The 67,988-nt window shown below is 39.2% G+C and overlaps 2 protein-coding genes across 3 annotated transcripts; one reads left to right on the top strand and one right to left on the bottom strand.

Annotated features, from left to right (window-relative positions):
- Positions 1–16,641: 16,641 nt before the first annotated feature.
- LOC137298341 (nucleolar and coiled-body phosphoprotein 1-like) lies at positions 16,642–37,406 on the bottom strand. The gene is made up of 12 exons (XM_067830559.1): positions 37,153–37,406; positions 36,316–36,462; positions 32,243–33,157; positions 29,989–30,051; positions 26,640–26,793; positions 25,527–25,684; positions 24,261–24,641; positions 22,986–23,775; positions 22,127–22,278; positions 21,301–21,394; positions 19,411–19,488; positions 16,642–17,447 (listed from the first exon to the last, which is right to left on the bottom strand). The coding sequence occupies exons 2-12, from the start codon at positions 36,418–36,420 to the stop codon at positions 17,422–17,424; spliced, it is 2,916 nt and encodes a 971-aa protein (XP_067686660.1). The 5' UTR covers positions 36,421–36,462; positions 37,153–37,406; the 3' UTR covers positions 16,642–17,421.
- A 4,764-nt stretch (positions 37,407–42,170) lies between these two features.
- Positions 42,171–64,932, top strand: LOC137298326 (FACT complex subunit SSRP1-like). 2 transcript variants are annotated; one of them, XM_067830546.1, is made up of 19 exons: positions 42,171–42,543; positions 43,834–43,915; positions 46,318–46,453; positions 47,237–47,422; positions 48,628–48,733; positions 49,862–50,052; positions 51,046–51,140; positions 51,901–52,036; positions 53,090–53,193; positions 54,854–54,982; positions 56,128–56,349; positions 57,128–57,209; positions 58,122–58,254; positions 58,958–59,003; positions 59,869–60,028; positions 60,739–60,927; positions 61,769–61,902; positions 63,123–63,366; positions 64,315–64,932. In XM_067830546.1, exons 3-19 carry the CDS (start codon positions 46,400–46,402, stop codon positions 64,381–64,383), a joined length of 2,280 nt encoding a protein of 759 aa, XP_067686647.1. In that variant the 5' UTR covers positions 42,171–42,543; positions 43,834–43,915; positions 46,318–46,399; the 3' UTR covers positions 64,384–64,932. The 2 variants fall into 2 exon arrangements, with proteins under 2 accessions (XP_067686647.1, XP_067686639.1); XM_067830538.1 differs by lacking the exon at positions 43,834–43,915 and having other exon boundaries at positions 42,370–42,543.
- Positions 64,933–67,988: the final 3,056 nt, after the last annotated feature.

The following is a 67,988-nucleotide window of genomic DNA, read 5'->3' as shown; positions in this document are numbered from 1 at the left end:
AATTGTTCCCAGTTTTACTCAACACACTAAAGGAGTGAATTGTTCCCAGTTTTACTCAACACACTAAAGGAGTGAATTGTTCCCAGTTTGATTCCACAACATTATACGAACGGATAGTTCTGTTTAATTCAACACTACAGGAGCGAATAGATCGACTAATACTAAGGGGTGAATAGTTTTCTGTTTGATTCAACAACACTACAGGAGTGAGTAGATCTCTGACTCCAGAACACTACAGGTATAAACAGTTCTCTGACTCCACAATATAGGAGTAAATCGATTTCTGTTTGACTGCACAATACTAAGGGGTGAATTGTTCTGTTTCACTCCATATCCCTACAGAGGTGAAACTGAGTGTGTAGTTCCCTGTCTGACTCCACGCTCGACAGTAGTAAACAGTTCTCTGTTTTACTTCACAACACTATTGGATTGAATAGTTCTCTGTTTGACTTCCAAACCATACAGCCGAGAATATTTTCTGTTTTACTCTCCAACATAAAAGCTGTGCTTCAACAGAAACCATAAATTAGATCATTGTCTTAAACTCGCCAACAACGAATTGCTTGCTTTTGTATTTGGTGCTATAGCATTTTCTGTTTTCAAAATGATAGTCAAATGAAAATATATGTTTTTGAAACAACATTTTGGACCATGGACTTAAAACGGTAAAAAATGCAAATTTGACCTGGACAGTGTGGCTGGAATAATGTCGGTGTGAATTAAAGCCAAACGCAATTCAATTAACTCGTCAACAATGCCCACAACACTTACGTGAACACAATTGACCACAAATACCTGAGCACAATACGCCACAATTACCTGAGCACATCATTCTATACTGTTGCTAGTGAACGTTTTTCATCGTTGCATAGAGACCACAGCTGCTGCTCGTCGGGTCATGCAAAGCCTGACTGTGACACATCCAGCAGATATCAATATGTGCATCAATATATCAGTAAACAACAGTCCGTGTTGTGGGCTTGTGAATACTGTGTGCCACATGCATATCCTTCCCCGCACGCCGCAGATATCATGCATTCCCAGCCTCGCACACATTCACAGTCGATCTGGGGCAGAACAGCGGAGAACAGAAGTGGGGCTGGTGAACCCATTGTTCCATCATCTATGATATATACCATATCCTGCCCTCCATGATATACACCCTTGTTCTAGCGTCTGTGATATGCACTTGCCTGACATCTATGGCATATATTCCTCTAGCACTCTTTCCTTTGCATTTGTGATGCATTCTGCCCAAGCATTTTTGATATATAATCTTGTCTTAGCATCGATGACAGTATCTTTAATCCTTAAATCTGTGACAATTGTTATACTCTTGTTCTTTCATCTTTGAAACATCTCTTGTCCTAGTGTCTACGTTATATGCTCTTGGAGCAAACATGGCATCTAAAATCACCCTTTGATGATATTCGTTTCCCGCCATAACGTGATCCATGGCAATCTTACTGAAAATCTATACATGGAATAACGGATACCAGCGCCGATAACGAGGCGAACAGGCAACTGAAGGCTGACCTGCCGGAACCTGTTATAGACCTATCAAACAACCCTGCTTAAGGATGCCTAACGCGGGCAATTACACCTGTTGAGGAGTGGGGGAAATCAGCCGGGATTATAATCTTTAGGAGGTATCTATCATATCAGAGTATGCGAAGCCATTATAAACCTGGTTGGTGGGCGGTTGAGGTGATAATCATTATACGGCGTCAACAGGTAATGTGAAGTGATGGTAATTGATGGGATATACCGGCTATCAGGTGCCTGGTGAGAATTGTCTTCCTGTAGAAATACAAATGGGTGTGATATTCATCTTCTGGTTTGTGCTGTCTCGTTGCCAAGTGAAATGTTATAACTGACAAGGTATAAATACTGCTGCCATCTTTTATCTGCCTGAAGGTTATCGGTAGCGAGCAGTTTATCTCGTCGTTTTGAGCGGCTTTAGTCATCCACTTGGGGCAAAGGATCGGGGCAGTGATTGAGTTTAGTTTTACGCCTCAACCAGAAATATTCCAGCTATATAGCGGCAGTCTGTAATCAATCGAGTCTGGACCAGACAATCCAGTGATCAAGAGCATGAGCATCGATCCACGCAATCGTTCAATTGGCATGTGTCAACAGAGCTAGCAAATCTGACCACCCGATCCCGTTAGTCGCCTCGTACGATAAGCACGCGTGACTGAAGATCAGTTCTAAACCGGATCTTCACGGGTCGGACGGAGTAGAGAATGGGGACTGGGAGATGGAGGTGGTATAAGGACGAGATATAACTATACTGACGTACAAAAGAAAGAACACACCTGATAGTTTTGGAATTATTTTCAGGACATTCCAGGTCCAGTTCTGTTTGTGAAGCTTTGGTATCTCATGCTTAGTGTGACTTGAAAGTCACAATCAAAACACTTGTTAGTTACGTTGCTTTTCCAAACAACCCGAAACCACCATGTGTATACCTTCTTTAGTATCTGAGTTAATAGTAACCACATGATGTAAATGGAGTTTATAATAACCACATGATGTAAATGGAGTTTGTAATAACTACATGATGTAAATGGAGTTTGTATTAACTACATGATGTAAATGGAGTTTGTAATAACTACATGATGTAAATGGTGTTCATAATAACTACAATAACCACATGATGTAAATGGAGTTTGTAATAACTACATGATGTGAATAGAGTTTATAATAACTACATGATGTAAATGGTGTTCATAATAACTACAATAACCACATGATGTAAATGGAGTTTGTAATAACTACATGATGTGAATAGAGTTTATAATAACTACATGATGTAAATGGTGTTCATAATAATTACAATAACTACATGATGTAAATGGTGTTCATAATAATTACAATAACTACATGATATAAATGGTGTTCATAATAACTACAATAACTACATGATGCAAATGGTGTTCATAATAACTACAATAACTACATGATGTAAATGGAGTTTGTAATAACTACATGATGTGAATAGAGTTTATAATAACTACATGATGTAAATGGTGTTCATAATAATTACAATAACTACATGATGTAAATGGTGTTCATAATAACTACAATAACTACATGATGTAAATGGTGTTCATAATAACTACAATAACTACATGATGTAAATGGTGTTCATAATAACTACAATAACTACATGATGTAAATGGTGTTCATAATAATTACAATAACTACATGATGTAAATGGTGTTCATAATAACTACTATAACTACATGATGTAAATGGTGTTCATAATAACTACAATAACTACATGATGTAAATGGTGTTCATAATAACTACAATAACTACATGATGTAAATGGTGTTCATAATAACTACAATAACTACATGATGTAAATGGTGTTCATAATAACTACAATAACTACATGATGTAAATGGTGTTCATAATAACTACAATAACTACATGATGTAAATGGAGTTTGTAATAACTACATGATGTGAATAGAGTTTATAATAACTACATGATGTAAATGGTGTTCATAATAATTACAATAACTACATGATGTAAATGGTGTTCATAATAACTACAATAACTACATGATGTAAATGGTGTTCATAATAACTACAATAACTACATGATGTAAATGGTGTTCATAATAACTATAATAACTACATGATGTAAATGGAGTTTATGATAACTACATGATGTAAATGTAGTTTGCAACAACTGTATGTTGTAAATGGAGTTTGTAATACCAACATGGTGTAAATGCAGCGATACGCCTATGCTGCATTAACTACTTTAATCGGGGTTAACAAAAACAGTGCCCAAATTGAGTGACTTAGTTGACACATGTCACCGTATCGTATCCCATGCTCATGCTGTTGATCACTGGATTGTCTGGTGCAAACCCGATTATTTACAGACCGCCACCATATAGCTGGAACATTCCTGAGTGTGGTGTAAAAGTAAACTCACTCACTCACTCAGCCTACTACTGCTTGCGGATGATTGCAAAAAGCGGCGTAAAACCATACTCACTGACTGTTGGTTACTGCTACTCCGGAGGTTTATGTAACAGCTATCACAGGCTCTGCTCAAAATGTTTTGAATTATATTCACCTTCACCTTGGTCACCGTCATAAACACACTAATACGTAAACGCATTTATGTCGGCCTCCAAAGTAAACAGATCTGATCTGATGTCATCAACGACAGAATGAGGTGTGACAGCTACTGCTCCTCCAATGCAGGAACTACAACCACTGCTGTTGGTTCTACTGCGTGCTACTCACAGGTGGCTGAGGGCCACCACATTGAAAAGTAATACATTAAGTTGACAAGAGGCAATACACTTGAATTGCGTGAAGACATCTTTCAGGAACCGTTACCATGTGCCAGAACTAACCACTAGGCTACACACACACACCCCACCCCCAATCTGGACCTTCAGCACAGTGTGTCCATATCTGTATTCCTCTGTCAGGTCATCAATAAACTTTGATCCAATAACTTTTACCGAATCATTGGGTTCAGGGATACTAGTATTCCAATCTCTGTTAGCTAAACTCAGCAAACTGCAACTGCTGTTGCTGCATAATTACCTGCTGCTGCTGCTTCTGCTGCTGCTGATGATGATGATGATGATGATGATGATGATGATAATGATGATGCTACAACACGGCCACCACGTTAATGGGTAGATGATGATGGGAGGCTGAAACAGTATGCTCCCAGAGCTCTTTCGTCTTCTTTTACGAGCGCTTCAAGACACTAGACACCCTTTGGTAGAGGTAGCGGAGACCATCTATCGTTTCTGTTCGGTGTGTAACAAGCAGGTTGATTAGTGACTGAGGATGAATGTACATTAGAGTCAAAATCTCAACAATGAATTTCACTCTAACTCAAAAACAAATAATCGTAAATGACTCAAACTAACGCTAAAGTATAAGAAAAACTCACCAACTCTGCAGAATTTTGTTATATTTAGTCAACAAGTTGTTAAACAAGTCATCACTATTTTCATTCGATACTGCAAGATTTGTGACATGGATGAAGCAACAGCTCAGGTAACAGCCAGGTAAGCGAGAGGCACGTGCGATGATGATTTCATCGGTACAGGATGGCATCAATAGTCATCACACTGTGCTTCTGAATCGGACGCTGCTGTCAGAGTCATCAGAGTGCATAAATAAGATAACAGGACTGATAGTCGCCTGTTGTAAAACGCTTTGAAGTCGGTACTGATGCTCCACAGAATTTTCAATTTTCTCAGCTGAGTTTTTCCATGTGTCTTGTGAAATCTTAGCCGTGGATTCGTGGACTAGATCTTGAACGTCAGTCATTTTAAACATTGTGTTATTCCGGGCAACATCAGATTTGACTATACCCCCAGATCAGTTCAATGGGGTTCAAATCGCAGTGTTAAGGAGGCAAACGTAAGACATCATGACCTTGTGATTTCAGATACTGGTCAATTTTTATGCACAGGTGCTCTTTTGTTGACTTTAATGATTATGATTCATTTGGGGTTTGTGGCACATTAGGATTTTCTAACCATGTTATCATGTCTGACTTCCTTGAATTTGAAGTTGGGGCTTTCGTATCAGGATCCTGGGCACTACGATATGGAGCATTGTCCATGACAATTGAGCCCTTTGATGGGACGCAGGTTTTTGTACCCATTCCATAAAAACCCGTCCATTCATTTCGGTGTGGTAATCTCGGTTTTATATTTTATTGGCAAAACTTATAACAAAACTTCTGCAGAGCTGGTGTGTTTTGCCTGTTTACTTTGACGTTAGTTTGAGTCATATACGATTATTTGTTTTTGAGTTAGAGTGCAATTCATTTTGACTCAAATGGACTTGTACATCGCTTTGAGCAGTATTCTAACATTATGAAGGCTCCACACATTGTTCACAGATGGGAATGTACAATCTATCTACCGGTAAGACGAGCGAACGATTCAGCCAATATCCATTCCCAGCGCCCTCAGTTATTTTAGTGAAACGAATGTTGAACATGACTGTTAAATAGGCTGCCTTTCTAAACAAAAGTGAGTGATCAACGTTAAAATATGAACATCACCAACTATTCATTACAATCAAAATAATGTACCAAGATAAGCCGTGATACACGTTTATCAAAAGTGAGTGAGTTTAGTTTTAAGCCGCTTTTAGCAATATTCCAGCAACATCACGACGGGAGACACTAGAAATGGGCTTCACACATTATACCCATGTGGGAAATCAACCAACATCTTCGGCATCACCATTTGGCTACCCCACGGCCCCTTTTGCAAAAGTGTGTGTGTGCTAGGGCATAATATTGTGCCAGAGTTCAACTTACTGGTCATTACACTCAGAGCTCTTAGCAGCATGACTTGGATGTCTTAATGCAGCAACATAGCCTGGTTGTCTTAGTGCAACAGTATAGTTGAGTGAGCGAGTGAGTTTAGTTTTACGCCGCACTCAGCAGTATTCCAACTAGAATAATGCGGTCTGTAAATAATCGAGTCTGGACCAGACAATCCAGTGATCAACAACATGAGCATCCATCTGCGCAAATGGGAACCGATGACATGTATCAACCAAGTCAGCGAGCCTGACCATCCGATCCCGTTAGTCGCCTCTTACGATAAGCATAGTAGCCTCTTACAAGCATGGGTTGCCGAAGGCCTATTCTAACCCGGACCTTCACGGGTCCCGAGCTTTATGAATTCAACAACGACATGCGAGTGGTTACGCTGGTCATACCACCAGCAGCAAAGCTTTATTTTGTTGTATATCAACATGTACAGGGATGTGCATAGTCATTCATGTCAAGCTTGTAGACATTGCAGATGTTGTAACGACAATAACGGCCTCTGATTAAACTCCTTCTCAAAATGTAAAATCAAAGACCACTCAAAAAGCAATGTAAAAAGATGGCGAAATAAAAATCTAAAACAATACTTCACAGAAACATATTTTCAGGTAATAAAAATTATTCTTGTAACCTCCACTGTATTGATGGACCATTAACGTCAGGGAATGTGACAGAAGTTAACAATGGTCCCATGTAAAAGCTGACATAATTCAGGCATAGGTAAAATATATTGTATACAAAAATACCCAATCTACAGCTATCTAACGTAGATAACGGGAGCAGTTACATTTCCTTAAGGCCCCACGGCCCACACGAGTTGGGAACAATGTCTCACACTCCAAACTAAAACCTCTAATTATTGTGTGTGCTGTTCAGGTTCCTCCTCCATCTACATTCCACCTCCACTATATGACTGAGCTTGATAAACAAACTAGTGGTCGATATTGTGAGCAAGATCCATGTTATCATAGCATGAATTAGTCAACCAGGCCACCCAATTCATTAGGTCGCATCTGGAGACCCTTTTCTGGAGACTTAATTTTGCTACAACCTTTTCTAAAAATGCTTAATTATGAGTCTGTTATGAACTGTTGACATCCAGACCTCATCATTAGCAATTTAACTGACATACAAAAAAAAACAAAAAAGCTATCAAACTAGCAAATTGTGTTAGTAACTGTAGCTAGGTATCACACACAACTCTGTATTTTGTATTGTATCATGAACCTGTGGCAGTAAATAAGGAATTATTCTGACTTACATCACAGCAGCTAAGATACCACCTCCTAAATGAGGCAGTTAGGATTCTAGGGTAAATACCAACCAGAAGTATCAATAGTAATCCAATGGTCTGCCATGATTTATGAAAAATGTTTTTGAAAAAGTACTGAAGTAACAAAAAAGTGATTATTTTTTAGAGAAAGTAAATAGTTACCACTTGATTGAACTAAAAGGAGACCCACATTCTACATGTGTCATGGCTCTGACAAATCAACTATAGTTGGGTGAAAAATTTGAATGTTCTAGAAATCGTTCTGGTGTTCGAACTGGTGGTATTTGGTTCAACTGATCAGGCCAGACCAATTTTATTTATTGTTTTACGGATTTTTTACCTCAGAAAACCTAAAGGCAGGAAAGACTGAATTAATTTGAAAATCACTTGTCAGTGTAATAGTCCTTTTAAAGACTAAAAGTATTTTACTGTTAGAATTTATGAAGTGAATAAGGGCAAAAAAAGTTTGAAAACATTTTCATGTAAGTTTACATTTTTGGAGAAAAAAAACATTTGAATTTTATTTTTTGAATGGAGAAAATTTCTCTATTTTTGTCTTATTCTTGAAAAAATAGAACCGGCAGATCCGTAAAATTAGTCTAGCCTAATGATAATCCTGTTAGTCACTACATCTCGTGATAAACCAGTGGCTTGTACCACATGGGCTCCACTTTGTAATCTTTAAGCTCAAACCTCCTTACACTATAGCTCTTGTAAGTTCTACAAAATAAGGAATGTCTTCTTGGATTTTTCACAAAAATAACTGGCTATAAATTTTAACTCAGTAAATATGTTCCCCAAATTACCCACAATGCCATCTCAACGCCTTGTGGACTATCAGTCACGGTTGAAGAAAAACGACCTGAGGTCTGCAACCAACTGACAACTCTTGAAACTGTTTTATATATGATTCTGAGAGTTATGATTCGAATCACATCAATCACTAACAAAATAAACAATATAATATTGGACTAAGAACACGTCAATAGGGAATGCTATCGATATAGATTGACGATCTTTAACTGAATATTGATGGATTATCGAGGAATATCAGAGATGTAACATGGGTCAAAAATGTCTGAAAGAAACAAAATGTATTTCACAACACAGATGAAATGTTTTTGCTTTGATCATTAAGTAAATGGTGTCATGAGCATAATTTGGAAGCAGACCACAAATAAAGTCTTAACTGTTCATTGTATGAGAAAAATATATAAATTCTATCGCTAAAGTTATCGTACGATATTATCAATAACACAATTTTCATAGTGATAATCATCAGTATTTCAACCTCTTGATGACATTTCTGATTATCAATAATTAAAGGCAGTCCTTCTCACCAACCATATAAACAAAATGTTTTGATAATGACCTCATTATTAATGGCAGGTTATTAGGAAAATATGACAATACAATATTATTGTACATGGATACAAGCAAATTTAAAAACTTTGAAAATAAAGCACTGATGAGACAGTTTGCTGAGTTTAAGAACATGACGTGTTGTTAGACATCTAAACAGGCCAACACAGTTCACACACATTGTTGCTGCTCTGACAGTATTCAAGCATGGGCTAAGTTTCCACCATCTGTCAGGGGAGATAACTCACATTTTCAATTTGCTGAAGCATGCTACAGACATGGAAGGCAAACGGGACAGCATCTGGATGTATTTTGATGGACACGATGTTGAGAAAAACAAACACATCAAATCGTGAAGCACAATACATGCTCTACTGAATCAGATTTTGAAATATGGATACTCGCGTCCAGGTCAGGTATTGAGACTAAGGTATTCAAGTCATGGTCAAATTTAGAGGCACAGGTACTCTAGTCAAGGTCAAATTTCGAGAGACAGGTACTGAAGTCCTGGTCAAATTTCAAGACACTGGTACTCAAGTCAAGGTCAGATTTTGAGACACTGGTACCCATGGCCAACAAAGGTTAGGAGACATCAGTACTCAAGAGCAGTACTGGTTTTGAGAAACAGGTACTCAAATAAAAGTCACATGTTGAGACACAAAAATTGAGACACAGATAGACAAGTCTCCGGGGCAGATTCCACATATGGTCATTCGAGTCTAGGGCACCATATTAAGACATTAAAGTTTGTTCCCACCAAGTGAGGATGTTTTTGCACTGCTATTTGCAATATCCCAGCAATTTCACTGAGCAGTCCACTTGAAATGAGCTTCAAACAATCTTTTCAAAATGGGGTGGTGGGGTAGCCAAGTAATTAAAGCGTTGGCTTGTTGCACCGAAGACCCGAGTTTGATTCCCACATTGGTACATTGTCTGAAGCCTATTTCTTGTGTCCCCCACCGTGATATTGCATGAATATCACTAACCTGAAATCAATATAAAACCATACTCACTTACTCTTTTCACAATCCTAAAACTGCCTCTTATTCTGATATTTTTAATCAAACTTTAGTTGACAATACTCTTATAAATAAAACCAAAACATCTGATTCTGTTGTAAAAAACACTGAAGAAATACGGGATAAATGCTGCATAAACACTGGACATGTGGCAAGAACATTTACAAACACAACTGAATATGACTGATCCATAAACAAGATCTCAGGCAAATTATCAGCTACTGCCAAACACAAATATATCTAATGGATGTAATTACATAAAACATCTATGAAATTATAGGAATATAATTGTATAAATAAAACATAAAATGCCCGCCTACAAATGTTATTCCTAAATTCTGACTTGTTAGAATCAACTACCTTGAATACATTATGTCTTTGAATCAACTCCATCAAAGATTTTACATTTATTGTATACACACATGGGTAAATAAGAAAGGTAAAAACAAAATAGGTTTCTTCAAATATCCAAACCATGGCATCATTACAGTATGGCACTACAATTACCATAAAGAGAGCTGTATGTCCCCAGTTCAGCACTTCCAGGGACCCATTTCATGGGTAATCAACAGTGAGAAACAACAGTGGTAGTGTCTTCCAATACTTCCAGGTACCCATGTTGTGGATGTAAAACATACAAAAGATATGTGAAGACAACAGGGGTGGTGTGTTCTAGTACTTCCAGGTACCCATGTTGTGGATGTAAAACATACAGAGGTATCTGAAGACAACAGTGGTAGTGAGTTCCAATACTACTTGGTACCCATGTAGTAGATATAAACCATACAAGAGCTATCTGAAGACAACAGTATAAGTGTGTTCCAGTACTTCCAGGTACCCATGTTATGGATGTAAAACATACAGGAGGTATGTGAAGACAACAGTATAAGTGTGTTCCAGTACTTCCAGGTACCCATGTTATGGCTGTAGTGAGTGAGTGAGTGAGTTTAGTTTTACGCCACACTCAGCAATATTACAGCTATATGGCGGCGGTCTGTAAATAATCGAGTCTGGACCAGACAATCCAGTGATCAACAACATGAGCATCGATCTGCGCAATTGGGAACCGATGACATGTGTCAACCAAGTCAGCGAGTCTGACCACCCGATCCCGTTAGTCGCCTCTTACGACAAGCTGAGTCGCCTTTTATGGCATGTTATGGCTGTAAAACCTACAGGAGGTATGTGAAGATATTTCCAGGTACCCATGCCACAGAGGTACAACATACAGGACATATGTAAAAGATACACCCAGTCCCTTAATTACAGCACTCTGTTAAAACACTTGCAGTGTGATCACAATGGAACACAATTCAAAACAGTTCGGAACTGTTAAAGAATTTGATATTATAACAAACTGATTCTTCTTTCTTATCAGAAAAATTGATTTTTCTTAAATATATCAAACTCATGCAACTATTTTTTTAAAAACGTATCCTGATATGCATTTCAAACTGATTGTCCCCAATGATGTCAAACACCACAATGCCAGAGAACACGTTAGACAGAGGATGTCGTCAAATTCTTCAGCTAACTATGGCAATACAGAAATATTCACACAGGTAGGGCTGGCTATCTATATATATCATGGAGGTCAATAATAGTTAACTGAATATCTATTGATTTTGGATAAACATTGGAGAAGTAAAAGGAGCACATAAAGTGCCAAAAAATCTCTAAGGAATCAACATATTTCACAGTGTTGGTGAAAGGTGACATATTTAGGCTTGGATTACAGACAAAACACCATCCTGAACTAAATGCAAAAGCACTCTGTGAATAAAGATCTAACTTTATGTTTTAGCTGAACAAATATAAACGGTATTTCCTCATATGTATGATGTTATTGATGACAGAATTATCATAATATAGATAATCATTAAGAATTCATCCCATCATCGATATTTCTGTTTATGGAGCTTTTAGTCAACCCTACAGACATTTCAATGTAACAAGTTAATGATTTGGTATCCAATGAGTAAAAGTGAGTTTGACATGAAACCTTTTATGAGTTTAATAAAAATGGTATTTCACAGAAGCGAGTTAAATATTCTGTTTATTACTCTACAACATAAATTGATAGAAACTGCGGTGACTTTGTCTACAGTGTGATGACTTTCCGTGAGTCAAGAAAGGTCTAGTACCATTGCAACAAAGGTATTAGCATCGTGACATCATAACTGTAAATCTGTATGACATCATATATTTAGAAGTATTATACTAGTGTGATACTGATGAAAAAATATTACACTACAGAATTTTTCACAAGTGAGTTAAAAAGGTAGGTCTTTCACAAGATAAGTACTCTCTGATTATTGTATACACAACCCCTTACATCCCCTATACTCCCATATCTATCACAAAAATGCTAAAACATCTAAATGTACAAAAACCAACACATAAAAAAAACATTGAATACTTCATGCGTGATACAGTTGGCAAACTAAAAGTAGAAACATTAAAGAAATACAAGAAGTAGTAAAGAAACTAAAACTGTGTAAAAAGATGGGAAAATACTGACTGTGCTGAAACAGATTGGCCTACAGAAGCACCACAGGACAAGGTATATACAACATAGAAGGGTCAAAGTGTGGACAAAGTATAGACAAAACCAACATTAATTCATCCCTCCAACCCCACCTTACCAAACCATCCCAGCCATTATCCCTCACTCATCATCGTTAACATAAAAAAGGACAAAATCCCCCCTCTTCATCTTTACCTTTAGATTAAAGGTTCTGCTATCTTTGCTCAACGCTTAATCCCATCTGATGTTTCATAGCAATTGCAGGAGAGTGTGAGAAGATTGTTTCACTATCTCCAGTATCCTACTCCACCACCCCATATAGTCACAAGAAAAAGGAAGACTCCATGATGTGAAATGGATGCTGTCAGTTCATCTTCACATGATCAACATGTATAAGTTACAGTCAATTTGTGGAATCAGTCATTTTGTGAAATGACTAACAAGGTCAGCCATTTTGTGTCATTTTGTGTAACAACTATCAATATACTTCTGTCATTTTATGGAATTTCACTGAATATCTTAACCTACAAAAGTGGATCACAATTTCAGAATCGGTTTTGTCACAAATTACTGTTGCAGTGACTGTTGCACTTCAGCTTGGCTGTGAAGCCATTACTTGTGTTTGACACTTGCTGTGTCGAGAGAAGCTATACTTCACACACGCCTGTCCACCACATATAGATGAAGTGAAATTTCATGAAATGACTGAAGCATATTGATTGTTGTTTCACAAATGACATGAAATGGCTGACCCTCCTATTCTTACTGAAATGACTGACTTCACCATCTGAGTGTAACATGTATACTGGCAGTAATGTATACTACTGTGACCTCCCAATGAGAAGACATCAACATTACTGGATAAGAGTCTGCTTACACACAACTGGGACTCCAGCGGTATTCTTCTCGGACATGTGAAAACAACAGACTGAATTGTCGGGATCTCGCAAGCTGGAACAAGATGAGTGAGTGACTTCAGTTTTACACCGCTTTCAGGAATTTTTCAGCAATATCGTTTGGGGGTCACACCTGAAAAGGGTTTCACACATTGTAACCATGTGGGGAAATGAACTCAGGTCTTCAAACTTGGATCGAACGCTTTAACCACTACACTACCCCACTGGAATATGGACAATTATTAGCCCCTCAGAGTCAGCATTAACATGTCTACACTGAGATAATTACATGAAAGAAAAGTATCTAAAAAAACAAACAAAACAAAAATAACTATAAAGCTAAGCCATAAAACATCACCACATCTATAGCCAGTGACAACTGCCATCCAAGTCATCCATGTTGTGATCAGTATGTGCTGAATGACTGGAAGCTGAGGGATAGGATTTGCAACACAGCAGTTATTCCCCTTTGATGATATGCACAAAAGCACTAAAACAAATCTTTAGCAACATTAAATCTGTTAAAATAACAACAAAATTACAACATTAAAGCAATTCACCAATATAAGGATTTCACAACTTTTTTTTGAGCAATCAGTCACTTCCAGTGTCACAAATTTGATCATTTGATCAGAACTACATATGTACATAATATCACTGTGAAGCAACAAGCACTGGTAACTAACACCCAATGACTACATGTACATTGTATGAGCAACGGAAATACACAGCCATGTATATTGCTGAAGACTGCATAATAATTAGTTATATAGTGAGGTGATGAGTAGACATGAGAGAAATGTACAAGGTAATCACAGTCAGTATGAAGAAATAGACCACACATAGGTGGTCTAAGCTTGAAATGTACCAGTTACACTAAAATCAGATCCTTAACCCTGATGTGTCTCTTTGTGTGAAGATCTGTCAACACAGGGTCAGGGTCAGGGTCAGGGTCAGGGTCAGGGCAGGGCAGGGCAGGGCAGGGCAGGGCAGGGCAGGGCAGGGCAGGGCAGGGCAGGGCAGGGCAGGTTAAATCACATTCTCTGAGTCAATGAAATAACAGTTTGACTTCATTTTATTCCCACCTGATTCAGAAATTTAAATCTCAGCCATAAGAAAACCCATACAGAAAACAAATATATCACAATAACTTATTCATTTGTGTTTCTATGCAATGGCACACAAATTATTGGTTTCTTTGAACTCCCTAACTGTATTTGATTCAGAAATGCAAAAACAGGACATGCAAATCTGACAACTTCCTATCTTTGCACAGAGCTTTAAGACACATTGGCTGATCATAATTCTGCTCCTAATCATGATTCTGATCCTGCATCATTTATTATGGAGGTGATTTCAGACAGATCTTCACCACAGACAAACAATATCATAGAAAAATATCTGATTTTAACGGGCTGGACATCTACAATACTATCTACAAGTGAGTATTTCATTAAGTCTTATAACAAACTGAGTAGTTACCTTTTATTGTACACAAAACCAGTGACCCATCCTGGATTGTCCAGTGTGCAGCAACTCGATTTGTAAATACCATCAATCTTTCCACACAAATTCCCGTTCTTTGAGAATGATTTAAACAGGGTTCGTACAGAATTTCAAAATTTAAGGCTTTTTCAGACTTTCCTGGGTAAAATTAAGGCCAACGAGACAAAGTAAACCTAGTAATAAAAATAACAAAAAAAAACATCACTTCTGAGCACTGTCAGGTTATCGGTGAAATTCAAAACAGCATAATGCAAAACTTTACTTGGACAAACATCAAGATATCACTAAATCGGTAGCCATCCTAACACCATTAACACCAATGAAAGAATATATTTGGAAAGTATCTTCATACTTTTAAAACAAACTTGTAAACAGATGCAAGCAATCTCTATTACTAACACCCTCATTCACACCTACACTTTACATGCAACTTAACAGACACAATCTTCACTTCATCAAGCTTCAACTTGAAAATCAAGGCCTAAGTCTTTTTCCAGGCTTTTCAAGGCAAAAATAGAATTTCCAGGCGTTTTAAGGCTAAATGCCCAGATTCCAGGCTTTTTCATGATTGTACGAACCCTGTAAAACAATAGTCAAGAAGCCATCCTGTCAAATATTCGAAACATCTGTGAAAAGCTATAGATAAAAGATGAGGATGGCGTAACTTCAAAACAAAGTTGGTCCAAAATATTTTTCAATATGTTTGACACGTTACCGTACCCCCATTGCGTAGAACAATGCTCATGTTGTTGATCATTGGTTTGGCTGATCTAGGCTCCATTATCTACAGACTGCTGCCATATTGCTAGCAGATTATTGAGTGTGTCATCAAAGAACAACCAATCCAATCCATTCAACTCAGAGGGACTATCTATTGTGGCCCCAGTCAAGTATAAGCCCTAAGTCCTAGTGCCACCTATATTTTGGGCCCGTTAATTCAGAGTGTGAGTTACTACTGACACCTGCTGCAGACTTAGGGCTGAATATCTGAAATGGCCTTGGTAAGTTCCTGCTATCGATTGGAGACGTAGCACCATGGAGCAGCAAGGATGGGTTGTCATGCATCAATGCCATTGTATCAGCATGGAATTAATTCAAAAAGGAAGATTGCATTGAATGTGTTCAGAAACAGTTTTGCAATGATTCATCAAAACACACATAGTCTCAATGACTAAAACTAGTACTAAGTTCATTATAAACATAACCCTGCTGTTGAACAACAAAGGACACAAATTTGAATCCATAAAGGATATCAATATGAACTATCAAGGATACCAACATGAACTACAAAGGCTATCAATATGAATTTATAAAGGATATATATGTTAGCGTAGGTAAGGCACACTAAGTATATCAAGCTATGAATATGTTACAACAACCAAAGGATGCCAATATTTACGAGAATATGAACAGTCACTAACCACAGGGTCTGTATATTACAGGTTCATTTCATGAACAATGAAAATGTCCCATAACTGAATTCACTGGATTCTGAATTAACACAAGAAATTCCACAACCATTAACTGATTCAGATTTGTGCTCGATTTGAGCTTGTGGCACCACAATTACGTGACCTTGACATTTTGAACTTTGCAGTATCACCTTCACTTGTCTTCATGTGCCCTGTCTTCTACAACTTACAGGCTTTCAATGTGACTTTGACTTAATCCAATTTGCTGAAATTTGTGGATTTTAGTCTTGTCTTTTAGGAATTTTTTTAACAAAAGGTTGTCTGAGAAACTCTTCTTATTCAATGGTCCAATCATCTGAATTATCTCTCATTGTAATAACTTACAATAACTTCTAGGTAAATCAGTCACATGTAGTAATGATACCAGAGGCAGAAGCTCTGTATGTTGTGTTGCCAGGAAACCACATGGGTGCTGCAACTCTGGGCCCTCTTGCACAAAGGTATCTTAGTGCTAAGGTGATTATAACTTCTTTCCTCAGAATAGGCCTAAGACAGTCATAGTAATAAGATGCCTTTGTGCAATGCGGCCAAAAGTGCCATTATTCAAAATAACCTCAGCGCTAAGGTTGTCACAAGCCTGTGTTAAAGGTACACAGAGTTTTGAAGCTCTCTTAGTGCCAAAACCGTCGTAAGTGCCATACATTAACATTAACCTACAACTATCTTAGCTCTAAGAGAGCTTTGAAAATCTAGGCCATGGAATTCTGATCACCTGAATAAGATGGCTTTGCACAAATACAACCTTTCTTTGTAATTGTAGAATCTCCAACGTTTACGATACTTACGAGACTTAACAATACTTAATCAACAAGAATTTGAGCACCATTAACACTTAAGATTGCTTAAGAGTTGTGAGTAACACAGAGGAATGACAGAGATCACTACACAGTCCCTCCCATATTGGGGGTTAGTTCCCCCATGGGCAATCCCTGCTCTAGGGGTGGGGCTGTCCAGCTTTCACTGTACAAGCAGAAAGGATGAAGAAATATATATAAGACTTGCTGTCTGGAGCTTCTTTTGATCACTTCTGTCCAATGAGTCCAGCTTCTGGAAATGAAGAACAGCAGAATTGGAAAAAATATCAACAATGATAAAATCCTGAAGGAAATAGAGAGAGGTGAATAGGTTCTAGCACAAACTGAGCACATACTGTTAGGGTTTATACTATTTATTAGACATTAATAAAAAGGCACTTTTAGCAGCCTATTAAGGCCCAATCAACAACTCCAAGGACCTGTGAAGGTCCAGGGTATTACACCCCTTTAGCAACTCATGCTTGCAATAAAAGGTGACTATGCTTGTCATAAGAGGCGACTAACGGGATCGGCTGGTCATCCACGCCGACTTGATTGGCACATCACTGGTTCCCAACTGCGCAAATCGATGCTCATGCTGTTAATCACTGGATTGTCTGGTCCAGAGTCGATTATTTACAGACCACCACCATATAGATGGAATATTGCCGAGTGCGGTGTAAACCTAAACTCACTCACTCACTCAACAATTTCAAGGTGAGTAAGTGAGTCTAGTTCTAACTAGCACTCAGAAAAATTCCAGCAATATGGTGGCAGTGCATAAATAATTGAATCTTGGCCATACAATCCAGTGACCAACAGCACAAGATCAATCTAAGCAATTGGAATGTGATAACACATGTCAACTAAGTCAGCAACCCTGACCACCTGATCCCACTAGTCTCCTCTTACAACAAGTACGGGTTGCTGAAGATAATTCTAACCCAGATTTTCACAGATAACAATTTTAAGGAACCACTGAAACACACATTAGAAGTTAAAATACACAACAGGTAGCTAGGAAACACCCACTGTCATTGGAAGTATTTTTCAGGGGGTCATTGTCCTTTTTAAGCCACTTTAAACAGGGCAAGTGACTTAAAGAAAGTAACTTGTCCTGGCTAATTTTCCACTTACTCTGATTTTATTCTGATTTTTATGACATGATTATGTAATTATGAAAGAATAAATGAACATGGCATTTGATGTTAATGTTTAGTGGAATATTTATTGAGAAGTGATAAATAGCTAAGAAAGAGAACTCTGCTTTATTACAATTGTGAAATTAATAATAGGTACACTTTGAGCAGATATGAAATGAAATCTGACTTTATTTCCAGTTTGCAACTGTAAGTGGTAATTATCTAGTTGCCCACAGACATGTAAGATAACATTATTTGATTGCCCGAAATGAAAACTGACTTGTCTCGGGCATCAAGCGATGGTAATTTTTAACCCCTGTATTTTCATCATACATTATGTTTCCTGTAAAATCATAACTTGACACGTTTCGCTAAATATAGAACAAAACTGAAACACAAGTCAAGGAGCATTTCCACTAGAGGTCTGATTGGGAGATACCAGGCATTAAGTAGAATCATGAATGACACAGGTGTATCGGACTGACCCAATGATGGTAGCTAGGGGGGTTGGGGGGGGGGGAAGGAACTCCATGATGGTAGACTGGAAAAGATATCAAGGACTGCATAGCGCTTGTCTCGATGGTAGAGAGGGTTTTATAATGAATGCTGTGTGGGATTAACACTGTTATGGTAGACAAGAATATATCTCAAGAATGGCACTGGGCTTGCCTCCATGGTAGAGAAGAATTGAAAATGAATGCTGTGTGGGATTAACACTGTAATGGTAGACAGGAATATATCCCAAGAATGGCACTGGGCTTGCCTCCATGGTAGAGAAGAATTGAAAATGAATGCTGTGTGGGATTAACACTGTAATAATAGACAGGAATATATCCCAAGAATGGCACTGGGCTTGCCTCCATGGTAGAGAAGAATTGAAAATGAATGCTGTGTGGGATAGACACTATAATGGTAGACAGGAATATATCCCAAGAATGGCACTGGGCTTGCCTCCATGGTAGAGAAGGCTTGAACATGAATGTAGTACATACACACACTGGCGCTTAAAACTTATGATATATGCATTCCTTGAAAACGTGTTCATATACTTCAAAAAGTGAAAGCTGTACTCACTGACAAGCCTTGCTCGGCGCTGTTCTGCCTGCATCGCCCACTCCGGTTGCTTGCTATCTGGGCTAGCCTTGGCATCTCCTGTACAACACAGACAGACACACGAGTTTCAATTACTAAATTATTAGAAGGGTGCTGATAAACTGAACAGCATATAGTTTTGCAGGCCTAAGATCACGTGACAGTTCTTGTAGGAGAAAAATAAATACAGATCCATAGTATCGATAATGTAGGGGTGAGACACAAAGTTGACAAAATGTATTATCTCACCTCACACATAGATATTGTTTTCTGATTGGCTAAGCACTCATCTATTACTTTCAAGAACAGGATTTACACAGTGGCTATTTTACTAAGACAATACAATCGAATTGTTTGATCTGCACAAGTTCGCTGAAGTGTACGATCCAATACCCATGCTTCAAACAGTTCAACATTAACATTGAGGTGATCGGTAAGATAAACACCTTGTTCACTGGCCACTCGGGGACCATAGGTTGACGTACCCTCGATGTTTGGTTATGTTCCCTAAGCCTGAAGGGCGAGGGGAACATAACCAAACATCGATGGTACATTAACCCATGGGCTCTGAGGGGCCAATAAACAACTTACAATGTATGCATTGGTTCCAGGCTATATGGCAAACAATAGACTGGGGATTCATCCTCACAGAAGTACTTGAATTTGTACTGTACTGTGATACTTTAACATTGGGTACATTTAACCACTTACTAAATGGCACTGTGTATTTGCCAAGCAGCAAATGGGTACCCAGTGTGATGTATATAGAGAGTATTTCATGAGGTCTCATTACATACAAATCATACAAAACCAGTGTCCTTCCTATGGTATCTGACCACAGGTAGGTCATAAGGTTTGTATAATTCATAAGTAATGAGAGAGAGTGTTGTATTACACTTATTACCCACATTTACAAGCATTAAACTGACAAATTAGCATATATTTGTTACTTATATGGTTTCAAACCGAAATCGGTTTCAGAAAGACGTTGCAGAAAAATGCTGTATGGTTGTACACTTCTTGCACTTCCCACAATATAACTCGCAGAGTGAATGAATTCACATGTTTGTTATGTGACATAACTGCAAGGTCATCAGTTATCCAATCAAATCATTAGAATCTAAGGTCTAGTCATTATGACACAGGTCAACGTGATACAACACTCTAATGATGTACGAGATTAGTACGCAACTACCCATATGTTGACCATGTGGTATAAAACAATATACACTGAGACCTCAGATACCCTTTTACATTTTTTTTGTGCATATTGTCCCGAAAATTTAATATCAAGATATCTAGATTTTCTGTTTTCATACAACTCAAGGAAACTCAAGAATGTTCGTGACCATCAAACATGTATTTTACATGTATAAACACTACAAAGTTTGGGATTTTGTACTTGAATATTGACATATCATACTTTTATTGCTTTGACTGACTGAGCAACTTGAGTTAGAACTCAATGATTTACTTAGTGTCAGATACACCTACTAATCAAAACCAATATACCCTGCAGACTGGTCATATATACGGATTAGTAGACCTTGACTTGTGTCCACATGTCAGACTCTTGCACTTACAGAAGTAACACTAATAGACAGTCACTTTCAAAAAGTCTTTATGAAAACTGATCGGAAGGCAAGGTTTCTGGACATCAGGGATCCGGGTAACTGATAAAGTTTCCTGACTCCAAAAACTATAATATAAACATAGTTGTGTGCTTGTCTTAACACTAGTATTTTCATGTGCCTTGATCACAGTATTAATCAATGCTTTTTGCTTGCACAGTGTTATGATTGTGTCGACTATTGTCGACATGAGTTTTTGGATTGAAAGTGAGATGTGAACGGGAACAGTGAAATGTCTGACCTGCAGGCGATGCCACAGACCTCCTCTTCTTCTGTGACAGCTGGGAACGCCAGTTAGCTGCCACATCTTGTGTTTCAGACTTCACTGGAGTACTCTACAACAAACAACGAATGCCAATCAATGCATCAAATAAGTTGCTACAGGGGTTTAATTTTTTTTTTAAACGCGACTTGCCACAGGGCAAGTGACTTCAAGAAGGTAGCTTGTCCAGACTAATTTTCCACCTGATTTTATGACATTGTTGTGTCTTTGAAAAACACACAAAACTTGAAAGTATTTAAAGATATATCACTGCATGTGAGCATAATTCTGGAGTGACTTGAGGTGAAGCAGTTCGAGTACAGTTAACCAATTGGTGGAAAGCAAATATGAGCAGAGGAATGATGCTGAGACATCAAGAAATGTCATGACTATGATTAAAATCCACAGTTATTAGTACAATATGTTACCTAGGGAGACAATGTTGTGGCAATTCCGACAATAATGTTCTCTAAATGACAATGGTGTCATACTGTCCATATGTAGGTGACTGACTAGCATGGGTTGAACATGAAACCATTTTAGCAGCTGGATTTGTCTGTCTGCCACCACATTCAACAATGTACCAGTTATATGGTGGTTGCCTGTAAATATTCATGTCTGGATCAGAAAATCCAGTGATCAACATCATGAGCATCACTTGTTACAATTGGGATATGCTGACATGACACTGTTTGTCATCTGCTACAACAAGAATGGGTTGCTGAATGCCAGTTCTAACTTATATCTTCCCAGGCACTTTGAAAAGGTAATGACAGTTAACTGGCTGAGTTGACGTGAGACTTACAGGACTTGGATCTTCTTTCTTCTTCCTCCTCCTCTCAGCTAGATCCCGTTTCCACGCCGGCAAGTCTTCCGTAGTTGAATTGGTGTCTCGCACACCAAGGGGAGACTTACTCACAGACGCATCACCACGACCGTTCACATTACTGGGCTTGGCTAAGATATACAACAAATTCAGATTAATATTCAAGAGGTGAAAAATACCTTCCTCCCCAACAAAATCATCAATACTCGGGTGATTATCAAATGTAAACATGGAAAACAATATTGAATATAAATAGACTAAAGAATATGTGCAATATTTTGTGAATATCATCACAAAACTGTTTGAATCTTCAAATTCATGGTCTCATATTGTCACTGTTGACAATCTGTTGTACCATCTGTTGAAAAACGATGCTGACAGTTACTGCATTGTGAAAATGTTATTGCCACGAGATAACATGTCCTCCAAACAAGGATAAAGTAAGGAAGTGGTTTAACACAGCTCTGAGCAGTATTCCAGTAAAGTCATGGTGTGTAAGTGATGTAGGTTTGAGAAGTGTACAACTTTGGTAAATCCCTGGAGCCACAGTAAGATGCTGAGAAACATCTTCAGGATTAGAACCCATGATAATAGATACTCAAGGGAGGAAACTCTGTACACTAAATTGTGACATGTGACATGTCCTCAGCCTTAAAATGGCTTTACAATATTCAAAAATGGTGGTCGTAACTTTGATCTATCTATGTCACAATAAGAGATGTGCTCAGATAAAAGGAAGCATTTGTTTTATGAAAATAGAAGTTTAAGTCCATTAGTCACTCTTTTCTGCTAAATCTAATATTTCTATAAAGCCAAGTACAATTAAAAAGTAGATCACCTTCAGTCTTGGGTTTGGGCCTGTCCACCAGTGGTTTAAGGCTTGGTTGAGGTCGGTCCTCCCTTGGGACACGAGGAGTAGTTGTGCGGACACTTGTACTGGTCTTCGGACTAACTGCTATCTCAACCTTGGTTGTGCTTTGGATAGCTTCAGATGTCTTTATTGGAGTGCGGTCGGTGAAGCCCCTGGACGGGGTGGTGTCAGAGCTGCTGGCGTCACTAACTCCTGGTGAAGTCTTCCGTAACTTCACCCCAGTTATCCAGGCAGGCTGATCCTTCTTCTCCTCTTTCTTTTCTTCTTCTTTGGTCTTCCCTGGTGACACTCTCCTGAGGGAGTTCTTCCTCTCAGACAGCTCCCCATGAATCACATTATTCTCCACCGTGGGGCTGGTGACCTTTGTCTCAATGCTGCTGCTTCGTGTAGATCGGAGGTTGACCTTCTCCAAGGTCATAGATGATGTCTTGTTATTGATGCTCTCCTGAGGCACAGCAGGCTTTAGCACAGTAGGAAACACACTGCCCTTACCAGTCTCCTGAGAGACGGAAGAGGAACCTTTTTTGGTCTCTCCAGACTGGGTCTCCTTCAACTGAGACCTTGTTGTTTTGAGATCGGAAGGTGGAGAAAGTTTAGGCCTGGGGCTGAGTTGTGGTTTCCTAGTTTTGATGACTGGCTTCTGTTTGTCCTCCACTGAGTCCAGCTCACTGGCAGAGGGAGTACCATTTGTTTGATCACGGACTGATTCTGCTGAAGAGGAGGGCTGACCTCGCTTGTCCCCAATACCCTTTAACAGCTTAAGAAAAACATAAGAAACACTGGTTTCAAAATGGCTCAAAGATATTTGGGGTTTGGGTGAGGTGAGGTGAGGTGAGGTGAGGTGAGGTGAGGTGAGGTGAGGTGAGGTGAGGTTTTACACCACATTCTGGAATATTCCAGCTATATGGCAGGGAGTGAGTGAGGGAGAGATGGATGGAGGGAGGATGGGTGGTGGGTTTGAGACCACAGAAATATTCAAAGAATATCATGGCAGAGAGATCCCGAAAGATGACTTCACACACTGTACAAAACGATCCAGCATCACAAAGTGATAATGTTAAGAAGAGAACATGCAACACCGCTATCATCTTGGACAGGAGTAACACCTACAAAAAATTAGCCTGAACTGCTGGCTGATTTAAATATGCACATATTTACCAGTTAAGACAGTTTACAGTAGATCAGAAGATGTCTCGTGGACGTCTCAACAAAATGAGGTTGTCAATAGGTTTAAAACAGTACCTGAGACTGAGCCAGCATATCAGGTCCCAGCACAAGCCTCCCACCAACAGGGCCTTTCTTCGCAACTGGTTCCACTTTCTCTGGGCTAGCACTGGAAGTAGCAACCTCCTCAGTCTTCTCCTTGACCTCAGGTTTGGGCTTCTCCTCAACCTTCTCTTTTGACTTCTCAACTTTCTCTTCTGGCTTCTCAACAGGCTTCTCTTCTGGCTTCTCAACTGGCTTCTCTTCTGGCTTTTCAACTGGCTTCTCTTCAGGCTTGTCAGGGGGAAGCAGTTCCTGCTTGGGCTCAGCTTTCACCTCAGAGGAAGCTGCAGTCTCGGTGTCAACCTTGTCAATCTTGGCTGAAGGTTGACCTTTCTTGCTGCCGATGCCCTTCAGCAGCTGTAGAATAAAGGATCATGGGAAGAAATAGAATATGGGGGGGGGGGATGTTGTTTGTTTGTTAGTTTGTTTGCTTAACACTGCCCCCAACAATATTGCAGCTATATGGCGAGGGTGTGTGAAGAAAAAGTCTGGACCAGATGATCCAGTGACCAACAGCATGAATATCAATCTATCTGATTAGGATATAATGACAGGTGTCAACCAAGTCAGCAAACCTGACATGTATTGCTGAAGATCGAGTCTAAGCCAGATCCTCACAGGTGAAAAGAGTGAGTGAGTGAGTATGGTTTTATGGGGCACTCACCAATATTCCAGGTATATAGTCTGTAAATAATTCAGTCTGAATCAGAAAATCCAGTGATCAACAACATGAGCATCGATCTGCCCAACTGGGCAAGCCGATGTCATGTGCCAACCAAGTCAGCGAGTCTGACCACCCAATCCCATTAGTCGCCTCTAATGACAAGCAGAGTCGCCTTGTAGGGCCAACATGGGTTCCTGTAGGACTATTGCATCTTGGACCTTCAAGGGTGAACAGGGGAGGTACATCATCGTATGCACTTTATCATGGTCTAGAAACACCTACATTAATTTTCTCAAAACATCAAGAGTTCATAACTAATAAATGTCTGCTTTCCAAAACAAGTAAAAGTCAGAAGGAAATAGCTTGAAATCTTTGAAGATTCCATGGCAAGTGTTGCAGATCACTCAATGATTTTGCAAAGGTCCGTACTGCTTCAGTCCGTGCTGTGTAAGTACAGTTCAGGAAGCCTTTTCTCAAGCCTTTGTAGATTATCACCTTTACACAAGTCAGTGGCAACTCGAGCAGATCACTAAATGTTTTTGTAAAGGTCCATAGAGTTTCAGTCCGTGCTGTGTTACCTGAGACTGAGCTAGGACATCAGGCCCCAGAAGCAGCTTCCCACCAGGCACAGGGCACTTCTTGACCACTTCAGGTTTCTTGTCCTCATCCTTCGCGATGCTGGCCTCAGGCTCTTCCTCTGGCTTAGCGTGATCTTCCACCCCATCCTTGTCTGCATCTGTCAAACAATGACAATCCTCACATGATATATAGCATCAAAGCTGGAATCAATTCTGATGCAAGAAGAATACAGCCTATCAGTATCAATGAATAAGTGCACCTGACCCTGACCCTGACCCTGACCCTGACACAGGCTAAAAGCAGTGTGCGAAATAGCCACTGGCCTGCTAGCCATTGCTAGTAAAAATCCAGTTGGACCAGAAAATTTCCACACTCACAGGCCAAAGTTACTAGTGAACATATCACTCTCTTTGTCTCGTTAAAAGTAATAATAGACTTATAAATCATGCAAAATTATGACCTGATAAAAACGTTCATCCTCTTAGCAGCTTAATGATGCTGACAATGTCTTGGTCTCATCTATTTTTTAAATCTCTTGCTTAGTTTCAACATTCAAATTTTGGGCTAGTGACTTATTTTATGGGCTAGTAAGTTTCAGGTAAATCTACAGCTATAGCCTGACTGGGCAGCACACTGGCTAAATGTAAGATACCATTCTTGCTTTATTAGGGACCATTCATAATTCATGTCTTGGGGGTGAGGATGATGGTGGCTGAGTGGGTTAGGTGCTAGTGATTAGGTGCTTGTCCTCTGACAACCTGTCTGCATTCATAGGGTTGACAATACGACCATCCTCTGACTGCGAGATTAAGCAAGTCCTCTCACAATGTACCTGCACTTGTTGGGCTGACAATACGACCATCCTCTGACTGCGAGATTAAGTAAATACTCTCACAATGTACCTGCACTTGTAGGGCTGACAATACGACCATCCTCTGACTGCGAGATTAAGTAAATCCTCTCACAATGTACCTGCACTTGTAGGGCTGACAATACGACCATCCTCTGACTGCGAGATTAAGTAAATCCTCTCACAATGTACCTGCACTTGTAGGGCTGACAATACGACCATCCTCTAACTGCGAGATTAAGTAAATCCTAATACAATGTACCTGCACTTGTAGGGCTGATACTGATACCATCCTCTGTCTGCTGAAACACTCGTCTCATACTGCTGCGAGTGGGCTTCTTTCTGCGTGCCAGCGAGCTCCGTTTCCGTAGTGATGACTTGCTTCTGACAATGTTTGGATCGAGTAACGAGGTATCCTGAGTGAAGAAAGCATGATCATCACAATCAAGAACATGGTGTGTCATTCATACCACAGAACATTGGATGAATTCATTCACACAAACATCATAAAAAGCATGTGTCTCGAGGGAAGTTTGAGTGTCTTAAAGTTACACAATGCATCATCAAAATTTCAGCCATATTGTGACAAGAGTGAGTAGGTACTCATGTGGGGAATCGAACCCAGGTCTTTGGCCTGATAAACGAACACCACTTGTAAAATCCACCATCACCTTGTGACAAAAATATACACATCAACAACAAATATCTTTAGACCGACTAGCTGTGATTGATGGAGAGCATAATAATTAACTTTTCATTGATTTGAATAAAAGGATCTTTTCAAAAATGAAAAATAAACACACAGCACAAAATAAGCATGGGTTACAGGTGACAAGCAATATGGTAGAATAGGATCACTTGAGAAACTTTACAAAACTCTGTTCAAAATGTATACTTTTAAATGTTCATTAATTTTCACATTGCATGAATACGATAAATCAGATACAGTCACTGCTCGCCATAACGCAGGTCTTAGGGTCCACGGATGACCCTCCCGTGTTATTATACATCAGCGTTGTAGTACCTATTACATAATGTGGAACAAAGGCCAAGTAAGATCATATTTTCCAAGGACATAACAAAACTGCTATTTCGTGACTTGTGCCCAGTGAAAAATATATCGTATCGTCGAAGGTGAAAATAAACAAACTTTGAAAATGAAAGTGGAATCTGTCAAATTCGGACCTTGGGTGTATCGGTTTTCTCTACAATTTGGACCTTAGTGGTGGTCCCAGCAGAACTTTGTTAAGTTATCATTACACAAACGCTAAATAAATCGGACTCTGTATAATTTGGAATTCAGCCTAAAATCTCGGCCCGACAAGGCAATTGACTATGAAAACATGCTGATTACGTCGGACTTCCTGTCGGAGGCGGAGTGAGTGGCCTAATTAGCAGTCCCCGACTTCAAGCGGATTATTGGGTTAATCAGTAAACAAACAACTTAACCAAGAAGACTCAGCTCAGTGTCACTCAGTGTCACTGTCATTTTATTATAAATAGAAAACAGTCTTGAATATTTTTCATCAGTAGCAAATTGGCTGTACCACCTCCAAAGCTAAGACGTGCATATGCGACATTAAGCTTGGCTTCTAAGATCAAGTTAATAGAAGATGCCATTTTAAGAAAACGGGACTACTACCACCAACAGTATGCCAAACATGTAAATGCAGAAACCAAGCGAAGGCACAATGGTAAATATGACAACATCAGCGTGATGCTCTACAAATGGTTTTCATGTGTACGAAGTAAGAATATGCCACTGTCCGGACCAATATTGAAGGAGAAAGCTTTACAGTTTGCAACTGACATCGGTGTGACCGATTTCAAGGCGTCTGATGGATGGTTTTCGTTTTGGAAACAGATGACAATGATGATGAACCGGATGATGATGATGATGATGATGAAACGATGTCAGATGTGTCTCATGTTGAAATGATGAACATGTTACAAAGAATGAGACAATTTGCATATCGTAACAATGAGAAAATGTTGCAGCCTCTTTTGAGCTTAGAGGCAATGACATAGTATGTTGTGCTACATCGGCGATTTTCCGAGCACAAACAGGCCAACTTGAGGCAGTATTTCCATACGTGAAAGTGAAATTGACAATGGATCACAACATGATGGTCAAGTCTAAGTGAAATTAATAAATTAATAATAAATTAATAAATAATTATTCATTTTACACTAGTGTATTGTTGTTTATTATGTGTTTTCACTGTTGTGTCTAAAAGTTCAACTTGGACAATTCGGACTCTATGTAATTCGGACAATTAAGTCAGTCCCAGTCGAGTCCGAATTTGACAGATTCCACTGTGTATATATATACGGGAAACTTGGAACCAAAAATCACTAGATATGATAATTTCATTGTTGTTCCTGTTATGCTACCTGCTATCAAAGACGTATATTCACGTGAATATACATCTTTGCTGTTATTCAACCAAGCCGGAAAGAGCAATCAGCTGTGCACAGATGTTTTGGTCCAACGTACCGGTGATTCGGGTAAAAACAATCCCATATTACATCAAAGAACTTCTTTTCCATTATCAGAATATTTTACATATTAAGCAGTTATTGTAACAGATTATTTTATATTGCTATCTGGCTAGTACATAATGCATATTTTCTGCAACCATACTTAATATAACAACGAACACAAGCCGTTACCAGTCTGGATACATTTTATGTAGGAGACAGTCTGACAAGTCACTGCTGACTTCCTGCGGTACTTGCAGCTCCGATTGTGAAAAAACAAAATGTTGTCCACTTAGTTGTTGATAATGATTTCAATGACTAAATAACACTGGTCTCGGAGTCTATGGATTACGAGACTGTAATCTGTTCGTGATTGCTAAGAATAACGTGAAATTGGTGCTATCGTGGTAGGCACGAAAAACGGACCGACAAGAATGTGGTAAGCGGAAGTTGTACACGTATGGAATGAGGTAATGCGATTCTCTTACAGTGTTTAGGCTGTTTCTGTCCAGAGATTTAATTAATAATATTAGGATTGAATTTAATCAAATAAAATGTGGTTTATGACACCATACGTTCTGGGATGAATGTGTTTTACTGCGCAAGAGCATGGTGTGTTACATCACAGCAAACATTGTAAGTACTTGTCGTAACTCGACTGATAGCATGTCTTGTCTTACATAAGTTACTACTACAATGTTGTTGTGATTATTGTTGAGAAAATCCTGCATGTTTTAAGCAACTGAAACACAATGGATATGTACGATAAACACTGTCAGTTGCCATCCGAACTGAATTTCACTAGTTCACGTAATTTATAAGAGTGCTGCAGCGGATTTGTTGATGAGCTAATTTCGTGAAGGGGTGTGATCGCAGTTCAACTTTTTTTATGGGAGCCACGGATTACCCCGCGGTTTAACCGAATCCATGGTATCGCAAAGCACGTTATTGCGAGGGATGACTGTATTGGACTCTCAACGGGATAGCTGAATGATGACATGTGTCAACAAAGTCAGTGAGCCTGACCACCAGATCAGGTCAGTTACCTATTCCGACTTGCATGGGTCGCTGAATCTGGACCTTCACAGGTCCCAACAATACTCACAAAGCGTGACAAATCTACAAATTACCTCAATCACAGAGAAGTCCAACTCATCTGGTTCCGGGTCTCCCAACTCACTGCTGCCTTTACTCTGAAAAGTAAACAATTCTTATTAATTACACTATCAAGACGGCTCCAGGTAATTTTTTCAACATGGGGAGTATATACGCCTTTTTTTCTTCAACACAAGAGTACTGGAAAAAGGTAAAAGTACATTCCGAGTGCTGAAATGGAATTTAATGGCGTGTAAGTAATCTTGTGTTTCATTTCATATATGCACAACATTGCTACTCTTGTGTAAACAGGTCAGTAAACAATAGAGCCATACTTTTCCAGAAAAATACGCCCGAAAATTATCCTAAGGCCATACACCATTGCTGTGGTGTGCATCTGCTACGTTTTCCGATTGTTTTCCTACCGTATCATGCATATTTTTCAGCCGTACATACGCCAATACGGCCCCTATCTGGAGCCCTGCTATCAACATACTATCACACAAAATAAAGGCACAATGTCACACCATATTTCACTATAAATAAATCACTTGTACTTGCACTTCTCTCAATAATACCATCAGCCCTAAGGTAAGTCACAATGTAATGTGTTCCCCAAAACATTATGCATATAGACAACAATATAAAGTTAATAAGTTCAAATGAATTAATGCAATTTTGCATTAAATGGACTCTCACTCCCTCTACCAGCTGAACATTATTTCAAGCAAGCCCCATTGAGTTATGTCCCTTGGACTTGGGAGTGTTCTTTTTCTTACGAATATACCCAAATGTATAAAATATTGACCAAAACAATGTTTGGAAATGTTTGACATTGTGCCTTTAAGATAAGTTGCATATAAATAAATCCCATTCCGTCCATTCACTGATTCAGCAATGCCTAAATATGAAAATATCGATGACCTGCTTGCACACTTCCACCAGTTAATGACAAAGTGAGTGAGTTTAGTTTTATGCCGCTTTAAGCAATATTCCAGCAATATCATGGCAGGGGATACCAGAAAATGGGTTTCACACATTATACCCATGTGGGGAATCGAACCTGGGTCTTTGGCGTGGTGAGCTAACACTTCAACCACTAGGCTACCCCACTGCCCCAGTTACTAACAAAAGTATTCTAATGGTTCCAAAAACATCTGAATCCAAACAATTCCAAATTTATTGGTAATAGTAACTTAGTTCCTGTATTTGGCACAAGTATGCAACTAATCTAAAATTCTAGTTTCAGTTGCTGAATTGGAACGACCGCAATTGCAGAGATATTGACAGGGATGCAGAAACGAAAAGTGTAAACAAATTTAATGAAAGGATATGTATGCGAACTGTATGACACTTTCCAATTAAGGGGGAAGTAGCAACGGAATGTGGGTTTCAAAATTCAGACGTAAACAAATAAAAACATCATCTGGTTGAAAAAACTGCATGGAAATGGTTCTTTCAATTGTGCCATTGGTGATTTTCTGGAATAATGTAAAATACAACAGTCTGTTTGAGTCAAAAAACAAATTTTATCAATGTACAAAACTGACACATAAATATAAATAGTACACATGTTTATCATTTAGTAATACCAAACAGCTTTCTTATATTGGAACATTTTATGGACTCCAAAAAAGTTGTTTAAGAAACTATTATCACTGACAACACAAAAGTTGTTATCCGTGGACCACAAGACCTGCGTTATGGTGAGGGAGGTGTTTGTTCTCTCCGTGTGTGTGTGTGTGTGTGTGTGTGTGTGTGTGTGTGTGTGTGTGTGTGTGTGTGTGTGTGTGTGTGTGTGTGTGTGTGTGAGAGAGAGAGAGAGAGAGAGAGAGAGAGAGAGAGAGAGAAAATTACTAACACCGGGTGGTGTGAATCCTGGTTGTGCACAGAAAGTAAAATCCTACCTTTCTAACCTAGATAATTGGTTGCTTTGTTTAAGGCAGCACACAGCTGTACTAAAAATACTTAGTGGCAGTCCGTAAACAATCCAGTCTGGTCCAGTGATGATAACAATCCAGAGATGACCAGCATGAGCAATTTGGATATAATGACGTATCAACCAAGTCAGCAAGCATGACCACTCCAACCTTAAGTTGCCTCTTTCAACCAGCAATGCTACTGAAGACCAAGGCCTAGATTTTCGAAGTTCTCTTAGCACAAAGATAGTCATAAGTTAATGTTAATGTTTGGCACTTACTACTATCTTAGCGCTAAGAGAGTTTTGAAAATCTAGGCCCAATTCTAACCTCTCACCTGTATTCCCTGTGTTGAAGCCATGATGCCTACCTTAACTGGCTCCGCCACAGGTGAGACATGTATCTCAGCAGCCTTCCCATCCACAGTGTCAGTAGTATCCTTCGTATCCATCGACACAGTTGCTGCAGCTGGTGGTTTGGTGCTGGAGAAGAGGTCATCAAGGTCACTGCTTGTCCTGCTGCTTTTACCGTTGGCCAACAAGGCATCATCTGTAAATGAAACAGCTGTAGCCTCTTCAGCAGACTTTGTCGTCTGAGAGGAACTACCAAACAGGTCATCAAAATCTGTTTTTGAACTGGAAGTTGTAACAGCAGATTCCTCAAAAATATCAAGAGTGTCGGTTTTGTTCCTAGAAGTATCTGTTGTAGACTTCTTTCCAAATGAACTCCCAAATAAATCATCACCAGCATCATCGCCCTTCTTGTTCTCTGATTTTTTCAAGTCACTTGTAAACAGTTCAAGGCCATCAGTACTCTTGCTTGAAAACATACTGTTCGATTTCTCACATTCAGAATCACCAAACAAATCCACAAGTTGAGATCCATTGCTCTTAGTAGCTGCCTGGGACGGCTGCTTGCCACTTCCGCTTCCAAACAGCTCATCCAATGAAGAATCGGTCCCTGAAACTGTGCTTGACTTCACACTTCCAAACAAATCATCCATGGCACTGCCAGGTTTTGACTCCTCAAATAAATCATCAAATGTCGATCCATGACTGGATGTACTCTTCTTGGCCTTTTTATCAGAGGGTCCTTCATCAAACAGGTCGTTGAACGTACTACCATGAGCTTTGGTGCCTCCCTTGCTGCTGGTGCTGGAGAACAGGTCACCAATATCATCTGTGTGGGAAGACTTCATACTGGAGCTACCACTACCAAATAAATCTGAGTCATTCATGGACTTGAAGTCATCTGCACCCTTAGACAAAACCATCCAGGATTCAGTCTGGAAAAAAGAAAAGTGGGTGTTCAGATTAATCCAGTGATATCACAGCGATCAGCAATAATCTAGCGTTTTCTCTGTGATTCATAAATAATCCAGAAATATCTGTTATTCATTCAACAGTTCAGTGATATCTCAGTTATTCATGAATAGTATCATAATATCACAGTGATTTATAAATAATCCAGCAATATCCCATATTGCAGCCATATCTCAGTGATTAATGAATAGTCTAGTGATATCACAGTGATTCATTGATAATCCAGCAATATCTCTGAAATTCATAAATGTCCAGTGACATCATAGTGACTATAAATAATCCAGCAATATCACAGTGATTCATAGATAATCCAGGGATTTCAGAGGTCATCCAGTGACATCACACTCACACAGTAATCTGTGAATAAACCAGTGCTATCGCAGCAGTTTACAAATGATTTAGTGACACCACAGTGACTGGTAAATAATCCAGTTACATCACAGCTATCAGCCATAATCCTGCAATATCATAGATGTATAGGGAATCACAGAATGAATACATTCAGAAAACACACTATTCTTTTACAACACAACTTTATTTCCTGCAAATATTTTTAAAGGGTGGTGCATTCAGATAACAATAACTATACAACGCATAACTGGGATTGGTGTAGCATATAGAAACTCGTCACAAACATACACACGCAACCTACTAGCACAGTGCAAATACACATACCACACTATCTAGTCTGACATACAGCCATTCAACATTTCATTTCAAATCCTTCATACATGCTCATTCCCTGCAACTATTAATATCCAGCAAAACTGGTAAAAAGAAAACGAATTCAAGAACAATCTGAATTATTAATTTTATCATACTAACAATAAGGAACTTTCATCCTTAAATTTTGACAAGTGATAACCAAAAAATAATGAAAGGCTGATGTTAAAATACCGTTCACAAAGGCTGTAAAACCCTTCAGTCCGACTACACAGCTGCAAGGCTTCTATTCAAACATGGTAATATATCTGCTTCACTACCAGGAAGTGCAACCATCTATCTGATTTAATGTCATATATCCATATAGCTCCTTTCTGCTACCCTGTTGTACTTACATACACACACGTGACCCTCGACTCACCCAATACAGTGCGTCACTCATTGTTCCTGTCACAACTCATCGCCAGTTAATACTACAGTTGTCAGTTATCACATTGTAGGTTATCAATCACAGCTGATAACGCTGTCATATGCTCACCAAAGGTTTATCTAATACTAGTAAGGAGGAAACTTTTATGGATGTCAGCGTCTTCATTTGCTTTAAGTCAGTAGCATTTCAAAACTGGTGTGATGAAGAGAAACAGCTTTTATGGATCGACACCTTCTTTACTGCAATACATGTGGTGTTTGCAGCATTTACTTGATGGTGTTAGGATCTACTCTGAAAAGTCACATTGACTGCAAATAAGACATTGAATAATCATAAAAAGTGTTCCCCTTCAACTGTGTTTCAGACATAAAAGTGTCTGTATACCGTATATTCTAAAATGTGTTACGTTCTTTACATTAAAGAAAGTGACATTCATAAAATTTTCTTCCTTATGTGTGTCAGTTCTAAATGCCATTCAAACACCTATATTCAGTAAGCTATGATCTCTAAGGAAACCTCTCTACCTTCAATCAAGCTTGTGACACTACCACTATAGTTTATTGTTCACATTCAATTCAAGTATGTCATCAGCTGGTCCAAAGACTAAGGTATGTGAAATTCTGTAAGGTCTAATAGTGAGTGAGTGAGTGAGTTTAGTTTTACGCCGCACTCAGCAATATTACAGCTATATGGCGGCGGTCTGTAAATAATCGAGTCTGGACCAGACAATCCTGTGATCAACAACATGAGCATTGATCTGCGCAATTGGGAACCGATGACATGCGTCAACCAAGTCAGCGAGTCTGACCACCCGATCCTGTTAGTCTCCTCTTACGACAAGCTGAGTCACCTTTTATGGCAAGCATGGGTTGCTGAAGGCCTATTCTACCCCGGGACCTTCACGGGTCGTAAGGTCTAATAAGTTAGGGTAATGCTTGCATCATTCAAAATCAAAATCTACTGAAAATGATGTTCAGGATTTTAAATTCATATTTTGAACTAGAATGTAATTAAACACATACTGTCTTGGATGTAAGTCTACAGACATAGAAAGCATTGTGCACATGGCCACATGCATATTTTACAAACATGTTAAACATTGATTCATTCAGCAATTAGTCAGTTGTCTACTGCACATAGAGTAGACGTAAATCAACACGGTGTATATCTCATTCTGTGAACATAATTTCACACAATTACTGAAATATTTTGCAAAATCACTAACTCTACCCGCTCTGTTATAAGCTGCGCTTGCTTTGGTCTTGATGGTCAAAGGTTTGCTGCATGCATCCATCAAGTATTAATCATTAAACATACAAAGGTGACCTTGATGTGAGGTTGTCATACAACAGATGACATGCCCTATCTGACTGTGCTAATAGGGTTAAACTGTACTTGGATAAGTTGATCAAAACCGTCAGTGGACTGGATATTTTTAGAAGATACATTTATCTAAAGTTTAATAGCTTATATCTAAATTGCCTAATAACACCATAGGAATAGAAGTATTGGTAAGAGTTCAACACGTTCCCCCATCCCAAAAGTATTTATATACAAGTATTGACATATACCAGACTATAATATAACAAAACCAAACACAAATATTATTAGAGGACTCACAAATATAACTAAAAGCCCTAAAATTAAGTACAATAAATAGGGTTGAACCACTTAGTGTTGCTTCAGTTGCTCGGCAGAGGAAAGAATATGGGGGAACGGAAGGAACTCTTTTTGAAGAAATTTTACCACAAACATATCTGCTGTTTGAATAGTCACAATAGTTAAAACAGTCACATTTTTATATGTGGGAGAGGGTGTGTTAGTGTATTTTTATGCCGCTCTTAGCTGGATTTCAGGAACATCACAGCAGAGGACACAAATGGGCTTCACACATTGTGCCCATGTAGAGAATTGAACCAGGGTCATCAGGGTGACAGGTGAACGCTGTAACCACTAGGCTACCTCAACGCCGCTTGACCTATATTTGAGGTGGCTGGGGGCATCAGATACAAAGTATGCAACACTTACCTTAGGGGGCTGGGATGCAGGTAGTGGGGGTGGCGACTCTACCCCCATCTCGTCCTCCCCCATGTCAAGGAGGTCTTCGAAGGGGTCTCGCACCGGTGTAGACATATTGATAACTATAAGTTTCCCGTCATGTACGCCATGTGCATTCTGTATAAAAAGCTAGATATTAATACATTGATATTAATTCTGTTAATTCAGAGCATGGTAAAAGATCCACATGTAGGCTGTCATTCAAGACCTTTGAAGATATGTGCATTATCTGTAAAGCTGTCCCATGAAGTGAAGTTGGTAAACTCACCATAAAAATAGACTGTTGTGGATCTGCTACTACTGAACAAAGCAAATTCACTGAACTATAATGCCAACATGAAGTGTCATGGCTTACAGTGACATCATTCATAAATAATACTGTGAGACAACCGCGATTAAAAAGATAAGGTGGGGTTAAGTTTACATGCTCTCTCCAACGATATCTACATATTTTGTTCTTGCATTGACTGATTGAGCGCCAATAAAACATCTAACGAACACCACTCATCGAGATAGCAATCCTAATATTTTCGTAATAGATAAGAGATAACTGGTCATATATTAGATCTATGACGTTTCACGTTTTCACTTGAAAAACAAAACGAGTGATGTCACTGTGATTGCTTGCCAATCTCAGGTGATGGGAGGGGTGAATTTGGCTCCGATCCAAGTCCATGCGAAACGTTATGTCGGCGATAACATCGATCTAAGTCTTTAAACCGTGGAATAGAAAACATAAACAGAAACGAAAAAGACCTCAGGCTAGCGTTGTGGCATATCAGCGTTGGAATTCGACTAATTCTTCACCTTCTTTTCAGACTCAGTCCGTCAACAAGCTTTGAAACTCTCAGTCAAGCGATGTCACAAGCGGTGACATCACAAGGCTTGGACGGCTAAAAATATAGTCCCGTCAATTCCGCATATTTACAAGTTGAAAATGGCTTGGTGTGAGACACTGCCATATATGTAGCTACTAGTTGTGTAAATTCCCTAAACTGAATTACGTTGGTCTGGTGTGATATGTTGTCATTTGTCAACGCTCGTTGTCTCTTACCTGCAAGCGCTGTGCTACTTGTGTGACGACACGCTCTATATGTAGCGCTCTCAAAACGATTATTCACTGTCGCAACAATCAGACAAAAGACGGTCTGTTGTTGATGTTTCTGATTGTTTTGTCCTATACCTTGTAGATCATACAGATATCAACATGATATGAATGGTACCATAGATTTCAAACGACGAAAACATGACTGGACAAGTTAAAATGCATGTGCATGTTGAATTATGACTGCTGCCCCTTGAAATAGTATTTGGAGAGCTATATATATTGTTACTTTAGAAGATATACGCAGTGCAAAGGTTACGACGGGTCATCAGATCTTATCACAATAAAAATATTATTTCATGCCCTGACGTCACCTTGATGACGTCACTTGACCACCATCGAGTCATTTTACAGCGTTTTTGTCCGCTCCTCTTTATGTACGTACGTGCGGGGTGCTGCAAATACTATCCTGTACATTTTCTCAATCATTTAGAGGATAGTTAGACATAAACATTCTAAAGCTTAAGAACAATGCAATCAATTTATTAGGTTGCATGTACAGAAATTTGATAAAAAGTTCCATAACTGCGCACACAGGGGCTTGTATTGCTGAAAATAATACGTCCGTGGTCCAACAAGGATACACTGATCTGATATCCATATACACATAAAGAAGAAGAAGATCCTTCTTCAAATGTATATGGATATCAGTGTACCCTTGCTGGACCCAGGACGTATTATTTTATAATATAAGGGGCAATACAAGCCCCTGTGACTTCGAAGCTGTCCACAACTAACTAAAGATCCCTTGTTGAGATGTTATTTATTAGCAATTTAAGTGTATTAACTTTATATGACACTTTTGGACTCAATTCTTAGAGTATCTGGAGGACATCATCTAGAAAATGTTTTCAGTTCACATATCGTAAGTAGAAATTGGTGATGATAAAAAAATCATAAAATGTTAAAGCATGTTGACTTCATGTATACTCTCTTAATGTCAAAGCGTTCTGTCCACATTTCATTATACAAGTCGGCACTGAAATACATTACCTGTCAGAATGCATACCGCTGACCAGGTCAGTGGTAGTTGTGGTTCTATTATTACACGAGAAATGCTGTCACTCTACTCCCATTGTCCGTTGAGTAATACCCCAGTTAGAGGTCAGATGGTTTTGCTTTGTCCAACATTAGAGTTACGAGGTGACAACCCCATAAGCACCCTCTGAATCCCACATCAGTCATTTTTTTCACTCAGATCCCCATTGCTTACCAAACATCTGGATGTCTCATCTAATCTCTAAATGAACAAAATTCTCAGGAAAAGTTCTGAATATTTGCCAGAAACATTCCGGAAAAGCAATCAAGAACAAGAATCAAGAAACGTTTAATGGTTTTCTGAAATAGTAGTAATCTCGACTCGATAAATTTCATAGATTTGCACGGACTGTATTATATGACTGTTTCGTTTATTTGCTCATACTAGCAATGGCTGTCACCCTAGTCCAGTCAATAAACCTGAAGACGATGACTACCGTTACTGGAATGAGAACATAAGACGCGGCCCTAAATCCTGATTCAAAACCACTGAGAAATAAATGGATGTGAAGTTGTGAACTACATGTATACAAAAAGTATTGAAAACATGTAAATTATAAAGGAAATATTTATGTACAAAATTACACTTTTCGGCGTTCCGTAAACCCTGTACTTTCAAATACCGTGTACCTACACGGGATCGACAGTTTGAGTGATAGTCATGCATGAATAATCATGTACTTCACTAAACACTTATCAAATATCATTTCGATCATAGTTGAAACAACGTCGGTGGGGTAGCCTAATGGTTAAAGCGTCCGCTCGTCACGCTGAAGTCTCGGGTTCGACTCTCATAACACTGAAACAACGTTTGTATCACGCCTTGAATGATATTGCAGGTATATTGCTGGTATATTGCTGGTAAAAGTGGCGTAAAATCTTACTCAACCTACAGGGGTTTGTATTGCTGAATACGTCCTGGGTCATGCAACAAGCGTACATAGATATCTATATACATATATGGATATATGGTCCATATGGATATCGGTGTACGCTTGTTGGACCCAGGACTGATTATTTTCGGCAATACAAGTCCCTGTGATTCACCCAAAGGTGAAGCGTGTAGACTTGCGTAACGGATGCCGAGAATGTGTTGTGGGAACACACATTTGATGTGTACTAGACGGCACCAAAAAACCCCAACTTTTCACTTGTGACAAAATAGTGGCATCATGAACAATAAATAAAACCTAACATTCAAAGTTAATGATTATTAACAAGAACGTACTCTCTTTTCTTATGTTGCATAACTTACCTCTTCCACAGAGGCGTGAAAGTTCGGGGTAGAATAGGCCCTCAGCAACCCACGCCTGCCACAAATTATAACTAAGGTTATGATTTTCGTAAGAGGCGACTATATCGGGATCGGGTGGTCAGGCTCGCTGACTTGGCTGACACGTCATCGATTCCAAATTCTGCACATCGATGCTCATGCTGTTGATCACTGGATTGTCTGGTCCAGACTCGATTACTTACAGACCGCCGCCATATAGCTGGAATATTGCTGAGTGTGGCGTAAAGAAACTCACTCACTGTTTTCTTAAACGCGTGCGATGTTTCTTGTTTGTTTGTTTGTTTTTTCTTTTGTTTGGTGTAGTAGTCTGCATGTGATAATATTAATTTGGGAAACATTTATATGCGCTACATTATTCTCTAAACATTAATAACACAACAGTATCTTGATTCGGTCTATAGGTCAATGCATGTTGTTTTCATTTCATGTCCTCTGGTACGGGTAGGAATTCTTATAGCCCCTAATCTGTACAATATGGTGTTACTATCAGACGTTGTTGTATACCACACTCAGCAATATTCCAGCTATATGGCAGCGATATGTGAATAATCGAGTCTGAACCAGACAATCCAGTGACTGACATCCTCAAATTCGGCCTTCGCAATATAGGAATGACGTCACAACCAAATCGGGAAGCCTGAGCGCCCGATCCCGTTAGTCACCTATACAAGATAATGTACATATACGGGAATATTAAAAGGCCAGTAGAAAGCAGTTCAACACGTTTTTGTAAGTGAAACCCATTCAGGTCAAACTGGGAGCGTTTAAACAGCAATACTTACATGATTTATGGTGAATCGAGAAATCACATTTACATATGCAACAATTCTGTCAATCTGGTAACAATGGTTATGCCTGACTGAACAGCTTCCCCTGGAAAACGTGTATACATACGTGTGTGAGTACTTTGATATTTCCTTCGTCATACAGGGAAATACCAACGATTTCCGTCCACAAACGCACGTACGCACTTACGCACTTACGCACTTACGCACGTAGCGTTCGAAATTGTTTCGGGTCAGCTAGCCAAATGGTAGCTGACTGTGAATCCTGGCACCAGTAATATATTGTTAAAAATGTTACTACTACCGCTAACTGAAAATGTCGGATAATTTGTGCTATGTTTAATGCCCATGAATATAATGAAGTCAGCTATTAAGGTGTTAAACATCCCAAACGTTCCGTCATGTTTCTTTTTTTCTTTTCATTTTCATTTTTTTTCTTTTTCTTTTAGCCATACAAACATCGCTACATAAAAATGATAAAAGCGTTAACTAGCGCAAAAGAGGAGACAATAAGTTACCATCTTCAATCACGCCATAAGCCGACTGTTAATTTGACGTTAATATCTTGCAGGGCATGTGTAACATGATGTGATCCACATGTTTACTTGACTATAGCGCTCCTGCATGGCCAGTTACTTTACAACATTAATTCATGCACTGCACACACAAGGCACGCACGCAAGGACTCAAGCGTGTGCGCACACATGCACACTTCATATATTCATAGAGTCCCCTGTTTTAGTGATGTTAGTGTGTACCATATGCCTACGCATATCATCTGATCTGTATAGAATACAGCATAAAGACAGGACGTATATATCGAATAACGAACTCACGGTTATAACAAACTGCCGTGCAGTGGCTATGTATTTTAACGAACGAAGTAAGTTAAAACGAGCTAAAATTAGTGGTCGTTCTGATCTCATTATTACCCTAGTGTATTGTATATACGAAGACCGGGACAAGTCACTTTTCATTTAGGGCAATCAAATAATGGCATCGTACATGTCCGTGGACTACTAGATAACTTCCACTTGTGGTTTCAAACTGCAAATAAACTTGGATTTCATTTCAAATCTGCTGTTACTTTCTTGAAGTCACTTGCCCTGTGGCAAGTCGCTTTTAAAAAAAATGAACCTCTTCAAACGCTTTATAGAGATTTACATGGCAGTTTAAAAAAACGAAAAACGAACTATATATATATATATATATATATATATATATATATATAACACCCTCAGATGGATCATTGATATAACTGTTGCTATTAGTATATTTCGTGTATATTCTGAAACATTAGACGCTTTATATAGTACGTATTATGCTGAAATGTAGATTTATTTTCTTTCTCATTACGAGCAAGCAAATATTTTATAATCAAGAAGAACGTATACTTTCGTAATAATGACATAAGTAAAACTCAGATTTGTCTTATCATGATAAAAGAGCACCAGTAATGAATTTTCGATAACATACACAGAAAGAGGATAAGTCAATAAATTTATTCACGCCGTTGCCATATATATTTAAAGCAAGAGATCGAATGCAGTTTGGTACTTTTGTCGATTACTTGCAGAGTGAATAACAGTTACTCCCCTTTACTGATTGTACCAAGGATACTCTACAACATATAGGCTATATAGGCCTCCTGATTGTACACAAGAATTTGCTGTCTTTATTGAATATATAAATATCAGCACATGTCAAAAACTGATATATTTACATTTAATTTAAAGCTATCACTCCTTTGAACTTCTAGAACATCTTGAGATGGCGTCTAAAATTTGTAAACTCCGCATGTCGTATTAGATCAACATCGCTGTAAGGAGCAAGAAGTTACAGCGCCATCTGTTTCCTTCGAAAAACGTGCTTTGGTCATCAAAACAGGACAAAAAGTTGATTCAATCTCTCTTCTCTTGGGACATTTCATAGGTGGTTGCAGGGAGTACAAACCATGTGAATATACACATATCAAGGTAATATTGTTTTGTTGATTATGATTCAACTAGGAAAAACTGGCACGCTTTTTCTGAACCTCGTATGATTTCCCGCCATACTCTCTGTGAATGAGAATTGATTCAACAGAAATACAGTTACCGCCGTTGCTTATGGCGATGGGATATGTGAGATGATGTTAGGGAGTGGACTAAACTGGATGTCAACGATATTGGGGCCATGAAATTAATACTGTTATTACATGTCTGTCTGTTGTGGGTTTACCTGACGGGTTAGCAGTGTTCACGAATAGTGTCTGACCCTCTGACAAATCCGGCAGATTTGCCAACGGTCAGACAGAAGTCCCCGACCTGCTGGCCCCAGTGTCTGACTGAATATGTCACAACTTTTGTCTGAAGTTGTTATTTGTGGCATGTGACACTTGTTCACTGTTTCTAAATTCATGTTTATAATGTTTATCATTATATAATGTTAATAATTTCAAAGCCAATAATGAAAAATGTGAAATCTGAAATGTGTGTTTAATTTTATTCTGTGGGTCCTGTGAGTTTCACTGGGTCAGACAGACATCTGAAACTTACAGGACCCAATGTCCTGTTATTGTGAAACACCATTCGTTAACACTGGGTTAGGAAAACCTACCAACCGGCCTACAATAGTTCAGCTGGCTGAACTAGCCTACAATAGACCGATATGGAAATCATTTATCTTGTTTATGGGCTGTTCTGTCTATTTTGCTGTAGGTAGATCGGAACCTTTTTCTAATATTTCACAAACTATTAATTTACGTAGGAAATGGTCATATATGATCATAAATGTGAATAAGTTAATGGTCACATCTTGGAAAAACGTTTTTGAACAAAATGGAAATTTATATCATGATCACGAAAAAATGTTTCATCAAGAACACACTTTTACATGGATTTTCCCTTTGACAATAAAAACTGAATTTCAATCTCGTTAATCTTCAGTGGAAATTGTCAAAATTAGTAGTGATTTGTCACTTAAATTTCATTAGCTATATCCAAATTCCTTTATTCTGTGGTGAAGATTTTAAAGAAGGGTTTGAAACAAAATGAAAACCATAGGACATCAAAACTTGAATGATGTTAATGTCCTCATGCAGAAATGCACTTTGATCATGTAGATCGGGAGAACAGCGTATGCTATCCTGTTTGACCTGTTATAGGTCTGTTATAGGTTGATTGGTAGGTTTCCCCGACCTGATAAGTGTTTTCTACAAAAATAGCATTGATTACATTGTATTGGCAAAACTGCTTCCGCTGTCAACAGCCAGGTATTTTGTATAGGTTTTCGACGGTGAGCCGTTCTTGTTGCTTCTCTTTGCGAGGGGTGGTTGTGATCAAGCGGCTTCCTGTCTATATATTGCCTGTGAGTAGCAGACAACTGATCTTACTGATATTTCGATTGGTAGTGTTTTGTTATATAGGCAGTTGATTTAGCTTCTGAAGTAGTATTAACAATATCGTGTAAACAGTTTTGATGTTTTGTTTGCTTTTTATGTAACTTACCTTCCGGATTATCCCCATTATCAGTAAAACTTCTCACAACACCAACTAGGCACCCACCGTACTGATTAAACTGCTTGTTCACTCCGATCGCACACATACTCCCCCGATATCACATGAGCAGTGTAATTGTCAAAATCACCTGAACAGTGAATTGAGGCTGCTTTGGGATACTACATATATGTACCCCAGGTATGTTTCTGTATACACAAAAGTACCACAAACAACATGAAAAATACAGATACGTACCCTGTACCTTCAGGGCGGACAAGTCCATATTCCACAACCCCCAAAGCGAAAATGTATGGTGTTGGCCCTAATCAGCTGATTGTGAGTGGTATTGTGAACTGTCACACATTTGTTACTATGTGTTGTCGTTTCTTATATAACATATTTAGATGCACCTAGTACAACAGTATGACAGTTCCGATGAAGAAAACTGCACAATGCAGAATGGGATCATCCTTGGGTATGTTTCTATGTTCTGATTTTGGCTAGGGTAAGATTATGCATATAGAAACGTACCAGGGTACGCATGTGTAGTACCCGTGCTGACAACGACCCCTTCAGCTTGGGAGGAGGACATTTCCCACCCAGACAAATGCCACCTGGACAATTCCCACCTAGGACACTTCCCACCCAGTTATTTTCACTATAATCCCCACCATACTGAAATAAAGAAATTGAAATTGAAAAGAAATTTTCCTTTGATTTTTTTTGTGTGTGTGTAGTATTGTGAACTTTTAAGATCAAATGTTTATAAGACCAGTTTATTTGAGCTTGGGTGCTACTATTGTACGATATACATATTTTGAGATGGTGCCAAAAGAAGACCTTTTTATTAAAATAACATTGAGAAATGTGTATTGTGAGCCCAACCCACGGCTCCAGCCACAATGATCAGAAAGAGAAACCTTCCTTCAGTTTGACAACTCCAACCGCATCTTGATCTTCTCTATGGCACGAAGTCCGGACCTTTTGCCCAGATCATCTCATTCTGTGTTTGCGCTTTTGCCAAGGGAGAAGGAGTGTTTTCCCGAGTGAAGGACCTGAGGGATTGTACTCCTGTTTCGGTCTTGCTTGACTATGGGAGAGCAATCTGGAATGCAGCTGCGAGAGAGTTTCTGAATGTTGACATCAAGGGATGTTTTCACCATTTGAGCCAGAATGTCTACGGGCGGATACAGAGTTCAGGTATGCAAGCAGAGTATTCATCATCAACTGAATTCCAAACTCTGTCAAGAATGATTCCAGCCTTAGCGTTCATCCAAGAAGACATGGTTGTTGACACATTTGAGGCGCTGGCAGAGCATCTGCGTGAAGGACTACAGCCGTCATAGACTACTTTGAGAACACCTACATGGCAATGTCATTAAAAGTTACAGTAACCTTATGTATGTCAGAAAATAGGTCTTCCTTACTTAAAAAATGCTATTATTTGTTATACATTAAATAGGAACAGTAGAACTGATACTAAAGCATGTCAAGAAGAAAGTAATAGTTCATGTTTGTTTTATATGGAATATTGTTATATGGCACATGAATAAATGTTGAAACTGAACTATGTTCTTCATGTTATTTTTATTTTGGGGTGGGAATTGTCCGTGTGGGAATTGTCCGTATGGGAATTATCCTAGACCCCTTCAGCTTGTGACCCGTGTCGACGATATGGACATGCTATGGTGCATTTTTATGTCTTGAGAAAGGTTTTATTTTTTTAGTACCTCTGGTGACCAAGATTCTTGAGAGACATTTGATGACAAATCAGAATGACATCACAAATTAATACATGAGACTGTCTTTTTGTTTGTTTTTTGCACTCCAGTGTTTGCCGTAGATATGAAATTTAGGAGTTGTCATGACTCTCTGGTGTTACCAGAGGAATCTGAAGTTGGGGCCTAGTACCAGTGCGTCAACAATGACACAAGCATTTATGATCACTGTGTATGTGAGGTAATTTGTGCGTCAGTGCAAACACTGGTACTCGCCTTTGCTAAAGGTGTCGTCGACACTTGGAACGGGAACAGTTACATACAGTTTCTGTTAGTGGTTGTACTGGAGTATTGACTTATCTTCTGTTTAGGGTATGTTTCTGTATTTTGATTTTGTTTACAGTACATTTCTGTCTGCAGAAACATACTTGGGGTACATTTCTGTACCACTTGTTTCTCACAGAACTGAAACACTCCAGATTGATTGTGCAAACAGACGAGGATTTTGTTTAGATGGGTCTCATGAGGATTGCTGTTTTGGTTGCTTTTGCAGGCAGTGAAGGCTGGAGCTGATACTCTTCGTCCAGAAGCATAATTTGTAGCAGTTGGAACAGAGCGACATTTCTGCCATCAACATGAGTGATATTCAGGAATACCCAGATGTTGTCCAGGAATTCAGGGGACACCTTGTAAGTACCAGGGCTCCAGATATGCATTTAAACCCTAAGCAATTATTTACCTGTGTTATTGAAACTGGGAATTTGATTGCACTTTTTGGTAATTTGAAACATGACTACTTCAGTGGTCTACATCCTATTACTGTGATTGTTACCCTTCTCAAGGGGGCATCAAGGTGGATAAAGCGTCTGCTCCTCAAGCTCGTTTGAAGCCCTTTTATGGTGTCTCATGTTGTGGTGTTGCTGGAATATTGCTTATAGTGGCATAAAGCCATATGTAGGACTAGATGATGGAGATCACATAATAATTTGGATTCTTTCAGAGATTTGATAGACCTGTCCATTTTTGTTGTGTCTGATGTCAAAATTGTGTCAAATAATGACTCCGAATTCAATTTTAAATTATTTCAGTTGGTATCCAAGCATCAGTGTGTTTCTGTCCATGAGCAAATTCAGTGGACTTGCTCTTGTGTTAAAGCTATAGGAATGCAGAGATTTCTGCATCAGGGCAGTCAGTTCCCGTTGCCAACCCACATCAAGGTGACTTGCTGTGTTATAACAGAAATACACCTCAAGGCAGCTCTAAGCCAAACCCACTTACTCTTACTTTAGATATGAGACTCATTAGACTAGTGGTTAAAACCTTCAGTGATCATGCCAGATACCTGGGTTCGATTCTCTACAAGTTTGTGTGAAGCCTATTTCTGGTGTCCCCTCCCTAGTATTGCTGGAATGTTGCAAGAGTGGCGTAAAACTAAAAATTGCTCACTCTCTCTTTGAATGTGAATGTTTCAGAACCCTGGTCGCCTGAAGCTGCAGAGTAACAGTGTCATCTTCAAGAACACCAAGACAGGCAAGGTGGACCAGTATCAGAGCAGTGACATCACCAAGGCAGAATGGCTGAAGCGAGCAAGGGGTTATTGTCTGAAGATCAAGCTTAACAATGATACAATCCACAGATACGATGGCTTCAAAGAAACGGTGAGTTTCGTCTGTGCATAGAGATGAAGTGACTACTGTCATATATATAGACTCATAATTGATCTGGGCCACTTTCCTGCTGTCGGTGTATATCTTGCCAGTTTAACAATTTAAATTGTGACCCCTAATTTTCATTCATGGTTAGAGCAAAATCCCCAAACCTGTGCTGGTTGTGGGTGGCAGCTTAACAGATGACGTTTTTTGGCTCAATTGCTGGTTTGATGGCATGCCTTTGAACTCTATGCTCATAATATCGATTACTTGATTTAGCAGATTGTTCATAACACTAATATTTTCTGTCTTCCATTATGCTGGTATAATATGGTTGAGTATGATGTTTATAGTTTACAAGCACAAAAACATGTTTCTAAAACTAGTGTCGAGGGCAACAGTATATTGATAGTCATGCTTTCAGTCCCATCAATAACGTGTGCAAGGTGAAGGTCATGATGTTCAAGGGGAAGTTATCTATCTTCATATGATTTCATTGTTTCATCGAAGATAAAGCTGAAACAGTTACATGCAGAAACATCCACCGGTACCTTGTCAGAATAGGTCATGCATACATGGTATTTCATAGTAACAAGACATTAGGTCCTGCATGTTTCTCATATGTGTCTGACCCACTGAAGATATATGGGACACATCAAATAAAAATTTAACACACATTTCAGATCTAACAATTCGTATAATTGGCATTGACGTTCTTAACAAATGTAGACTTTATTAACAGCGAACAAGTGTGACATGCAGTGTTGGCTCAAGAGAGGGTTTTGGTGTGTTTTGACTCATCAAATTCAGTGAGGACCCCCTCTATTTTCAGTATTTACATCTGCCCATCTATTTAACATTGGAGGGGGTCCAGAAACATTATTTTCATCAATTTGGACCCACTCAAAATTTCACCAAAATATAACACTGGACATGTCACACATATAACAATTCAATGCAGTTGTGAAATATACAGTCAGGGACACTGTCCAAGGGTTAGACACTGACATAGTTAAACATCTTGTCAAATTGTCCAGGATATTATTTACAAGTATGAAATACAGTAAGCAAATTATTGATGCATCAGTGGTTTGAAGAAACGACTGTGATGTTAATGATGACAGGATCAAGAATATCACTATATCTAGAGTTGGAATGTGAGGAATGGTGATTGTCATTCTGTTATACCATTTAGCATTATCTTCCCTTGGTAGGATTTCGAGAAGCTGTCGGGTTTTGTGTCCAACTTCTATGGTACATCATTGGAGAAGGTGGATGTCTCATTGAAAGGCTGGAACTATGGCATAGCCCATTTTCAAGGTACGATTTTACATATTTGTTTTATATTTTTCAATGCCATACTAAGCTTTATTTGACTTGTGAAGGTCTGGAGTAGAATAGGCCTTCAGCCACCCATGCTTGCCATAAAAGGTGACTGCTTGTCGTAAGAGGCAACTAACGGGATCGGGTGGTAGGACTCGCTGACTTGGTTGATACGTCATCGTTTCCCAAATGAGACAATGCAGTGATCAACGTCATGAACATCAATCAATGCAATTCGCATACAACGGCTTGTACCCCATTGTACTAGCATGGATTTCTGAAAATCAGTTCTACCCAGGATCTCAGTGGGACTTACTGCATGAAGTTCTATTTCCCTTGACAAGGTAATGTTGGCACCTCTCATCTTGTAGGGAATCATCTTACAATAATTTATTTGATCGGATCATTTGCATGATATATGTGAATGTACAGACATTATAAACTGAAAGCATTTCTATATCATATTGTTTGCTGTTAAACATTGGGCAGTATTCCAGCAATATGGTGGCAGTCTGAAAATAATTGAGTGTGGACCAGACAGTCAAGTGAAAAACAGCACGAGCATCAATATATGCAAGTGGGATTCAAGGCATCGCCTTGATGTATGCAATGTGAAGTTCCTGCTTGATGCCCTTATTTACGTGTTTAATGTTAATTACATTCATTTGTCAGATCCAAGTTAATTACATTCATTTGTCAGATCGGTAACCCATGCCTTTTAACAAGAAACATTTTAATCAAAGAAATCAAAGTAGGTGTCAATGTAGAATTAGAAGGAAAATGTGGAGTCTCCAATAATGATTAATTGGTGGTAGAAACCATAACTTCTAAAAAGTTTAGTAATTAACTTCCTTTGATAACTGTGCTGCACAAAATACAGGAAGTACCAGATTTGTTCCCTTTTATTTAGAGTTGTCTGCCCCTGTTGTGTTTTCACTGTTAACTTGATCTGGGTTTCACGTTTTTTGTCAGATATTAAAAGAGACTGAAACTACTTCAGCTTGTTTTTATTTCATACAATTCTACACTTTCGTGTGGGAACTGACTTCATATGAGACAATTCCAGGGATAAAGACTAAAGTCTAAACTTTTGATGAGTGGTGTAGAATGTGACTATGCTTTCAGGTAATGCCCTGACATTCGAAGTGGACAAGTCAATGTCATTTGAGGTCCCACTGACAAACGTATCTCACTCAACAACGGCCAAGAATGAAGTGACCTTGGAATTTCACTTGAATGATGACGCAGCCGTCTCGCTTACAGAGATGCGATTCCACATCCCTGCTGACGCCAACTCTGAAAATGATCCTGTACAGGTATTCTTCTTTATGATCATTTGGAGCATCGGGGTACCCAGTGGTTAAAGAGTTTGCTCGTCATGCTGAAGGCTCGGGTTTGATTTCAGATATGGACACAATGTGTGAAACCCATTTCTGGTGTCCCCTGCAGTGATATTGCTGCAAGATTGCTAACAGCAATTTTCCTTGGATCAATGGAAATCCGCAAATTTAAATGCAGATCAGTTGATCTTTAGGTTCATCTAAATCTTGTGCTGTCAAAAATTCAGACTTTTGTGTCTACTATTCGTGTCCCTTAAAATCGGTAAACAAAGCCATGCTTCTGCATTCCTAACTGCTTTCCAAGCTAACATGTGATTGGATCACTTAGGTCAACGCAGCAAATAAAAATGGCAGTTTCATACATGCACCAGTAAATGCAAATGACGGCTTGAATGACTAAAGTTTGGCAAATTTGTAAGACAGTGATGGCAATTTTTTCCTCGATCAAACGATCCTCGACCCTGGACCCAGACCCACAGTTGATTTTCTGTGGAAATCACTTTCATCTGTTACCATCCCTTTAACAGTGGGGTAAAATTAAACTTGCTCACATTCAGATTGTTGGACCAAATCCAGAATGTATTCCAGCACCATTTACAGTGATGCAAGGGCAGTGGCCCATTCAGAATTCAAGAAATGACTAATAATCCTGAAAATGGCCCATTGTCAAAGTTCTCTTTCCCAATCCCTGATGTAATAACAAAATACAGGTCAAACTGGCAGATACAGCTTTTTGAAAATGGAGGGGTGCACTCTAGTGAGAAAAGTGAGGTGCACACTTCAATTTCACCTGAGTTTCAATGGTCATTTAGCAAAACTTCAGGATGGGGTCTGTGTGCGTGCGTGCGTGCGTGCGTGCACACAACGCCAGCATCCCGCACCACTTTTGGAACCGCCTGTCAAAGTGGTTGTAAGGAAAACCTACTCACTCCACCACAATATTCTTGCAGTTATGTGTGTTGTTTCCAGGAATTCTACAAGAATGTGTTGGAGAGTGCGGACATCATCCAGGCAACTGGAGAATCCATTGTCACCCTGCAAGAAATCCAGTGTCTTACACCAAGGTGAGAAGGCTGTAGTGTCTTAAGCTTCCTACCCAGGGAAGCTGCAGGCCTTTCCTGATCAGAGTATGTAGGCCCATATATTTCAGCTACAATGTAAGTAATTCCCAGCAAACTGACCTGCGAGTTTTATTTAACTGTACTGACTGACTAGTCTTTATTTAGAACAAAATCAACATTAGTGTCAGGATTCCAGTTGTCTGAAAGATCTAAATCCAATGTTCAGACACGCTGTGTCGGAGCAGTCAGAATCAGAGTCATTTTGGGTGAGAAGGCTGTCGGCCATAAGAATCTGCAGTGTTTTGCAATCGGCCTCAGGCCTAAGGACTGACATAAATTTCAAACGCTGACCTGAAGCTGTCCATTTATGACTAGCTGACCCAATACAGGACATTGGGTTCTGTATCTAAGTTTCAGGCCCACTGATGATGATATTGAATTTATGAACATTAACCAAATGTCACCTGCCACATACATCAACCTCAGTCAAAGTCATTGTAAAAAATAGCTGGGCCTGTGGATTGTTGACTTCACAAAGCTTCCACATTAGTCTCAGGGTCTGGCACTATACATATTTAACCGAGGCAAGGTGTCATATGGCTAGTAGCATGAAACCAGCCATACACATATACAAGCTTGGTGCTATGTTTCATCACAGCCTGAGACATTGAACACAATTTAACCTCAGTTGGTGTTTGAGGTATTCATCAGTGGTGGTAACACAACCTCGATCACAGTTGCAAATAATGTTGTCTGTTTTCAGAGGTCGTTATGACCTGAAGATGTACCCGACATTCCTACAGCTGCATGGTAAAACCTTCGACTACAAGATCCCCTACACCACAGTTCTACGTCTTTTCTTGCTCCCACACAAGGATGGACGACAGATGTTCTTTGTGGTAAGTAGAGGCACTTGGACTTGTCTGGAAAAATCCAGGTGCAGCTGATGCAACAGTGCTTGCATTCTCTTACAGGGCAGAGGGGTGTCTTAACAGTTAAAGATTTTTCTCATGCTGAAGAGTCGGGTTTTATTGCACTATGGTACAATGTGTGAAGCCCATTTCTGGTGTACCCTGCTGTGATCCAGTGATCAACGTCATGAGCATCTGTCTTTGTAATTGCAGTGTGTGTTCTAGTCCTTGTATGGATTTGCTGTTAACAAATCTGATTGTATGGTCAAATCAATGAGACCCCCAGCTGATTTCCGCTGAAATCACTGTCACCTGTTGCCATCCTTGCTTTAAGCTTATCTCACTTTGTGAACAAATAAACTCAAATTATTGATGATTTTGATTAGGTCTTCTTGTCACTTGCACTGATGAGGGAATGTCCTGTTAATAATTGAGGTACACTGATGTTAGTTTTCGGGGATTCATCTATGCCTGGCCAGAGGCCAATATATTTTTCATAGTTGTCCATAAGTTTATTGGATGTTGCTTTGGTCACAATGAAACGAGTATACACAATAAAGGGTGTACATCAATGCTCCTGCTATTGATCACTGGATTATCTGGTCCAGACTTGATTATTGACAGACTTCCGCCATAATAACTGGAACTTTGCTTAGTGCGGTAAAAAGCGTAACTCACAAACTCTCACAATGTATGCTTAACAGACATATTGTGTACTGGCAGCTTGTTGTAATTGCTTTCAGTATTTTTTTCACCTGTATAGGTTGCTAAATTCTGAATTTCAGTATGAATTTCAGCTTACCACTTACCAAACTTTTATTTGTGAATATATGCCATCATTATGAAAAAGTGCATTATTTTGAAGAATTCATCCTATTTTACAAACATTGTGATTTGGATCATCAAACATTTCACAAGGAGGAGAATCCACTGTGCCAAGTTCACTTGTTAAATCTGTAATATGTATTGTGTATGTGCACATGATAAATAGTATGGTTGACTGAGATTGTGTGTCTATGACTGTATGGTTGTATGTTATAGGTAAGCCTCGACCCGCCAATCAAGCAGGGACAGACCCGTTACCACTTCCTCATTCTTCTCTTTAACAAGGATGATGAAATGACGGCTGAACTGAACCTTACAGAGTAGGTGCTAGTTGTTTAGAACTGTCTGCTGTGTCTTTGCACTTTGTTTTTATTGAATGAAATTTGCATGTAATGAGAAAAAGGAAATTCTTCCATTTCACCAATTCACAAGTATACAGAAGAAAATTACATGGCCCATATTTTCTTATGAATTTGCAACTAAAATACAATTATGTGACATTTCTACCCTATATCGTATGAATATGCCAGTATTGCAAAATAAAATCAAATCGCATGGATCAAATTTAAGTTGGCACGGTAGGAGAGATGATTTAGTCATGATTTATCAGTTTGAAATCAAGAACGTCCGGTGGAGAGACTTGTTTTACGAAGGCAGCTCAGCAGAGATTGTTTAAAGGGAGGTAATCAGTTGCTCATAACTACATGTACATGGAAAGATTAAACTAGGAGATTCTGGTGTTGGTGAGTCTGGTATGTATTTTGTACAGCATAGATATCGGGAAGCTCACAGGTCTCAAGAGTATCTTCGGATGGGTGGCAGTGTTGGTCAGTCTAAGTAAACTCAGTAAACTCAATAAACTTTTCGTTATGCTCTATTACTGAGTCTAACAAAGCCTTATGGGAGGTTGCGTCAGGTAATCTTTGAGATTGACCAATCACAGCTTACCAAATCACAAACATGGACCATTTGAACTTTTCGTATTCAAACGATTCAGATTGCTATTTAGCATACACTTGCTTCTGGGTGATGCACACGGCACGCGTTACAAACATGACAACGGCAAGTAAACAGTCGCTGAAAATAGTGATTTAGGCCATATTCAAGGATGCCATCTTGTGGAAATATTAGCTAATGGTAACCATGTCAACAGAAACCCCAAAGCGTATATACTGCAGGTCAATTAACTGTATTTTATGCTGATCTGTGTCAGTGACCTGAAGTCCCTCCAATCCCTTAGTGGTAGCCATTGTCTGATTGGTTAAATCTATTTAACCGTCACGCTGTTCATTGGACGGTCATAGGTGGCTCAAAGTTTACCCAACGGGACCCTCTACTAGGATTTGTTAGACTCAGTGGTGGAGTGTAACGAATAACACTGAGACTAAGTTTACTTTGACTGCAGTGTTGGTCAGCTTTGCTCTTGAGAGGCCATCTGATTTCTGTCCTGTCTCACATAGTGTGCAAAATTCTAGTGAAAATTCAGTCAGGCCATTAAATCTCCACAGAACTGGCTCAAATGGCGAGTGAATTTTCATGGTGTCATTTTGTAAATGTGTCACTCTCTCCGACTAATTAAGTTATAATGCTCTTACAAAACATGCATGATTTCGGCCTGATAAAGAAGTTCATTACATTACCAGCTTAACGATGAAACCGTGTCTACATTCAAAGTTCAGGTTAATGAATTATTTTGTCGGCTGGGAACTTTCAGACATAGCTAGTCTGACTGGCTAGCAAAATGTGGAACTTTTGGACATCAGTCTCACACTTGTTGGACATTAAAAAATGCGATGGTGACAGGTTGCTAGTGTCATATTTTCCATGGAAGCTGAGAATAAGACAATAATGAAATGGAAACTCCAGTGAACAGACGAAATGCAGTGCATTTGTGCATTTTACAAGTAGTTTGTTATTTCTGTAATGTTGCTCTGTAAATGTGTGTTTTAGTGTTTATATTATTGATTATTGCACTTCCAGTGAAGATATTGAGAAGAAGTATGATGGCAAACTGACCAGGGAGATGTCTGGACCGGATTATGAAGTGGTCAGCAAAATATTCAAGGCCATCACAACAAGCAAGATCACTGTACCAGGAGGCTTTGTTGGGTACGAGACAATGACACGTTAAAATAACCATGCACTCGTTGGAACACTATGTCTGAGTGATGTTCTCCCAGTACCTTGCCATGTGACACATAAACCTAAAGTGTGTTTTCTCACAGTATATTAGGTCATCTCTTGTTTTCTCAGAATAACTGCATTTGAGGTTTTTGTTCTGTAGGGACAGGTTTTACTTTTCATAAGTAAGACCTCTTTCCAGGTGGGAAATACTTCACCCCCCAACCCTGGTTTTACATTGTTTATCAAAATCGTGGAGGCATGTTGTCTCCTATACATAATCCATGAAGATCTGGGTTATAATTAGCAACCGATGCTTGGTGTGTGAGGCAATTAATGGGATGGGGTGATCATACTTGCTGTCTTTACTTGTCATTGGTTCCCATTTGTGTAGATTAATGCTCATGCTGTTAATCACTGGATTGTCTTTTCCAGACATGAGTATTTGCAGACCACTGCCTTATAGCTAGAATATTGCTAAGTGCGGTGTAAAACTGAACTTACTCGCTCTCTCACCTGCATTTTCCCCTCATGATTTGGTGTCTCCAGGTTTCATTTCAAAGATTTTTTTCCAATTGTCTCTACCCAATCTCAAGGAAGAAAATGTTTAGATCGGACGGAAGTAAAGCGTTGCTTTTAATGTTGCTTTTAACAGTCAGCCAACCCATCAGTGAGGTGTAACAAGTTTCAGTTTTAATATCCCACTTTTGCAGTTCCTGGCATCTGTTTTGAAAATTGTACATTATTCTTTTCATTTAGAGCAGTACTCATGAAGGTCCAGGTTAGAATATTCGATCTTCAGTAACCCGTGCTTGTTGTAAGAGGCAGTTAATGGGATTTGGTGGTCTGGCACATTTTTTGACACATGTCATCAGTTCCCATTTGTGCAGATTGATGCTTGCAATGTTGATGACAGGATTGATTCGTCCAGACATTATTTACAGACCACCACCACATAGCTGGAATATTGCTGAGTGCAAAACAACCAACCAGTTAGTGAAAAAAAAAAAAATTCAACTTGAATATACTACATCTGTATTGATATTTGCGCATTTTTCATTTCTTTTGGAGCAGATGTCTTTTGATGTTCCAGTTTATCTGTTACTAACACTGAAGTTTGCTTGTATTTGCAGGCATTCTGGAACACAAGCAATCAGCTGCTCCTACAAGGCTGCCACAGGGCTGTTGTACCCACTGGAGAGGGGCTTCATCTTTGTGCACAAACCTCCCATTCACATCAGGTTCGATGAGATAGCTGCAGTCAATTTTGCTCGAAGCTCTGGCAATACAAGGTCGTTTGACTTTGATGTGGAGTCCAAGTCAGGAACAGTTTACAACTTTGTTGGTCTTGAAAAGTGAGTAGTTCTGACTTCCATTGATCATTAACTTAACTTAATAATTATGAGACATCTGTCTCCTTGCTTGTAATGCTAATTTCATTTGTAAAAAAAGTCCTCCTTGGGATACATATAAGTATTAAAATGTCCATTTTAAAATCCTACAACAGGTGTAACAATATTTTAATGAGAACATTTACAAAATAAAAAACTTTTTGTCTTGTGAGACACCCTTACAGGGCCCCTTATTTCCCCTGTTGTTAAGAGCAGGTAACTATGTCGTCGACCAAACTTATAATGCTGTCATTCACTGAATTTGTGAATTCTCTGCCTACAAGATGAGTGAACTTATTCGTGAGACATATGTCTCCTTGCATGTAGACCCGTGATGATCCAGGGTAGAATAGGCCTTTAACAACCATGGCTTGCCACAAAAGGTGACTACATTTGTCTTTAGAGGCGACTAAGGGGAACGGGTGGTCAGACTAGCTGACTTGGTTGACACGTCACCGGTTCCTGATTATGCAGATCAATGCTAGTGCTGTTGTTCACTGGATTGACTGGTCCATACTTGATTATTTATAGACTGTTGCCATATAGCTGGAATATTGGAATATTGGAATATTGGAGTGCGATGTAAATCTAAACTGACTGACTCACTCACAATATGCAGATCCATAAATGAAACTGAGTAATCTATCTAGAGTCAACTGTAATCAGAAAACTCTCCACAAAACTTGTGTAGGCAATAACAGTGTTGTGGATTGTTTCTCATGACCCCGTGTTTTTTTTGTAGAGATGAGTACGGGAAGCTCTATGACTTTGTTGCCCAGAAGAAACTGAGAGTCAAGAACATTGGTGGAAAGGGAAAAAAACGAGTAAGTTGATCACATTAACTTCTTCTGGACGAAGTAAAGTAGATCCAAAGAAATTTACAGTTATCTTTAGTTAAAGGTGTGGTAATTAGCAAGCATTAATTGGGAAAAATCCTATGAACCCAATCCTTGTAATCAGGGACACGGTGGGTGAGCTGGCTAAAGCAAAAGGCTAGTGATCCAGCAAGGTTGGTGTTGGGATCGGGCCCACCTGTGACTGGGTGTAAAAACCATGGAGTCCTGTGTACTCAGCCCTGTGCACTTAAGATAACCTTGAATCCTTTGGTACATGACCAGATGGTGGCAACATGAATACATACAAACACCCAGTTGTAGGTACAGCAAAGTGCAGTAAACTTGGACAAAGCACTGTGACTATGTGTCTCAGTCCATCCAACTGTGAATGGGTTCCTCATTAAGATGAGAGAATCACAGTAACTCTGTGCGCCTAGTGGCTGCAGGAGTTGTATACTCCCCAGCAAGTTGAGATTGATGATAATGTCATTTTGGGGATTTCACTTTCTTGGTAAAGTACAAATTCCAGTACTTTTTTTTTGGTGAGTCCCATCCGGGATTCAAACCTGCACCCTCAGAGTCAGACACCTAATCGCCAGCACACAAAGTCAGCCGCCTAACCCGCTCAGCCACCGCGACTTCCACAAAAAATGGAAGTCGGACAACTGGTAGTCTAGACTGCCTACTTTGTGTACCCCTCTGATAAGTGTAAATTGGCACAGCTCCCACAGCCAAAAGCTATGATTACACAATGCCATATATGACATGTTGCTGTTGTGATTGACATCCATTGATCGAGGGAAAAAGATAACAGCGCAGCAAGGATTAGTTGCGTGGATGTGTGTGTTACATAAATATCCTGTATTATTTGTGTGTGAGACTTGAAGTTTGTGGTTCCAGACCCAGGACGATGATGATGATGTGTGGGGAAGTGGTGATGAGGGTGGCGAACACGATGCCTATCTGGAGCGTATGAAGGAAGAAGGAAAGAATCGCCAGATGGATGACGAGGACGATGACAGTGACAGCTCAGGTTAGATAGTTATTCAGTGACCATCAGAATAACACTTGAACAAATTGCATTGCAGAGGTTAATGCCAATGGTTAAGCTTAAGAACCCGGTTAAAATTAATCTTCAGCCACCCATGCTTGTCTGAAGAGGCGCTAATGGGACCGGGTAGTCAGACTTGCTGACCCTTTTGCTGACACATGCCATCATATACCAGTTGCTTAGATCGAAGCCCATGCTGTTGATCACTGGATTTTCTGGCCCAGATTCCATTATTTACCTTTTACCTTTTGTGTAGATCGATACTCATACTTGTAATCACTGGATTGTCTGGTCCAGACTTGAATATATCATGCTGAGGTCATATAGGTAGAATATTGCTGTGTGTGATGTAAAACAAGAATCTCTCACTTTAGGCAAGTCTTTGATTGATCCAGTGATTTAATATGCAAACATTCACTATACTGAGTTGTGTCTCTTTTTAGCTACATACATGTCAAGGGGTTGTTGGTTCGCCTAGTGGTTAAAGTATTTGCTCGTCATGACAAAGTCCCAGTTTTGAATCCCCAAATGGATACAATACGTGAAGAACCTTGTTGGTGTCCCCCGCCATGAAATTGCTAGAATGTTGCAAGAAGCCGCATGAAACGTCCTCATAAAACTGGAATTGTTTTTGAAAATGGATATAAAGAAATCTATATCTGACAGAGTGATTGTTTTTTTGCAGATGAGTCCTACAACCCAGGAGGAAGTGGAAGTGAAGTGGCAGAAGAGTGAGTATTGGACAACCAACCTTGTGAGACTTCCCATCGCGGGGTATCTTACTTAACCATGGGCTACTAGATAATTTCTACTTGTGGTTTCAAACTGCAAATAAACTTGGATTGCATTTCATATCTACTCAAAATGTACCTATATTATATTTCACAATGATGATAAAGTAGAGTTATCTTTCTTTGCTATTTATCACTTTTCAATAAATAGTCCAGTAAACATTTACATCAAATACCATATTGATTTATTCTTTCATAATTACATCATCATGATTGTGTCATAAAAATCAGGGAAAGCAGAAAATTAATCAGGAAAAGTCACTTTCTTGAAGTCACTTGCCCTGTCTCAAGTGGCTTTTAAGAATAAAAATGAACCCCAGCCGAATGCTCTCAATTGATATTTTGTTCTAGTTTCAGTCAGCTGTGATACGGTTAGAATATGGCATGTAGGAACTCAGTTTAATATGTAGACGAAACATCTCAATGAAATGGGGGTATTGGAAAAGCCTGGTAGTTAAAGCGCTCTCTTATCACACCACAGGCATGGGTTCGATTCTCAACATGAGTACAATGGGTGAAGGTCAATTCTGGTTTCTCCCGCTATGATATTGCTGGAGTATTAATGAATTTCAGAAAGTAACGTAAAACCAACCTAACTCTGTTGTAAAAGTTGCTCCAGAATAATGCGCAAGTTTGTGCAAGCTATTATTGTTAATGCCGTTTTCGTTTACATTATCACGAACATTTCTTGCAGTATGTGATAACTTTTATTGTCAGCCCTACTTGCTACTGATTGTTGATTATTCCTAGGAGGTGGTATCTCTGTTTTGTTTGTTGGGGATGTATTTGGCTCTTGTGTCTGTAGGTATGACAGTAACCCACCCACGTCGTCAACGTCAGATTCGGACTATTCAGCGGGCTCGGCAGGGAGTGGAGGAGATTCAGAAGCTGAAGCCAGGAGGGAGAAGAAAAAGGAGAAGAGAGAGAAGAAGGAGAAGAAGAAGTCCAAGTCTGCCAAGACAGTTGTAAGTAGGCGCTTTTATAACATGTTGATTTCATTCAGTGTTTCAGTCCCAGTTATCTTTCAAAGTTGGTTGACCCGTAAAAGATCCAGGTTAAAATTGGTCCTTAGCAACATATGCTTGTTATAAGGTGTGACTAACTGGATTGGCTTGTTAGGATCGCTAACTTAGTTGATACAGTATCATTGTATCCCAGTTGTGTAGATTTATGCTCATGCTGTTCATCACTGAATTGTCAGGTCTAGACCGTATGTAACAATCTAGCTTGAATATTTCAAAGTGCGGCATTAAGTAACAAACCGACCAAGTTTGTATTGTCAGCATCATAGGTTTACTGACTATTTCCACCTAAGATTTAAGACCGTCTAATTCGGGTTTCTTTCTCCAGTTAATTTTGGATTGGTGGCCTAATGGCTACAGCATTGCTCAAACCACTAGGGCGAAGCATCGCTTTTGCCAAAGCTTAGATTGGATTCCTTACATGAATACAATGTATGAAGCCCATTTCTGTCCACAGCAATGGTATATTTCTGAAACCATACTACTCTGTCAACCCATATTTAACTTCCATCTGAGGATAACCGGTACACAATCAAGTTGAACCAAGGTTCTACCTCATGTTTGAAACATTATGTTGAAGCTAAAGGAAGGTCACTCTCAGTTAAGCCTCATGCAAGTGCTCCCAACACAATGCTTTATCTTTTTGTCTGCAGAAGGAAGGAAGAAGGAAGAGAAAGACCAAGAAGGACAGGGACCCCAACAGGCCTAAACGTGCTCAGTCAGCATATTTCTTGTGGCTCAATGAAAGCAGAGAAAGCATCAAAACAGAATTCCCAGGACTGTCAATCACAGAGTTGTCAAAGAAGGCTGGTGAGATGTGGAGGGACATGACTGACAAATCTGTAAGTTAGCCTGTTTCCGTATTTAGTCCTCCTACTCCCTGACACAAGACACAGAATTGGTGCACCTTTTTACAGTCCTCGACACCAGTCCAAAAAAACAAAAGTAAACTATGTCTCACAATTATTCGTTATGTTCAACTGAATCTAACAAACTCAAGCTACTACACGGTCAACAGTGAGTAAACAGTCACTGAAAATAGCGTTTTTGACAGTATTCAAGGATCTCAGCTGGCAGAGATATTGGCTAACAGTAACCCTGTCATCAGAAAGCCTTAAGCAATATTTAAGGTGAAATATCTGGGTTTTTTTTGGGCTTATTTGATGGATTGGCTGCTCTTACCAGACACCAGTCTTATGGAATAAGTGTATATTGAACCCTCATAGTTCAAAACTTATGACTATCTTAGCATGAAGAGATCTATGCCAGTCTAGGCCCAGGGTCCAGTTTCACAAAACTCTCGTAAGTCTAAGATCTCGTAACTTTTCTTGTAGAATTCTTACCTCCTATAAAAAAACATAGGAGGTACGAATGCTGCTTACCTCCTATACTTTAACATAGGAGGTACGAATGCTATAAGATCTTAGGCATGTGAGGGCTTTATGAAAAGGGGCTGTGGTCTGTAACGCTAGTCAGTAGTGGTGTGTATGGTGTACCTGCATAGGTACAATGCTGCTTACCTCCTATACTTTAACATAGGAGGTACGAAAGCTACAAGATCTTAGGCATGAGGGCTTTATGAAAAGGGGCTGTGGTCTGTAACACTAGTCAGTAGTGGTGTGTATGTTGAGATAGATTTAGCTCTGCAGAAAGTGTGAGTGAGTGCGTGTTTGTGATCTACAGAAGTGGGAGGCGATGGCGGAGGAGGCAAAGAAGGAGTACCAGGCTGCTATGGAAGAGTACAAGAAACAGAAGGAAGAAGAACCCAGTGATGACGACGACGATGACGAGGAGGGAGGTGGAGGAAGTCCAAAGAAGTAAGAACTTTAAGCCAAACCTGCAACTCCATCAATTTGAATGAGACTGGAATCTAAGTTTAGGTTTTACATTTCACTCAGCAATATTCCAGCTATATGGCAATGGCCTGTAAATAGTCAAGTCTGGACCAGATTATCCAATTATCAACATAATAATCACCGATCTACGCGTTTGAGATATGTTGACATGTGTCAACCAAGTCAGTGAGCCTGGACACTTGATGCCATCAGTAGCCTCTTTCAAAAACCATGGGCTACTGAAGATCAGTTCTAACCCAGATCTCCACGGGTTGTCACTTCCTGACCTCCATGTTGATTGTAGATTATGGTTGTTCCACCAGCAACTTACCATGGTCAGTGGATCTATAAGGATTAGAATGCCAGTCATGTGATTAGGGTCACAAACACCTTTGACATTCATCATCGCAAACTGTGCAGTGCAGACTCTTATCATTTTTAAGCAACTGTTTTATGATTTACAATGGCTGGATACAACTTTAACAATCAAACAACCTACCCATTACAATTTCTGTTAACAGAACATGCTCCTGTACTCATCAATATTTGACATGTTTTTTTATTTAACTTGACAATGACCAGTGACCACATTGCTGTCAAATATACTGAACTGCAAAAGAAACCTAAATTTTGAAAAAATGAAATTGTCTTAAAAGTAAATGTTCATGTTTGTCTTCTGTGTAAAAACTAGGCAAAAAACTGTTGCGTTTCTTTTGCTGTTTAGTATATATGAGAGTGTTGACAGCTGATCTAATGTCTTCTTTCTAAAACTTGACAAAAAGAAAAACCTGTTGAATTTCTATTTTTGTCTGATATATATGAGAGTGTTAAATTAACATGTGGTAGCAGAGTCTAGTGGGTAAATCTACCTGCTGAAGGCCAGGGCCGCGTTTCACAAAACTCTCGTAAGCCTAAGATCTCGTAACTTTTCTCGTAGCATCCGTAGCTCCTGTGTTTCAGTATAGGAGGCACAATGGCTACGAGAAAACTTACGAGATCTTAGGCTTGCGAGAGTTTTGTGAAACGGGGCCCAGGATTCCATTCTGCACATTACTACAAAATTTGAATAAAATTTCTGGTGTCATCTGACGTGATGTAGCTGGAATGTTGCTAAAACGCCGGGAGAAACCATAGTCAAATTCGCCCACTAAACATTTGCTTGAAATGTTCAGCTCTACAGAACGTGGGTATTAATCTTTCAGGGAGAAAAAGAAGAAGGTTAGTCCCAGCCCAAAGAAGCAGACCGAGTCTCGTGCCGGTGCAGGAAGTGACTACAAGAGCAAGGAGTTCATCTCCAGCTCCTCCAGTTCGGATGAGGACAAGCCTCTCAAAAAGAAGGCCAAGAAGGATGGCCGTAAGGAGAAGCGAGCGGAGAGCTCTCCCAAGGGGAGGAAAAGCAAGCGAGGGGCAAAGAGGAACTCGGGAAGCGAGAGTGAGGAAGCCGAGGTGAGAGCTTTGACAATGGGGTAACCTGTAGATGAAAGGTTTTATTTAGCTCATCATTACATTGGTAGCCTTGGGGTTAGAGTGTTTTACACCTGAGACCTTGGTTCAATTCACTATTGTCATAATGGGGCGACCATGCAGCCAAGTGGTTTAAGCTCTTCCTGACATGGGTAGCCTGATGGTTAGGGTGTTTGCTCACCATACCAAAGACCTGGGTTCGATTTGCCACATGGGTACAATGTATGAAACCATTTCTGATATTCACTGCCATGATGTTACTGAAATATTGCTGGAAGTGGCATAAGACCAATTTCATTCACTCACTCAACGGCTGACAAAAACAATACCAAAACAAAAAACATTAAAATGGGTTGAGTGGGGTCATGGGTGTCCCAATTGTGTGACATGCCACAATAGGCTGTGCAGAGTTGTCTCCCTTTGGTACAACAGAAAGCTATGATGGTGGAATCAGATCTCAGCAACCCAAATATTTGTTAGTACCATTCCCGTGTTCTTGGGTTTCACCAAGTGGTAAATGTCTGTGACTTGTATCACTTCATTCTTTGTTCACATTCGTGATTGACTCTCCTGTCATATAACTGGAATACTACTTAAGGTGGAGTTTACAAGTGAAGATCGGGGTCAGAATTGGCCTTCAGCAATCCATGCCTGTTGTAAGAGGTGAGAAATGCGATTGGGTGGTCAGGATCGCATGCTTTGTTGACACATATCATATCCCAGTTGTGTTGATCGATGGTCATGCTGTTGATCACTGGATTGTCTGGTCCAGACATGGTCCAGGCAGAATATTGTCGAGTGTGGCATAAGACAACAAGCAAACATAAAACAAGGGGGAGTGAAACCAAAGTCACTCCCTCACCTACTCGCACTGACTGATGACTTAAGTCGTGTCTATTAGGTATGTTGATGAGAGTTTTTTTGTTTCAGCTGCCTGAAGATGAGGAGATCCTCAGCTCGCCCACCGCATCTGAAGCTTCTGAGTCCGACTCTGACTGAGACAAGGGCAGACTGAAAGCACTTGTCTAAGACTATCATATAATCTGTCTAAGCAATGCTTTTTTTCAACAAGCTTCAGGTTCCGAGTTTGACTCAGACTGAGGTCAGGGCATGCTGACGACACTTTCCCAAGACAGTCATATTAACATGTGTCTGAGCAATGCTTCCTTCATCTGGCTTTAGGTTTGAAGCCTGACTCATGAGCTGTGAATATTAAGCCTTTCAGCCTAGACGCGGGGCTACATGTTCCACCTTCCTAAACATCTGTATATAACAGCACATTGTGAATCAATCACCAGGACATGCGACAGCCAGAATCTAGTTTGTGCTATCAAATGTTGTTTTTAGTGCTGCATGTGAGACTGTGAGACTGTGTACCAAGGTTCTTGTAAATGATACAAACAAGACCCCTTTTTGTTAGCATACTTAAATTCATTGTCATTCATATTCAGAAGATTTGATCACGTCTTATCGTTCACTGTATGCTGGAGTTTGTAAATATTCATGCTGAATGTGCTGTCAAGTGATGTAAATAAACCTGTGCCTTCTTGCAAGCGTCCTGTCCACCATGATGACCCATGGAATTGGTTTCCAGCAACTCATACTTGCACCCAATGACGACTTTGGGTTAGAATTGGTCTTCAGCAACACATGCTTGTCGTAAAAGGTGACTAACAGGATCAGGTGGTCAGACGTGCTGACTTGGTTGACATGTCATCGTTCCGATTGAGCAGATTGATGCTGTTGGTCACTGGATTGTCTGGCCCAGACTTGCTTATTTACAGATAATATATTTTTGTTATATTTTTATGCATTTCAGAACTTCATCAATACTAAACTGTCTGATTTAAGTGTTCAGTCTGTCTATTTCACACTGAACAGACAGCAGGCCTGTGGTACATATACATATTATATAATGGGAAATTACAAAAGTAAATGTATTTACATTACAGTGATAAAACTTTTGTTCTGTACAACATTGCACTGTGAATGAACAGAGCAAGATTTTGTAATATATTTCTATCCCCCCTGGCATGTAATGCGGGGGAATATAGTCGGCGCCTTGTCTGTCCGTCCGTCCGTCCGTAATAATTTTGTTTCCGGAGCATAACTCAGAAACCGTTCAATATTTTTAGACCAAACTTGACAGATACAGTAACCTCAGCCTATGGTTGTGTCTTTTGCTATTTACAGATTTTTGGCATTTATAATTTTTTTGTTTTTCCATGGAACATTTTGGTGTAGATCTTATGGTGGTGTGGGCTTCGTTTCCGGAGCAGAACTCAAAAACCTTTCAATATTTTTCTGCAAAACTTGTTAGATATATCAGTCAGAACCTAAAGTGATGCCTTTTGCTATATACTGGTTTTTGTGGTTTATTATTTTCTCGGTTTCCATGGAAACGCATACTCTGAAAAGTGACAGGTTTGTTTTGTTTCCGGCGCAGAACTCAAAAGCCATTCAATATTTTTCTGCAAAACTTGGTAGATATATCAATCTGAACCTATAGTGGTGCCTTTTGGTATTTACAGATTTTTGTGGTTTATTATTTTCTTGGTTTCCATGGAAATGTTTCAGTGAGAGGTGTGTTTCGTTTTCGGAGCAGAACTCAAAATCTTCTTAATATCTGTCAGTGTTACTTGGTAACAGAGTTGTGCCTTTTGCTATTTACAGGTTTTCCATGAACACGTTGCTGCCTTCGTTTCCGGAGCACAACTCGAAAGCCATTTCATATCTTTCAAAAGATCTTGGCAGATATATGAGACAAATCTTGAAATGGTGACTTTTTTTTATTACAGGCATTTATGGCATTTATATTTTTCATGAATTCCATGGGAACAATTCAGACTTGGTCTAAAAACACAATAAGTCAGATGAGTTGCCCTTTCAAATATGTAGGGGCCGGGGGGATATGTCATCTTCTGATGACTCTTGTTAATTTTACTGCTTATAGCAGTAAAGATTTTCAAGATGTTTGGATGAACACAGTAATAATTTTTAATGTACGTATTTACAACGTATTGAATTATATAATGGGCAGATTAGGAGAAAGGTATATTCATCTTCAATGTCATTTAAATCCCTTTTTGAAGACTACTATTTTTATTTTCTCTCGACTGATAATTTCCATTTAACGCAATAACGTTCAAATTCATTTATTTGATTTTGGAGGCCACTGACGGTGCTTGAAAACAACACAGCCTCGTCAGCAAACAACAGAAGGAAGATTTTGACTACTTGTGGATTAAGTTGTATGCCACTTGAGCAATTAGTTTCGATTTGAACAGAAAGCTCATTGAAAAAGATTAAAAACAGAAATGGGCTAAGTATACATCCTTGCCATACACCAAGTTGAAATTCGAACGTTTCCGAAAATTCTTGATTATTTTTAACACATGCCTTCACGTTCTCGAACACATTGGACAAAAGGTTACTCATATTGTTACTGAGGCCATGACATTCTTGCTTTGGACAGAATCAAAGGCCTTCACAAAATCTACAAATAGGGCATATAATTTTCCTTCTTTTGAATTAAAATATCTTTCTATTATACTTTGTAAAATAACACATGTCAACAGAGATGTATCCATGACTAAATTCAGCTATGATTCATTTAGCTTATCCATTGTATCTCCTCAGCTTACAAGTCTCTTATTATCTACGAAAGTGAAGAGTTTACTAAATATATTAAGTAATGTTATTCCTCTATAGTTATTTGGATCATTTGCATCACCATGTTTATGAAATGATGCCATTCGCCCAAAAATGTGGGAAAGCACCATTTTCCAATACTTTATGAAACAGTAATTCTAGGTATGTAGACTAACAGCTAGTCTCTGAAATGAACATGTTTTACTTTGAAATAAACATTCATAGTGAAAAAAATAATATAATGAAATGGAGCCCTGAGACTTTCTTCATTTTCAGAGACTAAACAAATCTGCAGAGCGATAATTTCTTGGAATTTCCTGAAGCTATGAAAATCTAGACTTGCCACATTTTCTAGACTTGCGTGGGCTTTCTTGGCTATATATACTTCAGGTTCTGTACGACAGACTACTAAGTATGGTGCAATAAGGTCAGACGAGTGTTTCATGAATCCTGATACCATGCCATCAAATCCTGGTAATTTGTTTGATTTAAGATTGCCAATACTTTCAAAAATCTCTTGGTAATTTCTGAATTTTTCCGGTTGAGTTTGGACTGCTGTGTATTGTCGTGAGTGGGTGAGTTAATATTTAACGTCACATCGGCAATATTTCATCTATATCGTGACGAGAACATTTAACACTGAAATAAAATATATGTCTACTGTAAAAACGTGTCGACGAAGGACAGTAAAACAACTAGAATATCACAATTGGCATTAAAACTAGCATGGAAAATTAAAACTAATATCACTATTTGGACAATACAATATAAAAACAGGCTTATAGATCGCCAACAACCGAAGGTAGATCACCACACTAGGGACCACGTATTGTCATGTTAATTATGGTCACTTTGTATGATCACCGCAACAAAAGGTTGCCTAAAGCGTGACAAAAACCATCTATCTGAATATTGTTTTGCCTCACTTGATGGGTATTTTAATGTTTCAGGTC

The sequence above is a fragment of the Haliotis asinina genome, chromosome 1 (assembly GCF_037392515.1).
Source record: "Haliotis asinina isolate JCU_RB_2024 chromosome 1, JCU_Hal_asi_v2, whole genome shotgun sequence".
Classification (NCBI taxonomy): domain Eukaryota; kingdom Metazoa; phylum Mollusca; class Gastropoda; order Lepetellida; family Haliotidae; genus Haliotis; species Haliotis asinina.
The sequence above is the reverse complement of the archived record's forward strand: the minus strand, read 5'-3'. Positions and strand labels throughout refer to the sequence as shown.

What these genes read in the sequence shown, in the direction of transcription:
- LOC137298341 (XM_067830559.1), bottom strand. Translation starts at nt 36,420, where the DNA reads ATGTCTACACCGGTGCGAGACCCCTTCGAAGACCTCCTTGACATGGGG. An exon ending in CTGTGGCGGAGCCAGTTAAG is followed by an intron (nt 30,052 to 32,242) that starts GTAGGCATCATG and finishes TTTACTTTTCAG; the next exon opens with AGTAAAGGCAGCAGTGAGTT. An exon ending in ATGTCCTAGCTCAGTCTCAG is followed by an intron (nt 24,642 to 25,526) that starts GTAACACAGCAC and finishes TTTATTCTACAG; the next exon opens with CTGCTGAAGGGCATCGGCAG.
- LOC137298326 (XM_067830546.1), top strand. Translation starts at nt 46,400, where the DNA reads ATGAGTGATATTCAGGAATACCCAGATGTTGTCCAGGAATTCAGGGGA. An exon ending in CGATGACAGTGACAGCTCAG is followed by an intron (nt 58,255 to 58,957) that starts GTTAGATAGTTA and finishes GTTTTTTTGCAG; the next exon opens with ATGAGTCCTACAACCCAGGA. An exon ending in GGGACATGACTGACAAATCT is followed by an intron (nt 60,928 to 61,768) that starts GTAAGTTAGCCT and finishes TGTGATCTACAG; the next exon opens with AAGTGGGAGGCGATGGCGGA.